The 72,089-nt window shown below is 37.7% G+C and overlaps 2 protein-coding genes across 2 annotated transcripts; both read right to left on the bottom strand.

Annotated features, from left to right (window-relative positions):
- Nucleotides 1–22,153: 22,153 nt before the first annotated feature.
- Nucleotides 22,154–23,215, bottom strand: LOC149245510 (disease resistance protein ADR1-like). The gene has a single exon (XM_089455605.1). The coding sequence runs from the start codon at nucleotides 23,208–23,210 to the stop codon at nucleotides 22,377–22,379; it is 834 nt and encodes a 277-aa protein (XP_089311731.1). The 5' UTR covers nucleotides 23,211–23,215; the 3' UTR covers nucleotides 22,154–22,376.
- A 231-nt stretch (nucleotides 23,216–23,446) lies between these two features.
- LOC149245509 (putative disease resistance protein At4g33300) lies at nucleotides 23,447–25,567 on the bottom strand. Its single transcript, XM_089438979.1, has 4 exons — nucleotides 25,081–25,567; nucleotides 24,539–24,948; nucleotides 23,784–24,139; nucleotides 23,447–23,681 (listed from the first exon to the last, which is right to left on the bottom strand). The coding sequence occupies exons 1-4, from the start codon at nucleotides 25,565–25,567 to the stop codon at nucleotides 23,447–23,449; spliced, it is 1,488 nt and encodes a 495-aa protein (XP_089295105.1).
- Between the last annotated feature and the right edge of the window lie 46,522 nt (nucleotides 25,568–72,089).

Genomic DNA, 72,089 nt, shown 5'->3' with positions numbered 1-72,089 from the left:
CTGCTTCGATATCTTGGATGAGAAGCAAGAAGAAATCGATTTCCTTGATCATCGTCGAGGCCGAATACATAGCTTCTAGTATGGCCTCCTGTGAAGTTGTTTGGTTGAGGAAGCTCTTCAATGAGCTATTTAGGCATGTGTTGGATACCATTGTGATCCTCTGCGACAACCAGATTGGGATCCAATTATCAAAGAATCCCATGTTTCATGATCACTCCGAGAACATAGATATCAGGTACCACTTTATCCAGGATACAGTACAACGAGGAGCTATAAGGCTCCACCACATTGGCATTGATGAGTAGGTCACTAATATTCTGACAAAGCCCCTAGGGAAGGTTAAGTTCTTGGCCTTCTGAGAAAAACTTGGAGTCATGGAGAGACCCTCTTATGAGGGTCCTATATCAGATGGACATTGAGCTCTGGGAGCTACATAGGGCTTGGTGTACTTATTGGAGCAATGAGAAACCATAGGGTGAGTGGTTCAACCTTCCCCTAGTGGTTTTCTATGTACAAGGTGAGTGGTTCACCCTTCCCCTAGTTGTTTGTTGTGTACAAGGTGAGTGGTTCATCCTTCTCCTGTGATACCCCTTGGAAACATGTAGGCAGGATGAGTGCTTCATCCTTCTCTTTCTAAGACACCCTACCCATGCAATCCAAGACTCATGGGAAGTACCTCTCATCTGGCCAATGAGTGGGGAAATGAGGATAGGGACCATAGTACTACCGATGGACGGATCGTGTACTACCATACTCCCTACGTTAGGATGACCGATATTGATATTTGATCAATTCAAAATGACTTCGGGTTAGTAAGAGTGGTATGAGAGAATCTCTTTTGATTGGAACTAACTTCAAGTCAGTAAGAGTGGTATGACACATTCTCGTTTGATTGGGACTGACTTTAGGTCAGTAGAGAATGGTATGATACATTCTCGATCATTTCTTTTTCTTCACAGTTCAACAGAGCAGTGCATTGATGGCAGAGAAAGTACAGATTGGAAAATGGATTAGCAGATGGAGTTATCCCTAGTTGAGAGGGAGTGTTAAAATTGGAAATTTGGGCCAAACTCCACATGTGTCATCTTATTTATGACAACTGATATTTTTCTTGGATTCCTCTCTCCAAGAGGTGTAGGATTGATCTAAATATCATCTGATTTTGACATGTACAAATGAAGTTATGAATTTATTTTGATTATGGTCAAATCATCAAGGTTGACCAACAATCTTATGTAGGCTCAGAAGCTCGACAATCACAAGCATTCATCCTCAATGCTGTATATAAATAGAAGGTGACTTAGCATCATTTGGGCAAACTCATCTTCACACTTCTCTCTCTCTCTCTCATTGATTGGGTACAGATTTGTAGGCCTCTCTCTATCCACACATTCGAACTTTCAAGAGCCTGAAATTTCAGGAGAGCGAAATTTGAGGAGGCTGAAATTTGAGGAGAGTGAAATTTCAGGAGGCCAAAATTTCAAGAGGCCTAATTTATGGACAGTTTGACCAAGCGTTGAGCAACATGTGTTGACCAGCGTTGACTACAGCTAGGGCTGACCGCAGGTAGGTTGTTTGACCAGGCTTTGATTGGGCTGAATTTGAATGTTTTGAGGGTTGCTTTATCTTATTGTTTGGAGGCTGAAGTTGACAAAAGTTGACCAATTTGTTGAGGGTCAAATATGCCTTGTTGACCAGCATTGACTTTTATGGTTAGGGTTCTTTTGCTGCTGTTATAAATGATCATATTTGTAAATTGTACTATCTCGCTCTGCTGAACTATTGAAGACTAAAAGAGGCTTTGATCAAGGGTTTCCACACATTTGGGTTTGTCCTTGGCTGGTGCCACATCTTGTGTCCTCTTGTCTTGACTTGTCTTCTACTGTATATGTTTATGTTTTATCTTCATTTTATTGTCATGCTGATGTGATTGCTAATCTGAATATTAATATTGGGCTAATAAATAAATTGAATTAAAATTTATCTAAAGCATAGAACATACCATTGTTGCCTAAAATTAACATGGTATCATAGGTGAGGTGAAGACAAAGCCCAAGAAAGAGTGAAATAGAAATCGAAAAAGATAGTTGGATAAGGACAAAAGGTTCAATGGGTTCCTCATCATACTTCTCAGCTGAAGAGAAGCTCCATGATAAATCTGACTATCATGGATGGAAGATGTCTCTTGATTTGACCTTGGAAGAAAAATAAGTGATGGAATATGTGCAGGGTAAAATTCCCGAACCTCCTTAAAATGCATCGGCTACTCTGAAGACCAAGTAAAATAGGGCTAAATTCAAAGCAAAGAATATTATCAGGGATTCCATTGACAAGAATCCGGTGGCCAACATCTCTGAATTGAAGACCTCCAAGGAGATCTACGATAGGCTGGACAACATGTTCAAGGTTAGTAATGCTAATCAAATTCCATTTCTCAAGAATAAGTTGAGGGATATTAAGAAGGGCAAGGACGAGGATATTCAATCATAATTCTTGAGGATTACTAAGATCAAGAATGATCTACTATCAATTGGGGAAGTCATTCCTGACAGGGAACTTACTCTCACCACCCTTGGAGGACTCCCACCTTAATGGTATGTATTTAGAACCATCGTCCTCAACAATGATCGAATTACAGGGTTTGAAGAATTGATGTCGATATGCATTCAAGAAGAAACAAGAATGGTGGAGAAATAAATTCATTATAATGGAAGTAACCCCACTGCAATCTTCGTTCATGCCAAAAGGAGAAATAATCCAGGGTCTAAAGGTCATTTCCATGGAAATCCTAGTTCTAAGGGGGGAAGGAAGGACAAGTGCATTGTTTGAAATAAGTTTGACTAGTATGCAAGGGAGTGTCCAAATAGAAGGGACACATAGCATGATGATGATCACAATAATTCTAGGGGCAACTTCAAAAATAACAATAAAAGGAATGACAGGTCTAATGGCAAAGGAAAAAGGAATGCAGGACATCAAGGAATTGGTCAACCCTCCAAGAAATCAAGGAACTCCAGGTGTGAAGAATCAAATGTTTTTAACAATAAGAAAAAAGAGTACTATGTTATGTCGGCCCTCTCCATTGCCTCTCCTCCGGACACTTTGGGAAATTGGCTAATTGATAGTGGTACCTCAAGGCACTTCAACAGATACAAGGAAGTAATCTCTAATCTGATAGAAAAGGAGACAAACTTGGAGATCATGCTTGAATTAAGGTAACACTATTCAATTGAATCAAGGTAACACTATTCATTTGCAAGAAGTATTATATGTACCTAATCTCAAGAAGAACCTGGTGTCCATTTCAGCCATGGAGGAAAAAGGATTCAAGGTGGCATTGATCGATGGAAAGGTACATGTTTGGAAAATAAATTTTAAAGATGATTTTACTCTTAGGTTCAGGGTTTACACTTTGTATCAATTCGGAGGAAGTCCAATGGGAGTCATGTCTTGCGACACATCTCTACAATATGAACTATGGCACCAGAGGTTTTCCCATCTTCATTATAAGACCCTACCCGATGTGAGACAGATGGTGACAAGTATGCTTGAGTTCAATGTAGAACATGAAGGTGTATGTTTGGTATGTGCCAAAGGAAAACTTACAAGGGGATCATTCCCCTCAATTAATAGCAAAACCATAGATATATTGCAATTGATCCAATCCTACATATCTGGTATGATGCCCATAAACTCTTTGGGAGGATACTTATATTATCTCACCTTTACTAATAATTATTCTCGCAAGACCTAGATCTACTTCTTGGGGAAGAAGGATGAAGTGTTCACCTGGTTCTAACACTTCAAAGCCTTGATCAAAAACCAATGCAAGAATAAAATCAAAATATTGATGAAAGATAATGGGACCGAGTATGGATCTAATGAATTCCAATATTATTGCAGAGAAGTTGGCATTAAGAGGTAGACTACAATTCCATACACTCCTAGGCAGAATGGTGTGGCTGAAAGGAATAATCGCTCTACTATAGAAGCAGTTCGTGATATGCTTCATGATTAAGGCCTTTCGAAGTTCCTATGTATTGAAACTGCAAATACCACCATGTATGTTCAAAACCGATGCACTCATCAAGCATTGGATTCCAAGACTCTCAAACAAAATTTCACTCGTAAGAAACCCGATGTCTCTCACTTTATAATTTTTGGAAGTTTCTTATATTTTCATTTTCCAAAAGAGAAAAGAAGCAAACTGGCTGCATATGGGAAGAAAGGAATCTTTGTTTGATCCAAAAATGGATCCTGGATAAACCTCTAAGTCTAAAAGACTTCATATAAGAGGTAAAAGGTGCCAAATGGCACACATCCTTTGTAAATCAGAGGAAAATTAAAGTCGCATGCTGCTCTCAGAAATAGTCTCATTGCAGAGACCCCTTCATTCTGAATCAAACGCAACTTGAATGGGCGAAAACGGACTTCAGATGAAGAAGTTATCACAGGAAGAAGTTTCCCTTTATCCTTTGAAAAAGGGGCAAATTCCATTAAAAATGGCCTAAAAGGCTATTTGAGGAAATTGCATCAGAGAGGGCAAAGGTGGAGGATCATGGAGATAAATGCTTTTACAAGCAAACCTTAATAAGGCAGCAGACCAATTGATGGTGCAGAACAGGGGCTTGTTATATATATATATATATATATATATATATATATATATATATATATATATATATATATATATATATAGATAGATATATATATATATATATATACATATATATATACATATATATATATATATATATAGATATATATAGATATATCTATATGTATATATATATATATATATATATGTATATATATATATATATATATATATATATATATATATATATATATATATATATATATATACATATAGATATATATATATATATATATATATATCGCATCACAATAATATAAAGGGTGGATAGCAAGCTTGAAGCACAAGTGACATGCGATTACAATCTCCGCTTTATCGCATCAGAGAAAATCCAGCGGAGTGGATTGGACCGTTAGGCCTCAAGCAATTGCAATATGCGATCACTGCGATATCACATCGCAACATTCCATTGAACGTTGAATGGACCCCAATAATATAAAGGGCAGATAGCAAGCTTGAAGCACAAGTGACATGCGATTACGATCTCCGCTTTATCGCATCAGAGAAAATCCAGCAGAGTGGACTGGACCGTTAGGCCTCAAGAAATTGCAATATGTGATCACCGCGATATCACATCGTAACATTCCATTGAACGTTGAATGGACCCCGAGCCGTTTACATATGCGACATGCGATGTGGGTGATATGTGATATGTGATTGCGATCGACGATATGTTATCGCATCGCAGTGTGCAATGGGAGATGGCCATGACTCGTATCCAATGCGCAAAGCAATTGTGATATGCGATGGGGATGCGCAGACCCGAAAGGATTTATGAATGTAGTTAAATGCCACTTGAGATTTCGCCTTCAGCGTTTTGGGTGGATTTCTTCATATTTCCCATATATTCCATTATTTGGGGTTTTGTTCGGGTTTGGCCGTGGGCCAAAGTGACTTGCGATAGCAATTATGGACAAACCCAATAAGATTATGGATGTGATTTCATAACATTTGAATTCCAGCTAAATGGCCAAAGATGTGTTTTTCATGAGTTTCTTTGTGTATTGCATTATGTGTCCATTTCTGTAGAGGAAGGCAAAACGGCCAGTTTTCCTGTACGCCAGTCCCTTTTCATTGGAAACCACCATCACACCTATGTGTTATGAAGCTCAGAAAGCCACAGAGGCAAAAGAGAATGATTATGCATAGAGAAAACAGTTGTGGTAGCCACAGAGCCAGAAGACTGCCTCAAAGAAGCCAGAGAGCTCAATTGATGGGCAAGGAGACAACAGGTTGAGGGAACAACGAGCAAGAGATGAGCACACAGAGAACCTTTGGAGTCACTCGGAGGTTGAGTAAAACGCTAGAGAGCTCAATTGACAGCAACGTATTGTTGCTGAAGGTTGCTAAAGTTGCTTGGAGGTAAATCACTCACGGAGGTATGTAGAGGCCGATAGAAAGGGCTCAAAGAAGCCAGAGCAGAGAGCCATGAGCCATAACTAGAGCCAAAGAGCCAGAGCCAGAGCCAGAGTGAGAGTCAAGAGCCAGAACTGGAGCCAGAGCAAAAGAGCCAAAGCCAGAGTTAGAGCCGAGAGCCAGAGCCAGAGCCAAGAGCCAAAGCCAGAGCCAGAGCCAGAAAGCCAAGAGATTCAGAGCCAGGGATGATATGGAAAAGTAAGCTCATTGTGTCCTGTGTAAACCGATGGAGTTGAGTCAAAGACTTGTAAAAGAACTGTTGCCGTAATCCCAAAGAGCCTAGTTGAGTTGACTAGAGCTCACAGAGATGTAGCCCAAGAGTTGTGGGTGAACTCCTAATTAATTTGTTGTCTTATGTGTTTGTTTTTACTTGCTGCATTATTTACTGTTCTTTGTATTTAAAATATCAGCATAAGCAATAGTAATTACAGCACTTAACAGTAAAAAATAAACAAGCATACACCTATTTCGAGCACATTTTAAATCTGCATTGGTTAATCAATAAGACTTGGGAAAATTTGAAGCTTTGAAAGTGGGAGAGGTTCTTGTAAGTTAGTCAAGAAGCCTAAGTGCCCCATTTTCAGATCAGGTGGTATTAGAGCCTAAGTTTGATTAACCCCACCTTCAAGGAAGGTTATATCAGAATGCTTGATTAACAAAGCAAAGACTGCTTGTCTGAAAGGTGTTTGAATAGCAAGAGGCTGATTGTGTGCTTGTTTTGCAGACTGACTATTTTATGAGTTTGCAGAGGTGAAGGGAAAGTTGTTGCTAGCTCAGTCCAGGAAGGACAAATAGGAAGAAGGGCTAAAGGCATTCTTCTATCCCAAGGACCTCAAGGCAGTCCTTAAAGCACAAGAGGTTTGTTGCAAGAGGTTGCTTAAATAAGCTCTTTACTTATCTTGTTGAAGTTTTTTTTGTTCATTGGCATAATGAAAACTTCTTCAAGTGTATCCTCAAATTCTTCCTTCTACATCACAAGACTCTTTGATGGAGACTTGAAGCAGGAATTGTCCACCATGATGGATATGGTGAGAGAAATGTATGAGGATGGAAGGAAGAGAAACATGCTTAGAAAGCAGTTGAATTCCATGAAGGAAGAGAAGTATTTTCTTGCTGACAGACTGCAGGAAATGGAGAGGAAACTTAATACCGCAAATATGAACCTGAAAAGGATGCATGAGTTGGATACATGGCTCTTTTTTGCCCAAGAAGCCTTAATCAAGTATCATCCTGAAGAAGAGGTAAACCATTCCAGTTTGTCTTCAAATTCCACTAAGGATTCTTATATTAGTTCTTTTGAAAAACATACTAAAGCCATAGGTTCCAAGCTAATGTCCAAGATGGTCTATGAAGGAAAGGGATTGAGTAGGCATGCACAAGGTATTGTTGAACCAATAATGGTTGAGGAAACGCATAAGTATTTGGGTCTTCGCTATGGATAGTCTTATGGAGAGAATTTCAAAGCTGCCATGAAGGCCATTCAAACAATCCCAAGAAGGAGTATCAGTTCATGTCCTCTACCTCAGAAGTGTGAAGGTTGTATTCAAGAGGAATGCAATGGCTTGAAACATCATTTCCAAGATGCAGGTGTTTAGAAGGACACACTTGAACAAGAGAGTTGGGGAGACTCTGATAGCCTTGAAGAGATTGATGGTGTTCCAAAGGGAGCTACCTCTTCACTCAATTCACCTCCTCATGGAGGCAATAAAGGTTAAAGAGGCAGGTATAAATCTGGTTCTAAAAATTTTCCTTTTGATGGTGCAAAGCATGATAAATTTCCACATATGTATGGGAAAAGAATTGCATGTTCCTTTTGTGGTTTGGATAATCGTGATGTTTCTATATGTTGGAAGAAAATGGCCACATATAGGAAGCAGAAGAAGGAAAAGAAGCAAGAAGCCCAAGGTCCATTGGATAAGGCAAATCATGTTGTCAAGAGGATGCACATGCAGTGCACTTACTGCCATAAGCAAGGGCATCTTGCTGAAAAATGTTGGAGTTTGAATCTAGCAATGCTTCCACAAAAGCTTATGAAAGTGGAAAGAGAAGATGGTAGGCATGGAAAGGAAGATTCCATGAGTGATGTGTCTCAAAATGATTCACATGTTGATGCTAATGTGCAGAAAAAGGTAGTACCTTTGAAAGGGATTGGTAAGAAATGGTTAGAGTTCTTATCTGATTGAGATTGCATGCCTATTGATGCATCTACATTATATTTCATTTCAGCTTTGAAAGTACAGTGTGCTTAAGTGAAAGTTGAAGGATTAAATGCATGCATGAGAATGAGATGCATAAAAAAAAGGATTTAAATTATTTCCTTATTTTTGAACATGTATGTGCAATTAACTTGCAGGGTTGATTGCTTTGACATGCATGTGATGCCATGTTGACTCGGAAGAAGCTAACTTGGTCTCCAAATGGAGATAATGATGAAGTGTTTCATCTTTTGAAAAAGAGTCCTAATGGTCCTTTTCTACATGCTTAACTTGAAGGGTCATTTGTTTAAAGGCAGGTTTTGTGGGCTTGTTGTCTAGTCCATCATTTGTATTCAGATAGAAGACATGGGGGTGTTCACAAGATGTGAAATCTATTTCTTGTGTTGAAGCAGGATTTGGTCCATCCAATTGTTGTTTGTATGCCTATTGTTGTTAATAGTTGTTATTGGCAACCTTTCAAATAGGTACAAATGAAAATCTTGTGGAGTAGATGTACTTCACATTTGTCTGAGCCACCTTGGATCAATGATCAAGGCAAAGAAGTTCATACCACCTTCTATGACCATTTCAGCAAAAGTTCTGCAGACAAGAAAGGAGGAAGGTAGTTCTTCCCAGGAAGACCTGCCCATCCAAGCAGGGAGGTGGTCAGAAACTATTGGTTCAGAGGCACTATGCAAAGGCGAGTGTAGGAAGGCTGAAAGAAGAGGGTGAGTCACTCTCGTTTACTGTTCAGATCAGTATATCAGTCTTTTGGAGACCAAAATTTCTCTTAGTGGGAAGGCGTGATCCAAAAATGGATCCTGGATAAACCTCTAAGTCTAAAAGACTTCATATAAGAGGTAAAAGGTGTCAATGGCACACATCCTTTGTAAATCAGAGGAAAATGAAAGTCGCAGGCTACTCTCAGAAATAGTCTCATTGCAGAGACCCTTTCATTCTAAGTCCAACGTAACCTGAATGGGAAAAAACGGACTTCAGACGAAGAAGTTATCGCAGGAATAAGTTTCCCTTTACCCTTTGAAAAAGGGGCAAATTCCATTAAAAATGGCCTAAAAGGCTATTTGAGGAAATCGCATCGTATAGGGAAAAGGTGGAGGATCATGGAGATAAATGCTTTTACAAGCAAACCTTAAATAAGACAGTGGACCAATAGACGGTACAGAACAGGGGCTTGTTATATCTATATATATATATATATATATATATATATATATATATATATATATATATATATATATATATATATATATATATATATATATATATATATATATATATATATATATATATATATAGATATATATCGCATCGCATCTCAATAATATAAAAGGCAGATAACAAGCCTAAAGCACAAGTGACATGCGATTGCAATCTCCGCTTTATCGCATCGGTGAAAAGCTAGTGGACTGGACTGGACCATTAGGCTTCAAGCGATTGCAATATGTGATTGCCACGATATCACATCGCAACGCTCCATTAAACGTTGAATGGACCCCGGGTCATTTACATATGCGACATGCGACGTGGGCGATATGTGATATGTGATTGCGATCGATGATATGTTATCGCATCACAGTGTGCATGGGAGATGACCATGACTCATATCCAATGCGCAAACCGATTGCGATATGCTATGGGGATGCATGGAACTGAAAGGATTTATGAATGTAGTTAAATGCCATTTGAGATCTAGACTTGAGCGTTTCGGGAGGATTTCTTTGTATTTCCCATATATTCCATTATTTGGGGTTTTGTTCGGGTCTGGCCGTGGGCCAAAGTGACTTGCGATAGCAATTATGGGAAAACCCAATAAGATTATGGACACGATTTCATAACATTTGAAGTCTGGCTAAACAGCCAAAGATGTGTTTTTCGCAAGTTTCTCTGTGTATTTCATTATGTGTCCATTTCTGCAGAGGAAGGCAAAATGACCAGTTTTCCTGTACGCTGGTCCCTTTTCATTGGAAACTTCCATCACACCTATGCGTTATAAAGCTCAGAAAGCCACAGAGGCGAAAGAGAATGATTATGCACAGAGAAAACAGCTGTGGTAGCCGCAGAGCCGGAAGACTGCCTCAAAGAAGCCAGAGAGCTCAATTGATGGGCAGGGAGAGAGAAAGCAGAGCAAACAACAAGCAAGAGCTAAGCACATAGAGAGTCTTTGGAGTCACTCGGAGGTTGGGTGAAAAGCCAAAGAGCTCAATTGACAATAGCGTATTGTTGTTGAAGGTTGCTGGAGTTTCTTGGAGGTTGAGCGACTCACAGAGGCATGTAGAGGCCGAGAGAAAGAGCTCAATGAAGCCAGAGCAGAGAGCCATGAGCCATAACCAGAGCTAAAGAGCCAGACCGAGAGCCGAGAGCCAGAATCGGAAGAAGAGCCAAAGAGCCAGAGCCAAAGTCAGAGCGTAGAGCCAGAGCCAGAGCCAAGAGCCAAGAGCCAGAGCCAGAGCCAGAGCCAGAAGGCCGAGAGCTTTAGAACCAAGGATAAGATGGAAAAGTAAGCCAATCATGTCCTGTGTAAACCGATGAAGTTGAGTCAAAGACTTGTAAAAGAACTGCTACCATAATCCCAGAGAGCCTAGTTGAGTTTACTAGAGCTCACGGAGATGTAGCCCAAGAGTTGTGGGTGAACTCCTAATTAATTTGTTGTCTTATGTGTTTGTTTTTACTTGCTGCGTTATTTATTGTTCTTTGTATTTAAAATATCAACATAAGCAACAATAATTACAACACTTAACAATAAAAAATAAACAAGCATACACCTATTTCAAGCACATTTTAATTCCACATTGGTTAATCAATAAGACTTGGGAAAATTTAAAGCTTTGAAAGTGGGAGAGGTTCTTGTAAGTTAGACAAGAAGCCTAAGTTCCCCATTTTCAGATCATTGTGGGCTATAGTGAAAATTCTAAGGGATATAGAATTTATGTGGTTGGTCAAAAGGAAGTTGAGATAAGTCATCGTGTCACCTTCAACGAACATACGTCCCTCATTAAGATCAACAACCTTCTTATCCTAAGGAAGGACAACGAAGCTGACAGTGGAAATTAGACAGAAAAGAAGATGAAACGATGCATGATGTTGAAAAACCTGGGGAGCCTATTGATCCTCCTCCTCATGACCCCTCCTCCTCCAAAAGGAGACCCTCATGGCTTAGGGAGACTCTCGAAGATGCTGAGAGACACATTGCACCAAAGGGGACTTTCTGTGAAAGTAAGAAGCCGAATAGGTATCAAAGATATTTGACCACCATGAGTACTATCATTCAAAATGATCCTTCATCATTCGAAGAAGTCGTGAAGCATCAAGTATGGAAGGATGCTATGAATGAAGAATACAAGTCAATTATGAAGAATGATATATGTCGTGTGGTCCCTAGACAATAGGACAAATCGGTTGTCACCTCTAAGTGGCTCTACAAAATCAAGCATGGAGCTGATGGAAGTGCATAAAAGTTCAAGGCTCACTTTGTTGCTTGAGGCTTCTCTGAAAAGGAAGGTGTAGATTATGATGAGATATTTTCACCTATTTCCCGATACACCACCATCCGCTCGATCATAGCCCTTTCTGCCTCGCAAGGATAGAACCTACATTAGATGGATGTCAAGACCGCTTTCTTTCATGGTTCAATCAAAGTGGAAATTTATGTGGAACAACCCGAGGGGTTTAAGGTTCATGATTAGGAATATCATGTATGCAGGTTTAAGAAATCTCTTTATGGATTGAAGCAAGCACCTCGAACTTGGTATGAGAGGATCAATAACTATCTGATGAAGTTGAGATTCACTAGAAGTGAAGTCGATCCAAACCTTTAATTTAAGGTTGGAAATGATAAACCTCTCATTTTGGTTCTTTGTGTGGACAACCTCTTTCTGACAGATGCAGAACCTCTCATTCACAAATGTAAGAGGGATTTGGCTTCTGAATTTGAGATGAAGGACCTAGGACTGATGCACTATTTTCTAGGGTTGGAGGTCTCACAAAAGCCAGGTGAAATTTTCATCTCTCAAAGGAAATAATGTTGTGAGGAAATTGGAAATATTTGGGATGGTGGACTGCAAGCCTCTAACTACTTCAATGGAACTTAACTTTAAGAAGTTTTGTGGTAGTGTTGTTGGACCTGAATTGGGAAATGCTTGAGTATCATCAACTCATAGGAGCACTGATGTTCTTGCTGAACTCCCGTCGAGACATATGTTTTGCAACTGACACATTGAGCCAATATATGGTAAAGCTTCATCATATACATTGGATTGGTGCCAAGAATCTTCTGAGATATATTCGGGGCACAATCACTCATGGAATGAGATACATTATCGGAGATGTGAGGTTGCATGGTTATTCTAATGTTGATTGGGTTAGAAGTGTGGTGGATCGCAAGAGAACGTTCAAATGTTGTTTTTTCTTTGGGTTTTGCGTCGATATCCTGGATGAGCGTGTTATATACCTAGGGGGGATAATATGGGGTACAAAGGGAGGTACCCAAGGGAATAATGTAATAATGGGATGGGTCATAGTAATAAAAAAGGTGGTTAACAGAGCAGGAAGCAGAAATTGTTTGCCTTGAGCATCGTTGAGGCTGAATACATAGCTGCTAGTATGGCCTCCTATAAAGTTTTCTAGTTGAGGAAGCTCTTTCGTGAGATGTTTGGACATGTCCTAGATACTATTGCGATCGTCTGCGACAACCAGTGTTGGATCTGATTATTAGAGAATCCCATGTTTCATGATCGCTCCAAGCATATTGATATCAGGTACCACTTTATCTGAGATATGGTACAATGAGGAGCAATAAGGGTCCATCACAATTGGACTGATGAGCAGGTCGTCGATATTCTGACAAAGCCTCTAGGGAAGGTCAAGTTATTTTCCTTTTGAGAACGACTTGGAGTCGTTGAGGGACCCTCTTATGAGGGTCCTATATGAGATGGAAATTGAGGTCTGGGAGCTCCGAAGGACTTGGGGTACTTCTTGAAGAAATGAGTAACCATAGGGTGAGTGGTTCATCCTTCCCCTAGTGGTTTGTTGTTTACAGGGTGAGCGGTTCAGCCTTCCCCTACGGTACCCCTTGGCAATGTGTAGGCAGGATGAGTGGTTCATCCTTTTCCTGCTGAGACGTCCTACCCATGCAGTCTGTGACTCATGGGAAATACCTCTCATCTATCCACTGAGTAGGGAAATAAGGATAGGGACCATAGTACTATCGATGGACGCATCATGTACTACCATGCTCCCTATGCTAGGATGACCGATATTGATCTAGGATCAATTGGAACTGACTTTGGGCAGTAATAGTGGTATGAGACACTCTCTTTTGATTGGAACTAACTTCGGGCTAGTAAGAGTGGTATGACACACTCTCCTTTGATTGGGATTGACTTTGGGTCAGTAGAGAATGGTATGATATATTCTCGATCATTTCTTCTTCTTCATAGTTCAGCAGAGTAGTGCATTTATGGAAGAGATAGTACAAATTGGCAGATGGATTAACAGATGGAGCTCTCCCTAGTTGAGAGGGAGTGTTAAAATTGGCATCTAGGGCCAAATCCATACGGGTCATCTTATTTATGACAGCTAGTATTTTTCTTGGATTCCTCTCTCCGAGAGGTGTAGGATTTATCTAAAGATCATCTGATTCTGATATGTACAAATGAAGTTATGAATTTATTTTGATTATGGTCAAATTATCAAGGTTGGCCAAAAATATTATGTAAGCTCATAAGCCCAACAGTCACATCTATTCATCCTCAACGTTCCATATAAATAGAAGGTAACTTAGCCTCATTTGGACACACTCTTCTTCACACTTCTCTATCTTTCTCCTCATTGATTGGGTACGAATTTTTGGGCCACTCTCTATCTACACGTCCGAAATTTCAGGAGGGTGAAATTTCGGGAGAGTGAAATTTCAGGAGGCCAAAATTTCAAGAGACTAAATTTCTGGACAATTTTACCAAGTGTTGACCAGCATGTGTTGACTAGCATTGACTACAGCTATGGATGACCACAGGTGGTTTGTTTGACCAGACATTGACTGGGATGAATTTGAATGTTTTGATGGCTATTTTATCTTAATGCTTGGAGGCTGAAGTTGATTGATTTGCTGAGGGTCAAATCTTCCATGTTGACCAATGTTGACTTTTCTAGTTAGGGCTCTTTTTCTACTGTTATGAATTATCAGATTTGTAAATTGTACTATCTCTCTCTGTTGAACTATTGATGACTAAAAGAAGATTTGATCAAGGGTTTCCCCACATTGGGTTTGTCCCTGGATGGTGCCACATCCTGTATCCTGTGTCTTGGCGTGTCTTCTACTGTTTATGTTTATGTTCTATCTGCATTTTACTATCATGTTCATCTGATTGCTAATCTGAATAATGATACTAAGATAATAAAGAAATTGAAGTAAAATTGCTCTAAATCATAGAACATACCATTGTTGCTTAAAATTAACAAGAGGGAAACTATTTGGTTTCATCTCCCAATGTCTCTTCATCTTCCAATTCCATTTATTTTACTATTTACCTTATTTTCATGGATTTACCTAATCCCAAATATTAGGTGTCAAGAAAAAGATTTCAACTAATTAGCATATATGTTAGGAAATCAACAAGATATAAGAAACTTACATGTAAAACAAAAAATTATCTTACATGTGATTTCAAAACCATTGTGCTTCCCAACAATGTTGGGGACTTCTCTCCACTTAGTTGTAGATTTAGCTACACTATGTCTTTCTAAAATTGATCACCCTTGAGCCCTCAATCAACTACATCTACAAATGAATCTCTCATATCCTAAAATTCTTCTAAGAAAAAAATGTCCCACATCCTCCTTCTCATCCATTAAACAAAACAACTTATTCCAAAAATAGAAAAAAATTCTTCATACACATAATCTATATCTTATTATACAATTTCTATTTTTTTGTCTTAATTTTTTCTATAATTTATTTTTACTTATTTTATTCATTTACTTTTACTAATTTTGAATTTATTTTATATGAATTTACTTTTGTTTTTTAATTTTTTTTAATGAAATATTTTATTTATTATTATTAATTATTATTTTATTCATTATCATTATTTGATAATACAAAGTATTATAATGTAGATCACTTAGACCAATTTTGAGAATGAGAAGAAACACTTCGACCAATTTTGAGGAGAAACATAGGCCTTCAAAAGTGTATGTTTGGAATTCTTTCTGCCCTATGTTGTTATTCTTATCACTATAAGTTTGTATTGTTTTATTGGTATATTTTCTTAAATGAATAGTATAATATTTTTTTTTAAATTGCTTTGTGGTAAAAGTAAGATTGTGAATAACAATCTAGATATATATTTATTTATCTTTATTTTCCGTTCATGTTTATGGATTTTTTTAATAATTTATATTTTAGAAATAATAAAGCAGTGTAACTAATTTCATGTTTACTAATTAAAATTTACTTCTAATAAAAATAGATTAAATAACATTGTATTATGCATGTAAATTAAAACATTAACATTACACAACTCACAACATTTTTTTCAATAATTTTATATTTTAGAAATAATAGCGCAGTGTAACTAATTTCATATTTACTAATTAAAATTTAATCCTAATAAAAATGGGTTAAATAGGATTGCATTATACGTGTAAATTAAAAACATTTAGCATTATACATCTCACAACATTTTTTCAATGATTTTATATTTTAGAAATAACAGAGTAGTGTAACTAATTTCATGTTTACTCATTAAAATTTACTCCTAATAAAAATGAGGTAACTATGGGTTAAATAGCATTTCATTATGCATGTAAATTAAAAACATTTAGCATTATAAATCTCACAACATTTTTAACACTTCATAGTATTAATTGCTCAACCAAAATTTGGATAGTTGTTGCTTCAAATATAATTCAGACTTGACATTAAGAAGAACCCCTTAATTCAGACTTGACATTAAGAAGAACCCCTTATGAGCAGGGCACTTCTTCAACCTCTCTTTGTAAAAGTGAAAACAAGAGTGAAGGAGAGAACAGAACAAGGAGCAGAAAGCCAAAGAATAAAAGAGCAAAGAAAAAAAAGAAACGCATCAAAGAACGAACTTTGCACCAGTAAGACATAGGAAATTCAAGACTTATTGTTTTGTTTTCTTCTTGACTCATTATAAGCCTCATTGACACTAAGACTGGAAGACAATATTTTTTAGTATAGGAAGAAATTCATAGTTATTGTTAGTGGTGGTTTAAGCCGATTGAGGCATATCCTTGTGATTTTATATACCTAAAGTTTTAACTGAAATGTTATAAGTGTTGGTTCTGTAAATCGGAAATTCAGTTAGAAATAATTAATTCCTACTTGTCTATGGTTGTAATTCTCCATTTGAGGAGTTTGTTCCTACATAATAGGAATTAGCTAGAATATAGTTTCTCCTAGTTTAGTGTGTGGTTGAGAGAATCTCTCAACCACATTACTGTACGTCTAAGATAGAATTCCTATCTTGAGACTATTGCTTGTATAAATATGTGTGTAAATTTCCTCATTAATAATAGAATATATTGTTGTGTGCTATTTTATCTTGGTATCAGAGCTTCAGAGCCCGTAAGGGCCTCTGGCCCTTCCTGGGCATAGGAAAATAAATCATTTATATTAGTGTTTCTTAAGTTTGTCCATCGAACAAGATTCTCAGAGTCAAGGTAGCCTGCTGTGAAAGACTGCATGCTGCATGCTGGTGATATGGAGTATTGCACGTTGGTTGAATGAGGTCGCTTGAAGTCTGTCTGAGCATTGAAGGGCTTAGTGTTGTTCATGTGTTGTGTAGCTGCTTATGTTGTGAAGAGATCGTGGCAGCCCTTCAGGGAGATTGACAATAGTTATTTTGTAGATCGACATTTTCTTTTGAAGATAGACCTCTTTTGAAGGGAGACCTCGATGCACTGGACGTTGACAGTCAAGACTGTTTCAATGTGGCAGATTTAAATAAATCTATTTGGCATCTTTTGCATTGGTGGCATGGAGTTTCCTTCAACCAAGCCGTGAAAGAGGCAGGATTAGATCCGAAGCGGTGGATCTGTGGAGTAGATCGTGGCATTTGGTGTTTAGATTAGAGCAAATCGGAGCAGATCGTGGCAATTGCTGCAAGTTTGTTGCATGCATTCGATCGGAGAGATCTGAGATCAGTTGGAGTCGGTGATCAGCTGTTGTGAGGAGCCCGTGTGAGATTTGCTCGAGCATGGTCAAGAACGATGCCAGTTTGAGGGATCAACGCCAGATTGAGGGATAGGCGAGGGTTAGGAGGTGAGGAACGCACCGATCGGTCTTGAATTAATGCATTCTGATCAGCGCTCTCATGGCGTGGAGGACAGATCAGAGAGTTAGGAGTTGGAGTGATGTGGAGTCATCTCCTCTTGGAATCAGCCTGATATTAGAGCTATCGAGCGCGTGCATCAAAGCTTGTGTATTGATAGATTGATTGTCCAGCCTGCATGTGGGAAATTGATCTGATTGTTAATTGAAGCCTTGTAGTGCTACAAAGGTCTACGTCATCTGTGAATTGGAATTTATGGAAGTTGTGTTTGACCTGTGCGTGGGACAGAGCGTTGTTCGATGATCACTATGTGGGATGCAGTGATCGTGGAGCTCCTTAGCTGAAGTTGAAGTGCCAGGAACTATTTGCAGGTGTGCTCGTTTTATTGCATCGAAGGTCAAGTGATGTATCCCATAATTTTTTAATAGAAGTTATCATCATTGTGGAATTTAAAGTGCTGTAGAGTTTGAGTTCTGAGTGCGTGAGAGAGATGTAGGCAGTTCGAATGACTGCGTCCTTTCTGGTGGGAAGTTAGCAACTGGGTAAGCCACTTGTGAGCTACGTCTCTTCTCAAAGTGCGGCATAGAAAATTGACACTGAGATGCAGAGGAAATTTCTTTCTAGTCGTCCTCTGATTTGAAAACGAAAATGGAGCAGATTCAGAGTCAACAACTTCACTCAGGCCTACACCAGGTGTACAGTTGACTACAGTGCAAATTGAAGAAGCTAATGAGATGCAGTTGCATTTCGTGCTGGCGATGTCGATCTTCTTTACAAGTCATATGAAGAGAAATGTGAGAACGATGGCTATGTTGGAGAGATATGATCAAATTAGAAAGTGATGGTAAATGGTGTTTTTTATAAGGGAAAATGGCTCAATATGGATGGTTTCTGGATGGAGGAATTACCTCTCTGGAACGTGATGATTCATTCAGAAAAACCTGATAAGACCAATCGTGGTTGTCCATGAATTCAACACCACTTTCCCTCGGCTTCCTGGAGGAGGCATTCTTTGTTTCTTCGAAGCGAATCTTGCTGATGGCAGAATTGAGAATGGCTATGATATTGTTGGGATTTGCAGACTTGAGAAGATCTCTTCTCTGATCTGTTTTTGGTGTGCTAGAGTTGGATGGCCGATTGATCTCTATCGACGAGCTTGGTTTCAGGGGTTGTTTCCGCACTTGGTTATGCTGCCAAGGCAGATGTGCCTTTCCAAAAGGGCCTAATTAGGAGTCACTATGTGGGGAGAACGTTTATAGAGCCTTCCCAGAAGATTAGGGACTTTGGAGTAAAACTTGTGTTCTTTGATAGGAAGAAGCAGTTTGAGTTGGAGGATCTGCTGAGGGTGTCTATTGAAATGTTGGCTCATTGATGAGAAGTGAGATGCTTTGTTCTGTGACAAATGTCATCTATTAAGTGGTGCCATGGAATGAAAGCGGAGCTAAGAAGCTGTGGAACGCTACCGTCGAATGAAAGCAAAGTTGTGGAAAGCTGATGTCTTGCTCACCAGTGGTGCTCTGCTCTACTGTCCACTCCTTCCATCCAAGGTTCTTCTCTATTTTTTTTTTCTTCTTCTTGTCGTATGCTCGTGGTGAGTTAGCATCGAGAGTAGGGTTGGTGTCCGGTGGCTTGGGTGATAGATGCATCAATTGGAAGAATCACGTAGTGGCGGAACACTTGCTATGTGTTAGCAGCCGAGTTCAATTGGAAGTAGCCTAGGACGGTGGTGTCGTGAACTGGCGTTGCATGTGACGGTGGTCTGGCGCGTAGGTCTAGACTACGCAATGGTAGCAGAGGTCGAGCTGTCAGATTGACTGCGCAATTCGTTGTGTGTTTTAGCGATTTCTATTATGATATCGCAAATATTATTGGCATAATATTTGTCTTGATGAGCCAAGTGGGAGTTGAGCGAATGTGTTACTGTTTTGGAGATTGGATGGCCGGCAGTCCACTCCTAAGTAGATGGTGAAGGAAGATACTTGGCTATGTCAAAGGCATGGCAGCGATGGCAGTTACCTTGATGGCGATGGAAGCTAGGCACAAATCTGGCATTTCGTAGAACTCTAAATAGTTGCTGTTATGTTTGGGAAATAATCATCTTTGGGCAGAAAAAGAAATTAAATTTGAAGAGTTTATGTTGTATTTTCTTGGAATCATGTTTAAATATTATTGAGCCTTATTGAGCCTAGCTAACTCAATGTAGGAAAAGTTATTTTGTTAGAATTTGCAACTCTAATGAATGACAGGTTAAGCATGGAGTTCCAAGAAGTTATTTGAACAGACAAGGATGCCCAAGATGTGAACAATGAACAGATGAGGTAAAGCAGCAACGACAATGTTTATGGTGGACAACAAAGTAGATGTTTGTTTGAATTAGTGTGGTTTGTGGAATAGACTCCCTAGCATGTTATAAGCAAGTCCAGTTGTTGTAATGGTCATTGTATGTACCCAGAAACTCCAAAATGTGGAATGAAATGTAAGTTTTAAAGGCATCTGAAAGTTCGTGGTGATCTTAAAACCACTTTGTAATGGTTTATGGTCAGCCTGAAACCATCTTTTGTCACTATAAAGTGAGGGTTGGTGGTGAGCCAGAAACCATCTATAGAGTCTTTGTGGCTGAAGTGCTTTTGTGACCAGCTTGCCTTTGTGGCAGAATCACCTCTGTGGCTTGAGGTATCTTTGTGGTCGCGTGTACACGAGAGCTTTGTGCTCAATTCAGCAGGTGGATTGCAGAACACCTAGCTTGGACTCAGATGATTTTTTAATTTTTTGAGTAGAAGGGGATTGGCGCACTTTTCGCGCTGACAGTCGCACCAGGAAGCGCAACTGGCGCGTCTATTAGGCCATTAATTGCACTGGTGCGAAATTTTGCGGAATTTTACGGAAAATTTGTGCCAAGAGTTTCTTATTTCATATGGGCACTGATTTTTCGCTCGGGATCACACCAATTCACCTTCAAGGGGATCCGCGGGAATCCTCATCTTCGTTTGACGATTTGCGAGAGGAGGCAGATCAGAGAAGTTGTGGCAGATTGTGTTTTGGAGGTTCTGTACATGCAATTCGCCTCATGGTGGTGGATTTGACTATCATGACAAGTAGTCATTAAGGGGGGGAGTTAGAAATAATTAATTCCTACTTGTCTATGGTTGTAATTCTCCATTTCAGGAGTTTGTTCCTACATAATAGGAATTAGCTAGAATTTAGTTTCTCCTAGTTTAGTGTGTGGTTGAGAGAATCTCTCAACCACACTACTGTACGTCTAAGATAGAATTCCTATCTTGAGACTATTGCTTGTATAAATATGTGTATAAATTTCCTCATTAATAATAGAATATATTGCTGTGTGCTATTTTATCTTTACCGTAATCTTAAATCGCATGTGAGTGATTCCAATTCTTACCTGTGTGCTCTGTTTGAATCCGGTTTTGACAGCCCTGCTGGCTGTTGTTTTTGGTGCATAGCATAACAGGAATGCATTAGTTTTGGTATTTTTAACCTCAACCAGGAAATGATTTTTGCAACTGGATAGTAGTGCAACCAGCGTTTTCATAATTTTATTTCAAATGAAGCTAATCTTCCCTTTCATCCCTTTGCACCAACGTTTTCATTTTATATTTCAGATGAAGCGAATCTAAGACTTTACCATTTGGTGTCTTTGGTTTCATCCCTTCTATAATTGTATTTGACCAACATAAACCCAATTTCCCAGTGTAACTTGGAAGGTCTTCCAACAGCCCGTTTCCTAAAGCAAAAATCTCAACACCTAACCCTGATTTCACAAATAAGATGTGCATCTAGTCTCACTGAGTTTTCATTTTCATCTCAACTTGAAATCGAACAGTAAAAGCTACAACTAAGTTTTCTCAATGGGTGGAGATAATCGCTGTGTATCTGTCAAAAGATTACATTTCTCTTAAAAGTTTAAATATGTTCAGTTTTGTATAAAATTTTAAAGATTAAATTTTAAGTTTCTCTTAAAAGATATATATGATCTCTTAAAATTTTGCAAGAGGCAAACGTTTCTGTTTTATTAAGACAGATAAAACTTGCAGATTAAATGCCCACTCTAAACCGCAGATAACAGGAATACACAAGAACATATATACATATATTTGTAGTGGGGAAGACACCTAACAAGGAAAAAAAATTGACTGTCAAGTTCATAAAGCTTGTAATAACAGTCCAGTAGCATCCCAATCGAATGTATATGCGATTACACAAGTAAATCTCGTGATAACAATCGAGTGGTATCTCAATAGTATGCATAAATATGGGATTTGTGTATAAGATGAAGAGATAAGCAAATTTAGTTCAGACTGTGAACTCTAAATGTAATGCCAATTAGGAACTTATCAAACCTGCAATTCATCTAACCAACACTGTTGCATATCCCAGTGATAGACTCCAAGGAATTTACAGATACCCTTAGAATATGTGGATAACTAGATTTTAGAGATGGTAATAATGGAAATGGGACATGAATAACATGTCTTTTATTATCATAAAATAAAGCAAAACATTACAAAGATCCTTGTTTGGAACAAGGACAACAGAAGTGGCCATTTACATCTACATTCATGGACTTCACTTCAAGATTATTGGTAGATAAACGCATATTTAAAAACAAAAACACAAAAAAAATTCCTTCTAAGAGAAGTCAAATCGTCATTTTTATCAGCTGAACTGGAATTTGGAGACTTTTCAATACCCATAACCTTTCACATATTCATAAAAGCATGTCTTGGCTTCTTACCAGTTTATGATTTAACTCCTTGTTGTGTAGGTAAGATATCAAGCATCCAGCCAATCCAGACTGAAGTGTGCATCTACCACTTCAACTCTAAGCTCTGGAATAGCAGAGCTCTTGAAACGCATCCATTGCTGTCCAATCTTCTCATCACAGATAACATGCTTTAGATATCTCAGCCTTCCAACTGATTTAGGCAGCTTCCTCAATCGGGAGCACTCTCTCATGTCAAGCTCCTCGAGTTTCTTTAGTTGTCCTATCTCTTCGGGAAGTTCTTTTAGGCATTCACATAGCGAAATGTCCAGATATTCCAGTTTCCCAAGTTTTCCAATAGATGCGGGAAGTTCTTTCAGACCTAGACATGCAGATACGCTTAGCATTCTTAAAGAGACGAGCTTCCCCAAGTCATCAGGCAACTTTTGTAGAAGGTGACAACTAGTGATAGACCACTTCTCAACTGAAGACGTGTCACAGATACCAGGGGGTAACTCCTCTAAATCACAGCAGTGGTCCAAGTTAAAATCTTGCATTATGGGAAGCTTTAGGCTTGACTGGGAGCTGTTGAACCTGGACATATTTCCAAGCCCTTCACATAATCTCAGAGATAGCTTCTCCAAGTTCTGCAAGACTTTACTGTGCTCTTGAAGTGGGGGTACATTCAACTTCTCCAAGTGAATAGTCTTAAGTTGAGTAAGTGAAGATAAGGCTGGTAGACTGTTCACTGTGGCTTTCTTGTACCCATAATTAAACACTATGAGGACTTTCAGTTTCCTCATGGAACTCAAAAATGATGGAAGAAAGTATTTGCTTGCAGAAAAGAGTAAAACCAAAGCCTCTGCCTCACCAAAATTCATCTCACACCACTGGTCGTCTTCCATTGCACCTACAGAGGTGAACCACAGATGCAAAGTTAGATTAGAACATTATATGTTATTGCACACCCTATGAAATCATTGCATATCTTTTCTAAGAACTTTTGAACCAATGGTCAACACCTAGATATCATTACATATCTTTTCTTGCAGATCACAGAGTGACAGCCTATTTGGTGTAGGATAAGGTTGGCATGTGACAATTCTTTTGACTCCCATGTTTAGAAAAAATTATGTATGCTTCAAGCAAAGCTGTTAAAATCACCCACCGGTGTGAATGGAAACAACTTGAGCATCAAACGTTTGATCCTTAAGCAGTTCCATTTTGCCGGCAAACTGTCTTCCTTTTTGGGCATAAGCAACCTCTTCCTACGAGCTATGCTGCCTCGGGACGCCAAATATAGGGCCAAATCCCGCATTACATCATGTTGAGAAAAGTACAGTTCAGAGGCACTGCCATAATTGATTGCTTGGCTCCTACTACATCCAATTACCAAGACAACGGCACAATGTATAAGACAGAGGAATTCAAGATTAAATGACCTTGAGCACACAACAATTAGAAATGAAGGCGCTTACCTGAGATTGCTTGTTAAATTCAACAGATTTCTGCTTGCAAGCTCTAACAAGATGACAAAAGCATCTTGCCACTCCATCTTTCGCACATAAACCCAAATATCCAATAATGCATCCACTGAGATTTTTCTATCCTCTGGAAATGACCCCAAGTCTAAGAAGCACTCCCGTGCTTCCTCATCCAGGGCATCAATACTGGTCTCCAAGCATCTAAGAAGTCCTTCTTTGTGATAATCTGATATTGATTCCCCATTTAAGAGCTTGTTCTTGGCACCCTCCCAGGCCGGATGAGGCTGACCATACAAAGAGCTTCCGATCACCTTCAGGGCAAGTGGCAGGCCTTTACAGACCGCTTGCACCTGTGATTCATACATCAGCAACACTAATTGAAAATTCTATAGGTGGAAACCAATCAAATACCAAAAACAAAAGTTGTTATAAGCATGAATATTTTGCCTCATAAGCTTAAAGTTTATTCACATGTTTTTGTTTGATTGTTTATGAAGATGAATATAGAATTGAGTCTATGGCTAGAATCTTGTTCACTGGATTACCGAAACCATTGTTAATGGCAGAGTAAGTATTAATATGGAATTATGTGAAACGATAATGATATCTTGATATGATATGCCACTGTAGTAATTGCTTGTAATTAGGGACATTTAGGAGAACACTGTGTCACAATCATTAAATTGAACCAAACTTAGTAAAATAATATATTGCATATAAATAGCATTCCAGTACTGCAAGAGACATACCTGCTTGACTAGCTTCTCGTCTGCATTACTTGGAATTGATTTCTGTCCAAAAGCCCAAAAGCAGAAAAGAGGCAGAGCATCGGCATCATCCAGCAATGGCAATTCATAAAGCCTGGTAGAGGTTGTTGTGCGGATGATAGAACGATCTCGGGTTGTGACAAGGGTCTTATAACCTTCACCTTCAAATAACAATTTCTCTAAAATTGCCTTAGACCAGACATCATCTAACACCACAAGAGTTCGCTTGCCTCGCCTGAGCAGCTGCTGCTGCATCTGTCTATGTGCATCCTCGATATTCTGAAAATCAGGTTTCTTCCTCCGAACAATCTTCTCCCACATGGTCTCTAGAATTTCCTTCAGGTTCGGTGATTGTGAGACCGTGATGAAGATGATATTGTTTTGAAAAGAACCTGCCATACATAAAAGATCAGTTTGTTAGGATGGAAAGTCCATAAATTGAACAGAAATATAAATTTATTAAGTGGAAAAAGATAGCCTTTTAGGAAATGAAAATGGTTTGAATAATTAAAATCCCCAATTACCTTTAATTTCTTGATCATTGCAGAGGGACAATGCCATAGTTGTTTTGCCAACGCCCCCCATACCTTGCACCGCTACTACGGACACCTCTCTCTGGAGTAGAATCCCCTTAACATTAAAAATATTTTTCTCCAGTCCCACTACAAAATCAGATTTCACTGAGCCACTACAATTGGAAGTAGAAGCTTCGTCAAAAGCTCCAACAAGCATACCATGTGGACCCATTTGTTGTAACATCATGGCATTCTCATCGGGATCATTGGTGAGCCTGGGAGCAATTGTTTCATTCACATTTCTCTCATCCACTGCCTCCAACTCGTACAGATGGCGAAGACTCTTGAACTCCATTATGGTATTGGCCAACTCAACAGATAATTGGTCAGGTATCTGGTATTGAACGAAGTCACGGATTTCCTTTTCCAGCTGGTGGATTTCAGAAGCATATCTGAGGCTCTGGAAAGTATTAAGAGGGCTGGTTTTCTCGCACATTTTCACCAATTGAACGCCTCTATTGAGGATGCTCAGGGACTTCTCTGTTGGGTATTTTTGCTGGGGAAATACCAAAACCAATTTTCAAACACACAGAGGCAATGCTCTGTTTTTACTTTACTCCAGGATCTTTTGTGCACACAGAAGACTTTTAAAAATTTCACTCAGAGACAGAGTATTTCAACATCATAAAAGATTTCTGAGAAATTACTGGTTAACTGCTGTAAATCCCTTTTTTCATTCACTACAGTGAAAACAAATTACTTACTGGTGTAAAACCTTCATTCACATTTACTGGCGTGAAACCATTTTTTTTACATACTGCTGTAAAAACAAAATTTACACAAACTTACAAATGCGCTCCACCATTTTCTTTATCCACTACTTGTCCAAAACCACACATGGTTTTTTGGTTTTTACTGCATCTTCGTTTTACAATGCTCCACACAAAAAAATTACAACATATTTGCGCACTGCTGTGCATACACCCTCTGGTTCTTCACATTTTACACACTGCTGTGTGTTTTTCCTTTTACTGCACCCTCGTATTTTTTTTGTGAGCACACCCTTAAAAAAAACTTCCCGTGTGCCATACATTACATATTTAACACATGCCGTATATAAGAAATATAAAACATATAAAAAAATTAAAACTATGCGCCCATGCTCATATTAATGGGACTCCACCAAAAATTACGTATGTGCCCATAATCATTTAAGACGGGCCTCCACCAACCTTCGTAAATGCATTAAAGGCCTCAGCGTTTCCTCCACGGCGGATAATGAAAAGACAAACATTATACAATTTGGTTTTGGGAAGCCATCGGGTCCGCACTTCATCGCATCGCAACTTTACTCATGTTAAAGACCCCGACCCTATGACATTGCCGATAGCGATGTGCTGATGCGATATCGGCGATCACTCATCGGCGATGTTTCATATTGCTGCCACTGACTGCCTCCGATGCTCCAACCCGCCGATATGCCGACTTGCCGATATGCCGACACGATCTGGACCGCTGATCGGCCAGATTTAACGGTTGAGATTTAAAGTGGATCCTTTATTCTGCAATTTTAAATTTTGAGTGTTTCTGCCTCCCGATCCTTGGTGAAGTGCGCGGCTATAGTCTTCATGCTGCTGCATGGCTCAACTGTTGCATAGTTGAAATTATATTTTCAACACTCCCCTTTAATTTCAACTGTTGGGCATTCAATGATACCCAAACACTTCCTCAAAAATTCAAAGCTTTTCTGATCCAATGGCTTTGTCAAGATGTCTGCAACCTGTTCCTGAGTGTTGCAATATTGCAAACTGATTTCTCCATTGCTTACCAATTCTCTGATATAATGAAACCTTGTATCAATGTGTTTCGTTCGTTTGTGAAACACTGAATTCTTTGACAATGCAATAGCAGAGCTATTGTCACAATAAATTACTGTTTCTTTTGCCTGCTCTTGGCCTAGACTTCTCAACATCCTTCTCATCCACACTGCTTGACATGCTGCTGCTGTAGCTGCCACATATTCAGCCTCTGCTGTAGACAATGCTACAATGGACTGCTTCTTAGAAGCCCATGAGATGGCTCCTGAACCCATGTTAAAAACATAACCGGAAGTGCTCTTCCGATCATCTACACTTCCAGCCCAATCACTGTCAGTGTATCCAACCAAATCTGAATGTTCTGAGGCATGATATAGAATTCCAAACATTTTAGTGCCTTTGACATACCTCAAAATTCTCTTTGCTGCCTGCCAATGTGCCTCCTTTGGCCTCTCCATAAATCTGGAAATCAAACTAACAGCATACATTAAATCAGGCCTAGTTGCTGTTAAATACATAAGGCTGCCCACAATACTTTTATATAAGCTAGGATCAAAATCCTTGCTGCTGTCCTCTCTGCTGAGCTTTAATCCCATTACTGTGGGAGTGATTGCTGCCTTGCATTCTTCCATCTTAAATCTGCCCAAAACTTGATTTACATATCTTGCTTGAGATATAAAAATCCCTTTTTCATTTTGATCTACTTCTATGCCTAAGAAGTATCTCAACAAACCCATGTCAGTCATTTCAAATTCATCCTTCATGACTGATTTAAAATTCTCAATAAGACAAATATCATTTCCAGTGAAAATAACATCATCTACATACAAGACAACAATTAAAATTTTACCATCCTTTTCCTTGATGTAGACTGTGGGCTCTCCTTCACATTTGTCAAATTCATTATCCAATACATATGAGTCTATCCTGCTGTACCATGCTCTTGGCGCTTGCTTCAGCCCATAAAGAGCTTTCTTCAATTTGCACACTTTGTGCTCTTCACCTTTCTTCTCATAACCGAGAGGTTGTTCAATGTACACCTCTTCTTTTAACACTCCATTTAGGAATGCTGACTTCACATCCATTTGGTAGACTTTCCATTTGTTTTGAGCTGCTATGGACAACACTGCTCTCACGGTTTCCATTCTTGCAACCGGGGCGAAAGTCTCCTCATAATCTCTCCCATACTGCTGCTTGTACCCTTTGACAACCAGCCTTGCCTTGTGCCTTTCTATCTTGCCTTCAGCATTGCTCTTGGTCTTGTAGACCCATTTCACACCAATGACTTCTTTGCCTTTTGGTAGCTCAACCAAATCCCATGTTTTGTTTCTCTCTATGGCATTGATCTCCTCATCCATAGCTTCTATCCATTTCTTATCTTTAATTGCATCCTCGAAATGAATAGGATCATCAACATGACAATACAAGGCAAATAAGGAATTCATTCCTTCATCATAAATATCACTTAGATTTCTAAATTTCTTACCTCTTTCACTTGGTGTGCAAGTGCTTGAAGATGCACTTGAATTTCCTCCTTGTGGTGTGCTTGGAGAAGCACTCTCATTGATCCTCAATGGTGTCCCTTGCTGTCCTTGTGTTGGCGCTGCTGTTTGGGGATGCATTTCAGCCACTTCCTCTTCATCTTCATCATGAGACAAAACAGTTCTTGACATTAACTCTCCTCTATGCTTCCATCCCAAGCTTCCTCTTCAATGAATTGAACATCTCTGCTGACAAAAAACTTCTTGGTAGATGGGATATACAGCCTGTAGGCTTTGGATTCCTCACTGTATCCAATGAATAGACATTTCTCCCCTTTGCTGTCCAACTTCCTCCTTAGCTGATCTGGAATGTGTGCATAGGCCACACATCCAAAAACTCTCAAGTGGGTGACTCCTTGCTTTCTCCCACTCCATGCTTCTTCTGGCACCTTGTTCATCACTGCTTTTGTAGGACACCTGTTCAAAATATACACTGCACAATTTACAGCTTCAGCCCAATAGTCATTTGGCAAATGCTTTGCTTTCAGCATGCTCCTCGCCATGTCCATGATGGTCCTGTTTTTCCTTTCAGCAACTCCATTTTGCTGCGGAGTGTACCTTGCTGTAAACTGTTTGTGAATTCCATTTTCTCTGCAAAATCTTAGGAATTCCTTGGAGATATACTCACCTCCTCTATCAGTTCTCAAAACTTTTATATGCAGCCCGCTTTGGTTCTCCACAAGTGCTTTGAAATTTTGGAATTTCTCAAAGACTTCACTTTTGTTCTTGAGGAAATATATCCAAGTCTTTCTTGTAAAATCATCAATGAATGTTAAGAAATATAGGCTGCCAGCTAATGATGGAGCTTGCATTGGTCCACACAAATCTGAGTGGATAATCTCTAAGGGTGTCTTTGCCCTTATACTTTTCCCTGATGGAAAACTTTCTCTATGTTGTTTTCCCAATATGCAGCCTTCACAAAGGCTGTCCGGCTTCTCTATCAATGGCAATCCTTTCACCATTCCTTTCCTACTCAACAAATTCAGGCCTCCAAAATTGAGATGTCCAAATCTCAAGTGCCACAACCAATTCTCATCCTTTGGCACGCTTTGGAAAGCCTCTTGGGTAACTGCTGCAATTTCTCCTTTGTTTTTCAAATCTGCCCGGATCCTGAGAGGGAACATCCTGTTCCTTGTCATCTTCACTTCAGCAATGCATCTTTTGCTGGGTGGTATGTCCATGATGGTGCACACATCATTTACAAAATAAACATTGTAACCCTTTTGGATAAGCTGTCCAACACTCAATAGGTTACATCTCATTCCGGGGACATAGTAGACATCTGCTATGGTTTTCCTTTCTCCTTGTTTTGTAAATATTTTTACCTCCCCTTTTCCCATAACAGACACTTTGCTATCAGTTCCTAGTGTGACCTCTGATTTCATATTCTGATCTAAAGCAGAAAAGAAGGCTATGTTTCCTGTCATATGGTTGCTGCAACCTGAGTCTAAAAACCAAATTTCCTCACTGTTTGTTTCAGCCATGTTACAGGCTAACAACACATTACTTTGACTGTTGTTTTCTCTAGTAACATTTGCATTTTGTCTAGTGTTCATATCATGCTGTTTCTTTCTACAATCACTTGCATAATGTCCATACTTTTTGCAATAATAGCATTGAACATTAGATTTATCATACCTTTGTCCTTGAGCATGATATTGTCCTCCTTGTTGGCTGCTGCCTTGGCCTTGGTTCTGATTTGGATTGCTGCCTCTTCCTTGTGCATTTGATGAGCTGTTCTTTCCTCCTCTGTTCTGGCTTCTGCCTCTTCCTCTCTTGTTTCCTCTACCTTGACCTCTTCCTCTTCCAAAAGACATCTGGGTCTTGAAGGATTGCTCTAGAGATGATTTTTCATTCCTACTCAACCTCTGCTCATGTGTTATCAGTGATGCATGTAGCTCATCAACTGAAAATCTTGAGAGATCCTTTGTCTCTTCAATGGTGGTGACAATGGCATCAAACTTTGAGGGTAAGACCCTCAATATTTTCTCCACAATCCTTCTGTCTTCAATGGTTTCTCCATGAGTTCTCATTTGTGTGATTACACCAATCACATGAGTGAAGAATGAGTCAATGTTATCTGACTCTTTCATGTTCAGATTCTCAAAATCCTTCCTCAGCAATTGAAGTTTTGCTGTCTTCACTCTCTCCATGCCTTGATAGGCTGTCTTGAGGGTTTGCCATGCTTCATTGGTTGTCTTAGCTGCTGCTAACCTTGGAAACATACTCTGATCTACTGCTAGATACAACAACACTCGGGCTTTTGAATCCTTCTTCCTATTGTTCTTAAGCAGATCCTTCTCTCCCTGAGTTAATGCATTGAACTCAGTTTCATCTGCTGGTTCTTCAAAGCCATCTTCAACTATTTCCCATAAGTCTTGGGAGGCAAGCAGGGCTGTCATAGTTATTGACCAATAATCATAGTTCTTCCCATTAAACTGTGGGAGCTGGGTGTTAAACAAACCCATACCAGTGCTTGTGCTGGCCATTCCTTGTATTCTGATCTATGCCACTAAATCCTTGACTGTGTGTTTAAACAGCTGACTGTTTCTTCAGCAACACAAAAAAAACTTTGTGAAATACCTGAGTATTCTCTTGACTGAGCCTTCACTTTGCTTGAGAAGTTTTACTGCTGCAACAGGTCCTTCTTTCAGCTTCTTTGTCACCTTCAAAGAGCATAAGCCTGCTCTGATACCACTGTTGGGTATTTTTGCTGGGGAAATACCAAAACCAATTTTCAAACACACAGAGGCAATGCTCTGTTTTTACTTTACTCCAGGATCTTTTGTGCACACAGAAGACTTTTAAAAATTTCACTCAGAGACAGAGTATTTCAACATCATAAAAGATTTCTGAGAAATTACTGGTTAACTGCTGTAAATCCCTTTTTTCATTCACTACAGTGAAAACAAATTACTTACTGGTGTAAAACCTTCATTCACATTTACTGGTGTGAAACCATTTTTTTACATACTGCTGTAAAAACAAAATTTACACAAACTTACAAATGCGCTCCACCATTTTCTTTATCCACTACTTGTCCAAAACCACACATGGTTTTTCGGTTTTTACTGCATCTTCGTTTTACAATGCTCCACACAAAAACATTACAACATATTTGTGCACTGCTGTGCATACACCCTCTGGTTCTTCACATTTTACACACTGCTGTGTGTTTTTCCTTTTACTGCACCCTCGTATTTTTTTTGTGAGCACACCCTTAAAAAAAACTTCCCGTGTGCCATACATTATATATTTAACACATGCCGTATATAAGAAATATAAAACATATAAAAAAATTAAAACTATGCGCCCATGCTCATATTAATGGGACTCCACCAAAAATTAAGTATGTGCCCATAATCATTTAAGACGGGCCTCCACCAACCTTCGTAAATGCATTAAAGGCCTCAGCGTTTCCTCCACGGCGGTCAACGAAAAGACAAACATTATACAATTTGGTTTTGGGAAGCCATCGGGTCCGCACTTCATCGCATCGCAACTTTACTCATGTTAAAGACCCCGACCCTATGACATTGTCGATAGCGATGTGCTGATGCGATATCGGCGATCGCTCATCGGCGATGTTTCATATTGCTGCCACTGACTGCCTCCGATGCTCCAACCCGCCGATATGCCGACACGATCTGGACCGCTGATCGGCCAGATTTAACGGTTGAGATTTAAAGTGGATCCTTTATTCTGCAATTTTAAATTTTGAGTGTTTCTGCCTCCCGATACTTGGTGAAGTGCGCGGCTATAGTCTTCATGCTGCTGCATGGCTCAACTGTTGCATAGTTGAAATTATATTTTCAACATTCTCGTAGATGGGATTAGGTTCATTTTTTTGTATGTTCAGCTAACGGAGGTGCCCAACCGTTTGAATAAGCCCACCAAGCAGCGATTCTAATGTACGGCATAGCCCCTTGTAATTTAATATCACCATACTGTAAGGGGTGTCGTCTCGTCCAATGGAGATTGGGAAGGTAAACGTTCTTAAGAAAAGAGAACTAAAAAACAAAAGAATGTCTCCTCTGTCTGTGTGCCTTTTGCGATGTCTTGCTGTCTGCAGGGAGGCACATTTTATAAGGGAAACATACACACATTCTTCCCGATCCTGGCCACGTCAACGGTGACTTTGTTCGTTGAGCCGATCAATAACGACCACGCGGTAGAGAATTGAATGTCCCATGGGTATGTTTTAAATTCAGATCGAAACGAAGACACGATTCACACTGCTCACGAGATGATTCCACACGGCTAACCAGGCCATTTTCAGAATAGATTATTATTTTTTTATTCGGTTTAAATTTAATATAAAAAAAATAGTTTATCATGTTTCATACTTCTATTATTTCAAAATTTTAAATTTAAATTTTATTTTTATTTTAAATTTAATTTAAATAATAAAAAATCCCATTGTTACTCAGCGTGTTGAAAATATTAATCTCAATTATTGCTTTGAATATGCGGACAAACGTCATGGTTACCCCATCAACGATTGTACGGTTGCGATGATTGTATGGTTGTGATTTTGTGTGTACACGAAAACACTGACAGTGCTGACCATTTCGCAATACAATGGTGTAATTTTTTTTGGGGCGGAAGGACTGAAGTTAGAGCAGAAGTACAGTGCTGATTACAGTAGAGAGTTTAAGGGATTTAGTAAATTTTGGTAAATAGATATAGTTATTCGTCTATATTTTATTTTTATTTTTTAAATGGGTGGGGCTAGTTCCCTACAGAAGCATCATGGGCTTTTTGTTTTTATACATATATTACAAATATGTGTCAGAACTACGCTGACAACCATCAAATCATCCAGCATCAGGGCAAATGGGCTGCGGTAGCAGCGCTGCAGGATTTGAAACGGTCGGGGGGTGTGCAAACCATCCGCCCCGACCGTCATAACATGCAACACTTGCAAGTTTAAAAAAATGATTTATTATGTAAAATTGCTCATGTTGTATATTAAATATTTTCTCTGTATGTATTAATGTCAAATTTGTATATTTAGATAAGTATGAATGTGAAAAGTTATTTGTGGTGGCAGTCTTTGAGGGGAGAATTGTGGAGCAATTTGTGATTGGTTTGAGAGTTTTACCAGTTACTCCACAAGCCATTGAAGTGTAAATAGCAGTAAGTTTTGGTATTTTTACTTTGGAGCTGTAGCTTCTATTTATCGAGAGAATGTATTCTCATATGTCTTATATTATAATAAAAATATGTTAGGTTATAATGTGGTCCTAAACTTCATGAGTAGATTTATGCAACCATTTGTTTTTACTCTGATTTGCACTAAGTGAATTCTGTGTTTTATTAAATCTCTGTGTAGAAATTTGCCTTTATGAACCAAACTCCTCTCCTCTGCCATTGCGAAATTTTTTCTAACACAGCATTAAAAAACCTACTAAGAAATTTAATTAGAAAATCAAAATAATGTTGCGCACTGTACCGCGAAATGATCGGCATTGTGTGTTCTTCTAGAACATGAATCGGTCACAGATGGGTTGGCGGTTGAACAATGAATTTGTCTATTTGCTTCGTGCAACTTTCTTAATCGTTTCCAGTCACCCGGATTTGTTGAATAATGAATTTCCTACAACTTTCTTAATCGTTTCCGTCAACCGGATTTGTTGAACCATGAATTTCCAACAACTCTCTTAATCGTTTCGTGGATCGTTGATGGCGTGCCCGCGGTCACCGAGACTGGTCAGCCGTTGAACGGTGGCGGCTAACCAGAGAATTTTCTCCTTTCCTAGTTGTTTCTGCATTGGTTCTTTGCGGGTTTCTTACAGTTGCTGGTCGTGTGGGAGTTAACCGGCATGAATCGTCCATTGTAGAGTTATTTGAGAGACACACGCTCTGTAACATATATATATATATATTATCATCGTTCTTTTCCTCCACTGCATATACCAACAATGTAAATCGGCGTCGTCTACTTGTTAGATATGGTCATGGCGTTTCTAGCAGCTCCTCTCCTCGTAGTTCGAGGGATTTCCGCTCGGCTGCTTCGGCCTTGCTAACCACCGCCTCCAACGGACCGTCAAAGTGCGCACCAGACCATCAAAGTGCGACGGTATACCGCAGGGATTGGAATTTGCCTCGCATTTTGCCCGTATTTTAAGTTTAAATTTTCTAAAAGATCGTTTCTTGAGATGGGTTTTGAAAGGTACAGAACGTAGTTTTGACCGTTCACTTTTTATCACAAACGTTATTATTGCTCTTTCTCAAAAAGCTGAAAGCCATTTTCCTGGCAGGCCTGGAATTTGAGGGCACTTATTTACTAGTGATGTATTATATTGTCACATTAACAATTAAGACATTTTGAGGGCAAGTGTGATGTAATATATTGATATGTTAATAATTAATAATTAAGACACTTGTATTTAGGTTGGAATTTACATTTTTTTTACCTGTCATTTTTGTTTTTCTTTTTTATGTTTAGGGTTTTTACATTTAGAGTGTTATGTTTAAAATGGTTATAGTGTAAGGATTATGTTGTTTTGCCTTGAAAGTTATGGAAATTTTAGTCATATTTTTTGTAAATCTAAGTAAAAACTATCAAACTTCGTAACTTTAGGTGCTCTAAAGGTTTTTGATGGCGCTAAATCTATTTCCACCATTAAAAACATGATTCAAACACTGCATTTACAAGATTTTTTGAAAAAAAATTGCGCCAATTCCGGCCACTTTTTGGCACTCCAGACAATTTCTTCCTTCGCCTCCGTAGACTCCTTTAAAAAATTTCTCTTCAATAGTGGTGTTCTCATAATAAATTAACCCTTAACTAATAAAAATTTGATTAAAAAATTACCTTTCAATAACATAATTATGTTAAAAAAACAAAATGACCATAACACACAAATTCTTTATTCTTTAATCTTGGTTTGAAATTGCATGGAACACTCACAATAAAATCTTTTGAACCTAAAATCAAATTTCTTTAACCCGATCATGCCATAAGATTTGTATATGTGAGATATGACTAAGGAGATTTTATGGTCATTCCATAAGATTTGTATATGTGAGATATGACTAAAGAGATTTTATGGGAAGTATAAGATGATCAACATAGTAAAACTATTGAATGTTACCATTAAAAACTCAAAAGTAGATTAATTAATATGATTTATGTTATGATTTTTCTAAATATAAAATACATTTTACCTTATATATTTTAATATTGTTTTGGATCATGGGATATATTGTAATATGAACAAGATTGAATGTATAGTATTTGAACATTTTAAAAATTAAAATGATAAAATATAATAAATGGATATTGTAGATATCTTAACATCATGTTTATATTATTATTTTATTATTTCCTCCTTCATTATTACATTTTTAGAGAGAAAACACTTATAAGTATTAAATGTGGTAAACACATGCTTTAATCAAGTATTTCCTTCTATTTATCACCAGATGTAGTAAAATCAATATGTGTGTGTGGGTGAGAGAACAACAAAACCAATCTGTATTAAAGTGACATTGAATAAAATCATAACAAATTCACTCTAAAAGGGCTCTATATAGTATCTAAATAGTTTATTTTTTACACAATAATTTCATTGAAAATTGAAAAATTATTTTCATCTAGATGTATTATTTAGAGACTATACCATTTAGTTTAACTTGTAGACATATCAACTAAAAATTAAATATATTTAAATTATAATACTTTGACAACAACAATTGGATAGGTTTCATGAAAAAATGTTGAACATTTGAAACATGTTTATTTTTCTCATTGAAACAAAATGAAGACTCCTAGGTAAAGTACTTGATAGCTATCAATTGCATATCTTTAAACTATTGTTTAAAAACAACAATTTATATTGTATCACCATAATAATTAGTTTCCCAAGAAGACCAAATTCTATGCAAATTAGGAGATAATTTCTAACATTATTTAATATAAGGTTTGATACAAAAAAGAAATATGTGACGCACTAAAACAACACAAGAACAAACCACCAACGAGAGAAATTCATTTGGCAACGAATTATTAATTGATACATATACATATTATTACAAATGATTGTTTACTCCAAAATCTAGTTACACCAATGTCCCAACTTACAAGTCTCTAAATTTCATTGCTCCAATGATAATAAAAATAACAAAATGTCTCAATTTTCTAGGGAATTATGCATTAAAGCCCAAGAAAAAGGATGATTTGATATCTGTGCAAAATAATCTCCTCTTAGATGCATATTGAGAAGGATAAAGGGAGAGATTATATGTCATAGTAGCACAATGCTCTAATCTAAATGTGTCATATCTTTTACTGCATTTTTCAAAAGTTTAGCAAGATATGGGCCACCTAACTACATGAGATGATACAAATAGACCAAAAAAATATTAATCAACAACTCATTCTTTATTATTTTAAGATTAATTTGAAATAAAAATGAAATACTTTGAGCTTAATAACACTAAATAAAAATATGTCAGGTTCAACTTCAAATTTGTTTTGCGATAAAAATGTTTATGCTTTGAATTCTTTATTTTTAATCCTTATCTATGTTTAATAGGTTTGGGATTAAAAGAAATATGTACTTTTTAAAATGACGGGAAATTAAGATTTGAAAGGATTTGTATATCCTTGTTTGCACTTAAAGAAAGCAAGGTAGAATCTATAATACACTCAAATATGGATTAAGCATAATTTGACTAGGTTATATTATATAACATTATTGAGCCTAGGGGTTCATTCTGCAATGCAATGTGATGGTGATGTGTAAGTATGTCCATGTTCAACTTGGAGTTGACACTTGTCCCTCTTAAAATAAAAATAAAATATTCTTTAAATAAAAGAGTAATGCCCGCAATAATAAAAAAGAAAAAATAATATGCTATGCATGTATAATTAATTGTACATATGACCTAATATAATTTCACGGAAAGTAATTAAATATATATAAAAAAATGTGAATAAGATGTTTAAAATTTATACTTTTCAAAAATATTTTAACACGTGAATATTTCAAAATGTTTCAACTTCATAAATATCTATATAATATCTAAAAGACATGTTAAAAAATATATTTTAATGTTTTATATAATAAAATATCCAATGTGGGTTATGAATAAAATATTTTAATACAAGTTAATATTGATGGATACTTAAAAATATATTAATAAGAAAAAAACATTTTAATATGTGTTGATAAAATGACTCAATGAAATGTTATATAATCTCTAAGGTATTCAAAAATACAATTTAAAAAATGAAATATTACACATTGTTTTTTGCACTCTAAAATAAGTATGCACGTGAATAAATTCTATCCCTCTAAGGTCAACTTAGATATGTCTTTAAGATAGGTCTATGTTGGTTAAACTTTAAAAAATTATAAATTAAGTTTATATTAAAACAAATATAACAAAATAATAAATAATTTTTTTTTTAATTGAATTATCTTTCTTTCAAAAAATTTGGGAAGAAAATTCTCAGATTTTTGAGATCCTTTGGATTTTTGGTAGATGAAAGTTAAGATGGGTCTAGGTCGGCTTAATCAGTAATTATCATTCTAATTATAAAGATAATTACTAACTTTGTCTTTTTATTTTTTATTTATTTTATTTTGATTAAGACAAATATTATACATGAAATTACAACATCTCTGCTATACTGAGCTTATTAATTTTGTGTTTTAATTTAATTTAATTTTATATGTTTAATCTAATTTAATTTTTATTTTATTTTGATCAAGTGAAAATGTTGAAGGGAGAAACATCTCTATCATATTGGAGATCACTTCTCAATGCAAAAATTGTTGTTCTTGAATAGTTTAGAAAAAAAAAGGGAATCGTCATTTTTAAAAATATATATATATGGCATAGTCTAATTGGCCATATCATTTCAAGAAAGAATGTGATTCTTTGTTGTTTAAAATACATTTTTAATGCATAAATAAATTCAACACTCCAATTCTACAAATGAAATGACTTAAATTCGATTTTTAAAAGGATCATTTCATCTATTAATTAAACTAAGCAAAAAAACAGTGCTCACATCAAAACAAATTTATTAAATGAAAAAATCTTACTCAAATATAATATTAAAAATTATCCCCATTTAATCAAGGTATGTTTTTTTATTTATTAGTTAATTTAGGGAAGTCTATCTAAATATGTGTTACCATAATTACTATTAGTAATTAAATTATTTGTTATAGGTAAAGTTTAATTAATATACAAGATATTTTTTTTCATGGTAACTTTATTTGTTAATTTTAATTTAATTTTCAGCATGTCAAATCCATTCTTACATTTAAAAATGTATTTTATATAAAGTAAAGTCACAACCTTACTTGAAATTGTGTGACCGGATGAAAAAACAGTTTCACATATAAATTAAAGTGCATTTTTCTTATCTTTACAGTTAAAAAAAAAAAAAAAATTCTATATAATAAATTCAATTAAAATCATAATTATTTTTAATAAAAATATAAATTTTTTAATGTATGATTTCACATGAAAACAAGTAAACCTTATCCTACTAACTAAAAAGCACTAATGCTTATCATTATTCATCTAAATATTTTAGTTTAAATGTATCGAAAATTAAAGTTATGATCCAAATTCTCGCCAAGGCACTACTAGCATGAAAATCTTGCTTTAGATAGGTATCAAGACAATCAATTAGTTCAATACTACTTCTGAATACCACCGTTCAAATGAATCGCATTCGTCTTAAACCCAAGATACCAAATTTAGAAAAAATATGACATCACGTGCATTTATATGGTCATTGATTTTTTTTTACAATGAGTCATTGATTTTCTTTTTTTTTACAATGAGTCATTGATTTTCTTTTACAATGATTACTATCAGTAATCAAATTTGAAGGGCTGGTCTTAATTTTATTTGGAAAGGCATATATTTATCTAACCCTTCAAAAATGAAAAGTTGTAAAAAAAATTGTACTTCTATTAACAAGTGTATATTAAATAAACTCTTTATAAAAAAATGCCAAAATGAAATGGTGTTCTTTTAAATCATTAAAATTTAAAACGTGGCTACATTAAAACACTATAAAATCTCAATAGAATTTAGTAAATAGGCAAACATTTTTCTCAAATTATATTAAAAAAATGTAAACATATGTTTCTTCTATTCATTAGATAATCTTTAGAAGTATTTGAATTGACATCATTAAAAATATAAATCTATTTGCACAATGGAAAAAGTTTCTTTAGTTTTCATTTGTTTCTAATTTATACTATATGTTTTGTTCAGCTTGAAACAATTTAAAGCAAACGAAAAAAATAAATATATACCTTCTCTTAACATTGCTCAATCAAAGAACACTATCAATAGACTTTCATCTCCATTAAAAACTTCAACCCTTATAGATTAAAGAAAATTTGTAATTAAAAGGAAATTTTTCCATATCTAATAGGAAAATATTGTAATATGTAATACAAATCTGTAGTGTTCCTGGATGCGGGTGTTTAATTGGCGTGAGGGTACGAAGGTGGCGTTTCACATGGGCAGGTGTCAGCCCATGCACGCCACGAGGTACCTTGCAGATCAAGTGAGCTGGTCTCATGCAGGGTTTTTAATGTGGTTCTTTTACTCCTACATCTACCTCCTCATAAATTGTGCAATGGCGCTTCAAAATGTTTGTGCTCCCGCGGTCTCCTCGCTTTCCTCTGCGGTTTCTTGGCATTCCTCGGTGGCCTCTTCGCATCCCTCTGCTGCCACTTCACACTCCTCTGCGGTGTTGTTGGTAGCTTAGGGGCATTCACTCTTTGTGCCCAAGTCCATCTCTGTCTCAGACTCGAGAGTGTTTCACAGGAATTTAGCTCCAGTTCAACGAGCTCACGTTCTGGTTAGTTGCTCCCCTCCGTGTATTTGTGCGCTGGTCAATCCACTGTATACTGCAATGCCGAGAGAGCATCCAAGAATGGGTAGCAGACGCGGAGGCTCCCGTGGACGCGCCACCTCACAGAGGTCTGCCCCCATCTCTCCCTCCTCCTCGGTTGAGGTGGCACCTGAGCAAAATCGCCCTCAAGTTTCCAGAGCTGGAAGAGGCAGAGGTCACGGGCGTGGAAGGCTGGTTGAATGTGAGCATGCAGCGCATCCAACAATCCGCTATTGTATCCCCTGCACTCTTGCCAATTCCACTTTCTTAGTCTCTGTTACTATTGAAAATTGTGCAAATCTCAGCGGCCAGGCAGCAGCTCATCAGGCAATTCCGCCAGAACAAGGGACAGCGCCTCCAATTGACACTCAATGCCCGGTCATGGGAAGTTCCTCCTTGGCGACTCAAGCTGCCCCTGATGGTCCAAGCGAGCCTGCTCCGGGAGTCCCAACCGGCTCGGTGGTCCTTCGCTCAGACTCGGAAGACTCTTTGCAATTTGGGTGCAGGGTAGTGGAGGAACCCTACACTACGGATGACGACTGATCTTGGATGGCACTCTGCTCTCGGCAGCCTAAGAAGTAGGCGCACTACTCTGTTTTTGGAACTCGCAATTCTGCCTGTGTCAGGTCATAGTATGTGTCTATATGTCTCTGTGTCGACTGTTTGGATCTATGTCTATTTGTCCTTGTTCAACGCTGCACAACAGTGCAATAGTTGTTTGTATCAGCTTGTCTGTTTCGCAATATTTAGAGTCTTAGGAGAAGATGTAACAGATGGAAGTCCACCATTTTTGGAAGGTGTTCAGTTGTGCTAATTGTCAATCTCATGGCAATATTTTCAAGGCTACAACCTTGCTGTAACATTTTGAATCATTTTGTATACTAATAGAAGTAGACAGATTGAAAAAAAAAAATACAAATCTGTAGTGTTGTTGTTGTATGGCTTGGTTGGCCATTTTTTTTTGTTTAAGAATGGTTTTCAAATTTGGTCTTTACAATGAATTCAAGTTTGGTTGATATCTTTTTCTAATAATGCAATTTCTTTTAGTTGATGTTTTTTTTTCTAATAATATGGTTTCGCTTCATTAGCAATGTCATTTACTTTTTCTTTGATTTCAACATCTCCTTAAAAACCCTTCACAACAATAGCTACATGGACACCCACAGTCACAACTTATTTCCTAGATGCCGAATGGAGAGAATGAAGCAGGAGACACAATACTAGTTGTATGTATAGTTATTAGCATTGTATATCTTTTGGGAAGACCAACCAGAAAAATAAAATTAAGTTGTATCCCTGTGGGTAGACCAATCTTCAATTGTGTGGTTACTAATAGAGCCCTGAGTTTTCATTTTAACACTTCTCCCTGGTTCAAAACTCTACATAATTTTATGGGAAGCACACTCATTATTTCTCAATTTGTTTTTTTATAGCATTAATTTCTATGCTTTCAAAAACTAGATAGTTAATAAAGAAAAAGGCTTTTTAAGGTAAGAGAAGAAGTATGGGGTTTTAAATAAAGTTTGATTTTACCTTAATAGTAATCTTGATTACAATAAGTTCAAATGGAAGCAATGCTAGGATTTTGTAAGCATTATGGTTGTCAATCACGGAATAATCTAAAAATAGAAAAGAGATGGTAGTAGTTATTTACAAGAATATAAAAAACATTAGAATCACTAAGTGTAGTTACCACCATCTAATGTGTAATTTCATAATTGAACAATCTTGTCTGTGTCAAAATTGAACAATCTTGTCTGAAAGGTTGGTTGACAAGAAAGAAAGAAAATTTTGCAAATTAGGAAAGAAAGTGAAGATACAACAGAAAATGTGGAAAAAGTAAAATCGTCAATATTATCACTTTAATCTATTTTTAAACATGGTAAAGTTACATCTTTAACTAAATTTATTTCATTTATTACTATAAAATGAAAAAAATTCATTTATTACTAGAAAATGAGAATGTATTAACTTATTAATATAAAATAAGAATTCAAATTAATAAAGAGATTACTCTCTCCATATACAAACGTTTTCTAAAAAGAAACCCTAAATAAAGAACTCTATCGGTCTTATTATGTTATCTCAAGATTTCCATGTCGAACATCAAAGTTTCAAAGTAATGATGTCTTCATGGAAAATGTAAGGAACCTTATCTGCCTTATTATATTATGTCAAGATATCTATATGGAACATCAAAGTAATGTCATGAATATGTCCTCATAAAGTAGGATGGAAGATGTTTTCATAGTGGGCATCCTCGAAGATGTAGTAGATGGTAGTAGTTATTTACAAGATGAGAAAAAAAGGTTTGTGAATCAGTAAACATAGTTATCACCATATAATGGGGTAATCTCATAATTGAACAATCTTGTGTTAATAGTGCGTTGACAAGAAAGAATAAAATTTTACAAATTAAGGAAAATGGAGATACCACGCAAAATGTAGTATGTGGTTGTGATGTAAAAATGTCAATATTGTCACTTTAATCTATTTTTAAGTGCTAGACAAATATGAAAAATATTGTTTCAAATGTTGAACCACATACATGTTTAAGCCCATTGATTGGGACCGTGAAATCACTTGCCTTTATCAATGCTTCAGAAGCTTCATAGCTCCCCTTCCAATCCCCTGGAAAAACAAATATATGAAAAAATATGAAGTGAAATACTTCAACAGAGTTGAGGAGAGCAAGACATAATTACAAGCAGAAGTAAATAGAAGGAGACAAAAATCAACATCTTCATAACTCCTCTTCCAATCCCTGGAAAAACAAATATATGAAAAAATATGAAGTGAAATACTTCAATGGATTGATTTTTCAGAGTTGAGGAGAGCAAGACATAATTACAAGCAGAAGTAAATATAAGGAGACAAAAATCAACATCAAACTTTCAGGTTGAATGGAAAGATTAAGAGATTCTTCTTGATACATAGTGTAACCTTAATGGTTCTCATTGCGCAAAATTTTCATTGTTTCCTCCTCAAGAAGGGAAAAAGTCCTTTGACTTTACTCAAAGACTTAGTCCAAAAAATCTTCATCGATGACATGACTGATGATATAAAAAAAATCCAAAGTCTACACATGACTATATAAATATCAATCAACCATTCCATATATAATAATTTTAATCAGTTTTGAATAAATCAATGAACTTAATGAAAGGCCAGGGAAATGAAAGTTGAAAATTAAAACTCAGAGTTAAAAATACCTTGCGAATTTGTGTTGCGCTGGCTGTAAGGTTGAAATTGGAAAAATCAATGCCGACAAGATTCACAGGGTCAGAGTAATCTACCAGTCATCGTTAATTCTGTCTTTTGTCATTTGTTTCTTCTAAATATCTAATACCTTGAAAATATGGCCTATTCATAGATACCAATACATAGCTACTTCTCCTCTGCTATCAATGAATGCGAAAAGAAACCTATGTTATCAACTAATGTGAACATAAACCTCATATCATGACTCCTAACTCTATCAGTGATGCCATTATGACTAATGACCTAGGAATGGATGAACAACCTCCATTACGTCCCATTGCACTTTCTAGAGTGTTGGAATAACCTCCTATAGACTTTAGAGTGTTACATCAATCAGAGAACTGTGATTTTTTTAAATGTCCTAGGCAACCCTTCATACGACATTTTATAATATATATATATATATATATATATATATATATATATTAAACTTGTAAAAATGAAAATTTAAATTTATTTTGACTAGTAAATTTCACTGAGCACTTCTCTGGCGTGCTAGTATATATATATATATATATATATATATATTAAACTTGTAAAAATGAAAATTTAAATTTATTTTGACTAGTAAATTTCACTGAGCACTTCTCTGGCGTGCTAGAGGGCTTTAGAAGGGCTGTGATGTGTTCAAATTTGAACACTGATTGCTATTGTAAAGTTGTATTTATCTGGTGAATGTTTGGGCATGTTGGAAATTTCTGTTGATTTCAAACACAAAAGAAATTGCACAGAGAACAATGCTCTGTTATTAATACAGGATCTTAATCATAACAAAAAAAACTGTTACAAAATAGTCTTCCTCTACTCAGAGGGATTACATCAGGAACGCTTCAGTTCCAGAAACCAATTTCACTATCTCAGCACTGCTGTGCATTTTAGAAATCACAAAACTCTCTCACATTCTTCTAACATTAGAAAAAAAAAAAAGGAATTGTTGTTCATTACATTTATATGTTTAAAAACATATTTGATTTTAAAACGATAAGCTAATAAAAATATCTTACCTATATTTACCAACCGCAGTAAATATCATTAATTACACGGCTGAAAATATCTTATCTGAATTTAATGCGTGGCCCATCATAGCATGGCACCATCGCATCGACGGAAGAGAAAAGATGTGTTGCTACTTCCATAACTGTTGAATCATGCGATTTGCGATATGCGATCAGATCGCATCACGAAATCGCAATCGCAGACAATCGAAGGGACGCAGTGAAGGTTGACAAGGAAATGTGCGATATGCGATCTGCGACTTGATCTCATCGCAGGGAACTCAAATGGAGGTTTTCTGGAAACAGAACGCTGCGGTCGTTGTCACTCCACGACAGTTTAAATTATCATTCCAACACTCCCCTTTAATTTCAACTGTTGGGTTTTTCTGCATACCCAGGCATTTCCTGAAATGATCAAAACTTTTCTTTCCCAATGGTTTTGTCAAGATGTCAGCTAACTGATCCTCTGTTCTGCAATGCTGCAAAAAAATCTCACCATTGTTAACAAATTCACGTATGAAGTGAAATTTGGTGTCTATGTGCTTTGTCCTTTTATGAAAAACAAAGTTTTTAGACAATGTTATTGCCGAGCTATTGTCACAGTAAATGGTTGTGCCCTTTTCTTGTTCATGACACAAATCTCTGAGAACCCTTCTCAGCCACACTGCTTGGCATGCTGCTGCTGTTGCTGCCACATACTCTGCCTCTTCTGTTGACAAAGACACAATTGGTTGCTTCTTGGAAGCCATGAGATGGCTCCAGATCCCATATGAAACACATATCCCGATGTGTTTTTCCTATCATCAACACTTCCAGCCCAATCACTGTCAGTGTAACCTGTCAACATGAAACTTTCAGAAGAGGAGTATAAAATACCAAACCTCTTCGTTCCATTCACATACCTTAGAATCCTCTTGGTTGCCTGCCAATGAGTCTCTTTCGGTATTTCCATAAATCTGGAGATTAAACTCACAGCGTGCATAATGTCCGGCCTAGTTGCAGTCAAGTACATAAGGCTGCCAACTATGCTCTTGTACAATTTTGGATCAAAATCCTTGCTGCTGTCTTCTTTGGTCAATTTCAACCCCATTACAGTTGGAGTCACAGCTGCCTTGCTGTTCTGCATGTTAAATCTCTTCAACACTGCTTTTATATATTTAACTTGAGAAATGAAAACACCATTTTCACTTTGGTCTACTTCAATTCCAAGAAAATATCTTAAGAAGCCCAAGTCGGTCATTTCAAATTCACTTTTCATGACTGCTTTAAAATCAGCAATGAGAGAAGCATCATTACTAGTAAAAATCAAATCATCTACATATAAAACAACAATAAGGATCTTACCGTCATTCTCCTTTATGTAGAGTGTGGGTTCACCATCACACTTATCAAACCCATTCTCAATCAGATAAGCATCTATTCTGTTGTACCATGCTCTTGGAGCTTGCTTCAGCCCATAAAGAGACTTCTTCAGTTTGCAGACTTTATGCTCTTGGCCTTCAACTTCATAGCCTGGAGGTTGTTCAACATAAACCTCTTCTTTTAACACTCCATTCAGGATGCAGATTTAACATCCATCTGATAAATCTTCCATTTGTGTTGTGCCGTAATAGACAACACTGTTCTGACTGTTTCCATCCTTGCTACTGGTGCAAAGGTTTCATCATAGTCTTTGCCTTCTTGCTACTTGTAGCTTTTCACAACAAGTCTTGCTCTGTGCCTGTCAATCTTGCCTTCAGCATTGCTTTTGGTCTTATAGACCCACTTAACTCTAATGGCATCTTTTCCTTCAAGGAGGTCCACTAACTCCCATGTTTTACTCTTTTCAATTGCACTAATTTCTTCATTCATTGTGTCAATCCATTTATCTTCATTTAAAGCATCTTCAAAATGAACTGGGTCATCAACATGACAATACAAAGCGAATAATGAATTCAGACTGGTATTGTTACTTACCTCTCCTTGTTCACAAATCTCATTCAGATTTTTGAATCTTGGTCTTCTTGGTGTGCTTGGAGTTCCATCCAAACTTGAGGGTATTTCTGATCCCTGTGGTGTGCTTGGAAAAGCACTTCCTTGACTTCTCAAGGCTGTTCGAATTCCAGCTTGTGGTGTGGTTTGTTGTACATTTTGTGGTGGAGGAGGAGCCACCAAGGAAGGATTATTTGCTGCTGTCCCTTCCTCTTCTTCTTTGTGAGACACAATTGTCTTCACATTCACTGTCTTCTCTAAGCTTCCATCCCAAGCTTCATCGTCAATGAACTGCACATCTCTGCTTACTATCAATTTCTTGGTGGATGGATTATAGAGTTTGTATGCTTTTGACTCATCACTATAGCCAACAAAGACACACTTCTCCCCCTTACCATCAAGCTTCTTTCTTAGCTGATCTGGTACATGTGCATATGCTACACAACCGAATACTCTCATGTGAGTGACAGTTTGCCTTTGACCACTCCATGCTTCTTCTGGTATTTTGTTCATGACAGCTTTAGTTGGGCATCTATTCAAGATGTAAACTGCACAAGTGACAGCTTCTGCGCAATACTCATGTGGCAAGTGTTTTGCCTTCAGCATACTTCTGACCATGTCAAGAATGGTCCTATTCTTCCTCTCGGCAACACCGTTTTGCTGAGGTGTATACCTCGCGGTGAACTGCTTTTGTATGCCATTTTCTCTGCAAAAACACAGAAAATCTTTGGAGATGTACTCTCCTCCTCTATCTATTCTAAACACTTTGATATAATGCCCACACTACTTCTCAACAAGAGTTTTGAAGTGGCGGAATTTCTCAAACACTTCACTCTTCTGTTTCAGCATATACACCCATGTCTTTCTGGTGTAATCATCAATGAAAGTTAAAACATTTATTTCCGGCAAATGATGGTATTTGCAGCGGTCCACACACATCAGAGTGAACAATTTCCAAGGGTGCTTTTGCCCTTATACTCTTTCCTGCTGGAAAGCTTTCTTTGTGTTGCTTGCCCAAGATGTAGCCTTCACAAAGGTTGTCCGGTTTCTCAATCAATGGCAATCTCTTTACCATTCCCTTTCTGTGTAACAGATTCAAGCCTCCGAAATTGAGATGTCCAAATCTCAAGTACCACAACCAATTCTCATGTGTCGCTTGTTCCTGAAAGACTTCTTGTGTTACAGTTGCAATAGTTCTCCCTTCCTTCAAATCTGCCTTGAGTTTGAGAGGAAACATTCTATTGCTGGTCATCTGCACCTGTGCAATGATCTTCTTGCTTGGAGGTATGTCTCTGATTATACACTTATCATCTTCGATGAACACATTGTAACCTTTGTTAATGAGTTGTCCAATGCTCAAAAGATTACATTTTAGACCAGGTACATAGTATACCTCTGGCACAATCATCTGTTCTCCATTTCTTGCTTGGATACTGACTCTGCCTTTACCCTTAACAGATATCTTACTATCAGTTCCTGTTGTTACTTCAGATTTCACATTTTCATCCAGATTGGCAAACATTTCAATATTTCCAGTCATGTGATTATTACAACTCGAGTCTAAGAACCAAAAGTCTTCTTATTTGTCTTGTGCAATGTTACATGTTAACAACACAATATTTGGATTCTTATCTTCTTCATTTGCAAAATTAGCATTCTGCCTACTATTCATGTCATTTTGTTTTTTTCTACATTCATTGGCATAGTGCCCATATTTCTTACAATAATGGCATTGGACTTGGGATTTGTCATACCTTTGTCCATGAGCTTGTTGTTTGCTTGAACCTTCATCTTGGTTCTGATTGCAGCTCCTTCCGCTTGTGCTTGCAGGATTATTTCTGCCTTTGTTTTGGCTTCTTCCACGACCTCTGTTATTTGCTCTGCCTCGACCTTTTCCTTGGCCAAAAGACATCTGAGTCTTGAATGCTTGCTCAAAAGAGGAATCTGTTCCTCTACTCAGTCTGTGTTCATGAGACATAAGAGAAGCACTCAGTTCATCTACTGTGAACTGTGAGAGATCCTTTGTTTCTTCTATTGCTACCACAATAGCTTCAAACCTTGAGGGTAAACTTCTCAAGATCTTCTCTACAATCCTTCTTTCTTCAAGAATCTCACCATGAGATCTTATCTGGGTTATCAACCCAATAACCTGAGTGAAGAATGAATCTATTGTATCAGATTCCTTCATGCTGAGTGTTTCAAAGTCTCTCCTCAACATCTGCAACTTTGCAGTCTTCACCTTCTCCATGCCTTGATAGGCAGTTTTGAGAATATCCCATGCCTCCTTGGATTTTGTTGCTGCTGCAATCCGTGGAAAAACACTTTCATGTACTGATTGGAAGAGAAAAAAGAGGGCTTTGGCATCCTTCTTCCTGTCGCTCTTCAACTGGTCTCTTTCTGCTACTGTCAAAGCAGCCAATGCTGTTGCATCTGCAGGTTCAGCATAGCCCGTTTCAACCAGCGCCCATATTCCTTGAGAAGCAAACAATTCTTTCATTGTTATGGACCAATAACTGTGATTTTTCCCATTAAACTGTGGCAGTTGGGAATTTGTCAAACCATTCCAGCATCTGCCATCTATATAAATAAAGAAGAGATACTGATTGTATAAATAAAAACAAGCAAAAACTTTCTCTGCTGGAGAAAATATGCTCAGTAAGCTTCTTACAGCTCCTACAGTGAAAAAACAAACTCTGTTTTTGACTCACTGACTGCCTAGACCAGCTCTGATACCATGTTGGAAATTTCTGTTGATTTCAAACACAAAAGAAATTGCACAGAGAACAACACTCTGTTATTAATACAGGACCTTAATCATAACAAAAAAAACTGTTACAAAATAGTCTTCCTCTACTCAGAGGGATTACATTAGGAACACTTCAGTTCCAGAAACCAATTTCACTATCTCAGCACTGTTGTGCGTTTTAGAAATCACAAAACTCTCTCACATTCTTCTAACATTAGAAAAAAAGGAACTGCCATTCATTACATTTATATGTTTAAAAACATATTTGATTTTAAAACGATAAGATAATAAAAATATCTTACCTATATTTACCAACCGCAGTAAATATCATTAATTACACGGCTGAAAATATCTTATCTAAATTTAATGCGTGGCCCATTACAACATCGCGCCATCGCATCAGCAGAAGAGAAAAGATGTGCCGCCGCTTCCATAACTGTTGAATCATGCGATTTGCGATATGCGATCAGATCGCATCGCAAAACCGCAATCGCAGACAATCGAAGGGACGCAGTGAAGGTTGACAAGGAAATGTGCGATATGCGATCTGCGACTTGATCGCATCACAGGGAACTCAAATGGAGGTTTTCTGGAAACAGAACGTTGTGGTCGCTTTCGCTCCACGACAGTGTAAATTATCATTCCAACAAGGCATGGCAATTTTTCTTTTAAGCCACTAAAACGCATATTGTAATTAAATGGGCCTTCCTCACTTCAATGCATTTTGCATTGACCTTTTGCAAATTAACCCCGCATCCCTTGAAGCAGCAGTGCTCCTCAGAAGCCTCCATTCATTGCAGTAGAGGAAGGATATCTTCAAGCCTGTCATTGGTGTTATGAGTGGCACAGCATTGTATGTTGGGATTCACTTCCTATAAAGCTGAACATGATTCCAGAGGATGGTTACTTGTGGTGAGCTTCACAAAACAGACCCATATAATCCCTTTAAAGTTGCAAATGATCCATTAAATGAACCGTCCAGTCTTTAGCAGAAAAATATTTATTTGATTCAAATATGAGTTTATACCCTCATAAATGGCAGAAAATTTGCAACCATCCATCCACCAAAATCATGTTCTGCAATTTGGCTGACAAAATAATATGCGTAAAGAAAGACAAATGCAAGGGAGAATTTCCTTTGGGTTTTAATGGACGCCTTTCCCAGGATTTCAAAGTTTCATTGGCGGGTGCTTAATTTGAAACATGGAATGGATGTAAAATTATCCACATATATGTATTATCACTTACAACAGGACCATCACAAAAATAGACACCAAATAGAAGTCCTTCAAAAGAGAGAGACGAATGCTTATAGATACGGGATGGCCTGTGCGGGAGGCCCCTCCCAGACAAATGCCCATTTCCATGATAACAATCTACCGACAACTCAATCTATTCTCTATTTTATATTTATTTATTTATTGCTTCCCTGAAAAGGTATTAATGATGTTTCCAGAAAAACCTATACCATCAAAAATAAGTTTTGAAACATTTCAAACATGTCAGGCAAAAAGAGCATTTAAAAATTTTGAACTTTATGATTAAAATTGGGGCATTTTTTTTAACTTCAAATGCTAGTAAAATGCCGTATGACTGTTATTTTGCCTTTCAAATTCCATCACCATTTGCACCGGACCAGTAAGCCTGGAATTTGATGGCATGTATTTACTGGTGATGATTATATTGACACGTTAATAATTAATATTTGTTTTTACTTAAATAACTTAAGTTCATGGTACTTAAATTTATAGGTGTATTATTTAATGACAAAAATAATATGATTTTTTTTTAATAATAAGTTAGAGGTGTATTATTTTATGGCGAAAATTATATGTATTTTATTTTTACAAAAGTTTTATTCTAGCATGGTTTTATGTCATGGTTTTGTTTTTTATAATAAAATTGTTTCTCTTTTCTCCCATGGGTTAATAAGCGATGTCATGGTTTTGTTTTTTTAATAAAATTGTTTTTCTTTTCTTCCCTGTGTTAATAAGTTAGAAAAATAAACACAAATGAAAACAATCTCTAAGTATATAGAGATTTCAAAACAAAAACAAATTTCTTCCGTGTTAATAAGTTAGAGAAATAAAAACAAATGAAAACAATCTCTAAGTATATAGAGATTTCAAAAACAAATAAAAACAACTAGAGTGAGTGAGTATATAGAGGTTTCCTAATAAACTCAAAGTGATTTTAATTCCCATCTAAAACATGGTGAAACAAATCAAATTGGATGTCGTTCCCATTAAGTGGTATCACCTTTTCAGACTCAAGCATGAAACTAACAAGTATGTACCTTCCCCATATGAAAATAATGTAGATAATTGGATTAATAGAACTGTAATGTTATTGTATATATATCCATAATGGCAAAATCAACGAACATAAAACCTTGAGATTAGAATTGAAAATGGGAGGTGGCTAGAAGATATCGAGCCAGTGACATACAATGTATGTAGCTGCAAAGTAAATGCATGACCCATTGATGAAATTGTTATAAAGGGAGGGTGTAGGCAATATAGACGAGAATTTTGAGATAGAATCAATTGCATTTTCATCCAAGCCACATGCCCATACTATGTTTAAAGTATACATAGAAGCAAATATGCATGTGGTGGAATTTTACTAGAAAATTGACATTGTGGAGCCATTATTAGGAAAAGTGGGGATCATGAATTTTTAGGAATTTTTCATTATGGACAAAATACTATGCTTCAACAGTTACTTAGCTACCAAATTCTGGTTCTAAGTCAAACTTCCAAGTTCTCCCTATCCTTCTTTGGTAGTTTTAGTTTCATCCCTAATAAGATGGTTATATAGAAGCTGCCAAGAGCCCGAGGAACATTTTTTTCTCTAAAAGGTCGTGCAAGATTTTGAATTCTTTAAATTTAGAAACCCACATAGCACTCTAGAATCATTAAGAAGCTTTGGAAGTCCATGGAAAATAACCTCTCGAAGGCACTGATGACTGGGTTGAGGAAGATGTTAGCACAAATTTACTTGCAAGTGACATTGGACTACGTTTGTGGCTTTGGAGGTGTAGATTGCACTACAACACAAAAGGGTGAAGTATGCTTTGACCTTAATAATGTGTAGGCCCATGCTTCCTACACCTTCAACAACTATTAAGTTAAGAATGAGATGCTACCTAGCACTTGTGACTTATGTGGGAGTGCAATTCTTACTACCCTTAATCCATGTGAGTTTTAAATATATTTAAGTATCTTACCATTAATAATATGTTTGTTACTATGAAAATGTGTTTTTATTAGTAATTTAGTATTGCAAAGACATCTCTTTAAGTTGCAAGCTCTAGAAAACCATTTTTCTCTTACCCAAAGAGCTGCAACTTATTTTTATAAGTTATTTTTGTTTCTTTGTTTTTCTCAAGAAGCCTCTCCTACAAATTTCTTATCATTGTTTCTCATCACTGTTAACCAGCTTAACTTGCTTCAGGATCAACTAAGTACAATTTTTTTATTAACATTTATAATTTGAGTAGTAGTAAAAACAATCATCTAGTTAAAATTCACACGATCTCACTACTAATAAGTTAAGTTTAGAGAGTTATTAAGCCTGAAGCTTTGTGAGGTAATTCTAAAATCAATGCAAAGGAGCTACAATGTTGCCATTAGTTTAACATTCTAAATTGAAGAGTAAGAAATTTGAACGGGAGATATTATCAACCTTTAGATTTTCATTTATTTTTTTAAATCCTACAAATTTAACACTATATAGACATTTTTCACAAAATATGGACTACTACATGTGGCTTTTGCAAGTCTACACCAAGAACCTCTATTCAATTATCTTAACCCATTGATACACGAGTACACATCACAAATCGTTCACTTGACAACAAAGCCAAAATTCCTATAATTGAAAATGCCTCCAAAATTCCTCTAGACTCATCACCATCACTAAACAAAACATTTAGAAGATCTAACATTTGTCAGATATATATTTTTAAAATTTTTAGGATGTTTGTGCACTGATAGCAGAAAGAACACACTTAAAAATGATATTTGTTTAATTATGACTAACCACCTACTATAATCCAGAATCTAAAATTTTCTTGTGAATGATTTATGCTAGATGAAAAGGAAAATAAATAGGGTGGATTATAGTTGAGTTGTTTAGACATGTGAGATGTAGTAATTGCTTTTATAATACTCATTCTTTGTCTCACTAACGAGAAGGAAAATAAATAAGGCAGATTATAGTTGAGTTGGTTATGCATGTCAGATGTACTAATTATTTTTATAGGACTGATTCTTTCCATAGCTTAAATATTTCCTTTGTTGATAATAGGTTACTGACCAACACTCCCATGTGAAAACTTTATGAAATATTAAAACGCTTTTAATACATTGTGTTGGTTTTACTACAAACTTTGACCCGACATTTATTCCATGTGATTATGATGGTGGAGAGAACCTAGGGGATAGTCTATGGTTAACCCCAAAGTTCTTGAGATGGAAATTTCTTCTTCGAAAACTTTTGTGTTAATATTGGTGGGAAAAATCCATTTATTTTTAGTGAAATTGCAACATTTAAATGGTATAATATAAATCCAAATTGAGAATAGGGAATAATAGCAGATTGGGTGTGAGTAAAATAGATTTCTAGATTTATGCATATTTTTTGTATCCTATGTTTTGGAGAAAATGGAGAACTTATAAGAAGAATCTTGATGGTTTGGGAGATGTAGATCCCATCGATGAGTAAAAGAAAATTATGATTCAATAAGTCATTTGTCTGTTATGGTCATGTTGTTTTTTTCTTATGATAAATATGTGAAAATTTTAACATAATTGTGTTATTAAAGAGTAATTTTTTAATTAAACCATTATTGGTGAATATACAATGTATGTTATTCTCATTTAAATTTGGAAGCCTGTCGAAACAAGAGCTTGAATCCCCACTATTCATATTCTAAGCTAATTTGAAATTTGAAAATGAATTAGTAGCATTCATATTGTCAACTAGTTTGAAATTTCAAATTGTCGCTTCCTTGACTAGACTACTCCACTTCAAATTCTTTCTATGTTACTTCATTTCAAATTATTTCTTATCAATAGAGATCTTTATTATTGGTTAGTTGAGATTCAGGTCAAGGAAGTCTCTTATCTGGATTGATATTTATCTTAGAGTTACAATGGTGGAGGATTGAAAGTTTGCACTTGGTAATTGTTTACAAAATCGCTTGGATTCACACTGTGCTGATAAAAAAGGAAGGTTTGCAATGAAATTTCTGCCTTTGAAAACTAAATGTATGATCTAGATACGACACTCTTGGATTAAAGTCAACTTCCAAATTTCTGGAAGGAGATCAGTTTGGCCTTGTGGAAAGCCCATGGGTCATGGTGCAATTCTCATCGACTCTATCGCCACAGCTAGTTGTGGCCATTCCTTAAGGGTAATATTTTATGCATTATCTTATGATAATCATCCCCGAATTGAATACATGGCCCAATGTGGAGAGCGAAATGATAGAATCCTTCATGTATTCATGTGGAGAGAATATTCCATATTGTTATTTCACTACCTTTGTAATGACATCTATCGATGGGTAGAGGCAATTAGTTCAACCAAACACAAAATTTTCAATATTTTTTTCTAGGCTCCTATGTCAAACTTTAGCTTTCGCATTTTCGAGGCAGATGATTCACCACTGCTAGGTAAGGTGCGAAGACACCTATCTTGTGGTAATGACTGTCGTAACTTTATGCAACAATCAGTCTTTAAAATGTTTCCACGTCAAATAGTTGGTGCGCATGTACACATGACATATATATGATGGAAAACACTTGGAGATAGGACGGGTATACTTATCTACAGTCTAACTATCCAGAGGAATTGCCTGGAAAGTTACGAAAATTCCGACCATATTTAGAGAAAATCCAGCAAAGATTTTTGTAAATCCAAGTTATAGTTGTTAAACTTCAAAATTTTAGGTGTCCTAAAAGTTTATGATGGTGCTGAATCCATTTCCATCATCAAAAACATGATTCAAACACTGCCTCTAAAAGATTTTTTGAAATTTTTTTGCCTGAATTCCGGCCACTTTTGGTTGTCTGGGCAATTCCTCCGCCTTGATAGATGACTTTGTATACTTATTTAGATAACGGCACCTGAGAATGTGAAATTGACCGAAAATGAATTTGGTGGGTGAACACCACTATTTATTGGTGAAAATAGTAGCACTCATTTATTTAGCTGAGCACTAACTTCGACGTGTTTTTAATGGCGAGTTTTGTAGAGGATCATTGCGAAAGCTTCAACGTTAATGAGTTTTCTTATTGAGACTTTTTGGAAATGGTTTTTTCATCTAATTTCTTTAAAATTTGGAAGAAAATTATTGAAATTATAATTTTAATGGATAATCACTAAATAATCAAAGTGTCTTAAAATTTTCAGTGTGTTCAATCAATATATACAGTAAAACAGAGTTTAAATAACACAAATCAAAATTTCACGTCAAAATTTGATTGGAATAATGTAGAAATGATATGTCCAGATAGAATTGATCAGTTGTATTCTCGTAGTTAGTGTTGAACCTATATGTCATGAGTTGTGTCTTAGTAGTTTGTGTCGTGAGTTGGTGATCCAAATTATTTGAATGTAGATTGTCCTAGATGTTGTCTATGTGTGTCTATATAATGTACTGGTTGTCTAAGGAGTTTGATCAATGAGATTTGAATTCATTTTTGTGCATCCCTCTGATTTTGTAATATGGTGTTAGAGCCAGAGAGGGAGATATAGTGAGGCTTCATATCTGAGAACAAGAAAACCCAGATCTATGAGGGCAGTGAGATCCACAGCTGTGAGAGCTTGTTGTTACATAGCCGCTCTTCAATTTTTTTTAGTTGGTTGAGACTGTGGACAGATCTGACTGATGTTGTCCATTGATGTTGTAACAGCCCTAACTAATCAAACCATCATCCCACAGGGTCATGGTTCATCGCTGCAAGTTCATCTCTACAAGTTACATTAAATGTCGTTGATCAGTGATTTGGAGAAATTTTAAAAGATCAAGGCCATAGGACGGAGAGATGTGATTTGCGGCATAAAATTGTGGATAGTTTGATCCATTTAGCTGAACCAGAGGTGGCATGAAATCTATTTGTAAACCTCATCCACGAACATTGCAGAAGGTGTGAGAAGTAGTTTTGAAGTTTGTATTCTCTCCACGGTGGTGAGTGTAATGCCCAATTTCATGTTTCCAAAACGATTTTAGGTTTACAAAACCAAACCAATCATAAAGTGATTTTTTTATGAAGAGTATGGTGCGATACATTAAAGGAATTGTATGGGATTAGTTATTATTTAATGGTGAAAAGAATTTACCAAATATAAGGGATTAAATATTTTCTTTTGGGTGCAAGTTAAAAATTGGGTGTATTTGATTTAAAAAATTGGGTGTATTTGATTAAAAAGGGGAAATTTAATTTTGGAAATAAGTTTGGTAAAGAAAAAGAAAGAGAAATAAGAAGTAATTTTGGGTTTATTTTTTAGTTGAAGTAAGATTAAGTCTTATTTTCTTAGATAATGTGCATTTGGTTTTGGATCTGGTGAATTTGAATGTAGATCTAGTGAATTTGGGTGTAGATCTGATTGATTTAGGTGATTTGGGTGCATTATTGTAATTATATCAATTTTTTTGGATGAAACTTATTTGAATGAGTGCACAAGGCTTGATCCAGGAAATTATGCAAATTGGAAATTCAAGGTATTAATAGTTTTAGAGGGAAATAATTTGTGGCCAATAGTGAGCAGGGCGAAGCCCAAATCCACTATTGCAGCAACTATTCTAGATTGGGAAAAAAGGGAAACAAAAGAAAAGGTGTTGCTAGAAATTTCAATTAAGGACAACATCATTCCTCATATTAGGGATTGTAAAACATCCAAAGAAACATGGGATGTTCTCAAAAGCTTGTATGAAACATCTAATACTAACCAGATTTTGTTCTTGAAGATTTTGTCAATGAAAATGGAGGCCAATGAAAGTATAAGCAATTTCATTTCCTGTGTCAAAGAGCTAAGTGATAAGTTATGACACATTGGTGAAAATGTGTCCAATACTGACTTGGTCACCATCACATTAAATGGCTTAGTGCAAGATTATCAAATTTTTGTTTGAAGTCTTTCAACTAGAGAGAAGCCTCCTACTTTTGATGAACTGACAGGTATTCTTCTATAAGAGGAAGAGAGGATAAAGAACTTCAATTTGGGCTCAAACAATTCAAGTTTGGCATTGTTAGCCAAGGGTAAGCAGCCATACAAAGGCAAGCCATGGGACAAAAGCAAAGGAGGAAAGTTTCAAGCAAATCAAAAAGGTATGGAACAATCTAAATTTCCAGTTCATGATAAAAGAAATGATGATTGTTATTATTGTGGAAAACCTGGACATCATGCTAAAGATTGCTATAAAAGGAAATATAATGAGTCTAAACAGAAAAACATAAGGCATAATGGGAATTATGTGGACAAAGACACCTCAATCAATGATGGATTTAAAAATCTAAAATTGTTTGTTTCTGATGCTGCATTGTCTGTTGAGACTGATGATGTGAGTGCTAGATTCATTGATTCTAGTGCATCACTCCATATGTCTTGTAATAAGGATTAGTTTGATGAATATCATGAGAAAATTGATGGAACATGTGTTATCTAGGAGATAATAGATCCCTTCCAGTTCAAGGATATGGAGTAATAGGTGTAGTGTTACCTAATGGAAAAGAGAGATAGATCCATGATGTGATGTATGTTATTGGTATAAAATAGAATGTAATTTATGTTTCTACTATTTTTAATCAAGATCTAAAGGTGGAATTTGTCAAATCATAGTGTGTTGTTAAAGATATCCAAGATCGCTATAAGGTTATTTCCACAGGTGCCAAAGTTGGAGGCTCGTATAAGATGAATGTGACCAAGACAGGGCATCAAGCATTGGAATCTACAGCAATGTTAACAGAATAGTTATGGCATCAAAAATATGGTCATTTAAATCACAATGATTTAATGTTACTTCAAAAAATACAATGGTTGAAGGTCTTCTTATTATGAAGAATAATCATGTTGAATGTGAAGCATGTGCACTTGGAAAGCAACGTAGAGTGGAATTTCCTATACATGAAGAAAAAAGGCAAAGATAAATACTTGAATTAATTCATACTAATGTATGTGGACCTATGCAAACTGGATCTCTTGGAGGAGATTTGTACTTTCTTATTTTTGTTAATGATAGATCTAGATACACTTGGGTATATTTCATAAGAAAGAAAAGTGACGTTTTTGAGTACTTTAAGGAATTCAAAAACATGGTGGAAAAACAAACTGGGAAATATATCAAAATTCTCAGATCTGATTAGGGGGGAGAATAAAAATCAAGAGCTTTTAATCAATATTGCAAAAGTCATGGGATTCTAGAACAATTTACAGTGCCTCATACACCTCAGCAAAATGGAGTTGTTGAGAGGAAAAATAGAACACTAGTGGAATGTGCACAGAGTATGCTTCAAGGTAAAAATATCTCTAATGGTTTTTGGGCTGAAGCCACTAATACTATTCTTTATTTGAAAATAGGAGTCCAACCAAAAAATTAAATTTGAAAATACTTTTTGAAGCATTTTATGGATATAAACCAAAAGTGAATCATTTAAGAGTTTTTGGATGCAAGGCATTTGCACACATTCCAAAAGATGAAAGAAGAAAACTTGATGCAAAATCAATTAAGTGCATATTCATTGGTTATTGTGATGATTAAAAGGCATACAAGTTGTTTGATCCTACTTCATATATATTTTTTGCAAGTAGGGATCTGGTGTTTCATGAAAATGTAGCTGAAGGTGATAAAATAAATAACATAGGTGTATGGCATGATATTGACGATTATATCAAAATAGAAGCAAGTTTTCAACATGAATAGGAACAGGTACAACAACAGGTAAAGGAACAGGTATAGGTTCAAGAGCAGGAATCATCCAACAATCATGACACTCCAAGAAGAGAACAAGAGACTCCACAAACCAGGAAGAAGGATGAAAGCAGTAAAACTATAAAGAGGTCATCACATCAAATTCAACCACCTATAAGGTATAAAGATTATGCACTAATGTCTCATTAATGAATGTTGTAGAACCCTCAAGTTATGAAGAAGATAAAGAATATAAAGAATGGAGAGATGGAATGAATGAGGAATACAACTCTATAATGAGGAATGACACTTGGGAATTAACAGAATTGCCTAAAGTAAAGTCCCCATAGGATGCAAATGGTTGTTCAAACCAAAGTTTAATGTTGATGGTAGTATTGATAAGTATAAAGCTAGATTGGTTGCAAAAGGCTATTCACAAAATGAAGGAATTGATTATGAAGATACTTTTGCACCTATAGCTAAACTGAATACAATTAGAATCATGATTACATTAGCTACAAAACAAAATTAGAAAATTCATCAGTTAGATGTCAAATATGCTTTCTTGAATGGTGATTTAAAAGAAGAATTTTATTTGGTTCACCTTGAACGGTTTGTAAAGCAGGGATAGGAGCATCTTGTTTGCAGGTTAAAGAAAGCTTTTATGGTTTGAAACAAGCACCAAGATCTTGGTATGTGAAAATTGATTCATTATTTTACGACAAAGATTTTGTGAGAATAAAAAGTGATACTAACTTGTACATCAAGAGAGATGAAGATGGGAATATTTCCTTGATAGCTTTGTATGTTGATGATCTTATCATAACAGGCATTGCACTCAAGTTGATTGAAGAAAATAAAATTCAGTTGTCACAGGTATTTGAAATGAAGGATCTTGGTGAATTGCATTGTTATTTGGGTCTTGAAATTTGGAGGGAATCTGGTAAGACAATCATCACACAAAGAAAATATGCACAGACAATCATTGAAATATTTCATGTGTTTGAATGCAAACCAATGTCTACTCATTTGGAACAGAATGCCAAGTTGTACAATGATGGTGGATCTAAAGAAGTGAATGGAACTTTGTATCGCCAATTGGTGGGAAGTTTGAACTACCTCACCACTACCAGGCCAGATATAGCATATTCCGTTGTTGGCTTGATGGGGCCTGGCCCAGGTTCGTAGTTAATTAGCGAAACAAATCCCTACACTACTGGCCCTTTAGGCCCATGGAGCGCGGACTGAGGTCTCACCCGAAGCAGTATGGGGGGATGCTGGAACCAAGTTTCTGCACCCTTGATATGTCTGAGGGGTTGATTTAGTCCAACTGTGAATACCTTCGCGCAGGTTACTTCACGCACTACCCTGACCTGCGAGGCTTTCGCGATCTGCTATAATTACCTTCGCGCAACCTTAACCAAGGGTTGAGGAGCTTTCACGCTGCTAAGGCAACGATCTGGGATATTTCCCCAAGTTACACCATGGATCTTACTTATCTTCTTATAATTGTTAGTTAGCTTTGCATAAACAGATACTTTATATTATATTCACTTAATCAACACAACCATATATGTTCGTGCATCATATAAACAACATAAATGTAATTTATACCCAATACATTCAATGCAGAAAATAGTAAATAAATACATAGGAATGGTATAATACTTCTCTTTATTAATGTTTCAATCAGTTACAGACTCAACCTGCCCTGCACACTCAGTAGCAAGGGTCCGCGCACTCAGCTTTAGAGTACTAGGCCTCTGCGCACTCAGCTGCAGAGCATTCTCCTACGCTACGACCCAACGACTCGACACTACACTTAGATAAGACTCAATTCTTCATCTTCATTCCTCAATTGATTCCCTCATTTACAACTTAGAGCCTCGCTCTATTTATAACATCCCATGGTCCACGGACCATGGTTAGATCTCTAAAGCCAACATTACATTACAAAAATGAGGGCGGACAACCCTATGACTCATTTACAAGCTGTTGAAAATGCAACAAGATGATGGAGCTTAGTGAAAAGAAGTCGTCTTCACTAAATGGACCTGCATGCTATTTTTGGCGCAAAGTCTATTTTTAGACATATGGATCATGGTATGTGAGTTGCAAGATGCTATTTATGGATGATTGGTCATGTTGGTAAAAATAGATGGACCTCTATTTTTAGACATATGGGCGGAGTCTATTTTTAGACTGCCAGTCAAAAAATAGAACTGTCGAATATTATTAGCTCTTAATAATATTTGGACTATAAACATTATCTTATCCTCTTGCTGCACTTCAGTTCGAGCTACGGATGTGGCACATGCAACTGCGAGAAGGAAATATGCTTTTCCTATGGGTTAGTTGAGCTATTGCATGATGGAATTCAGTTAGAACTCAAGTGATTGAGTTTGGTGTAGGTGATTGAGGAGTTGATGGAGTTGTGTTCAGTTTGACTTAGTTAAACTAGTTGTATTTAGTCTAATTGCCAAATACACTAGTGATGAGTGATATGAATTAATTATTAATTAATTCACTAATTATTAACTCATAAATCAACTAAAGAATACATCAGTTAACTCAGTGCATGGACAGTTCAGTGGAGACAAGTGTTAGAGGTGGGTGAAAGGGTGAGACTACTATCAGTTGTGACTATAGTTGTGCATGAGATTTGCACAATCATTGATTGAGATTGCCAATGAGGATTGCGCAGTACAAGCCAAGGAAATTCAAACTTGGATCTGATCTATTCCCAACTTGGATTGCACGGTAGAGGCATGCAAACAGTGGAAGAGATTTGAACTCGTGACATGTTCAAATCTGAGCTAGTTTGTGTGTAGCATGTGGAGATAGTACTGAGTACTTGTGAGGAGTATTGTACTATGTATTGCTACATGTTATCTATCATTATAATATACAGATAGTTGGGGGTTTTCAGCTGTATTCTTTCCCCATTACATACTGTGTTGATATGTGTGATTGATGTTTCAATGTGCGCATGCGATTGTTTTATTAATTCCGCAAATTGATGATCAATGGTAGAGAAGGTTATGTATTATGCATGCATTCCGCAAATAGTGTATAATTAGGATAATCTCTGTGAATAAGTGTTATATTATTCAAATTTCTACATGGTATCAGAGCGAAGTTGATCATCAGATCTATTATTCAGAAAGTGATTACATTTTATTTCTTCAGGCAGAGTCTGTAATCGGGCCAGGTAGCCTCTGGATTCATCATTATTTTGGAAGGTGAGATATCTGGTAAATGCCCATACAGTCAATCTCTATACGAGAAATACTTTGTTCTCACGAATTTTAGATCGAAAGCGGTTGAGTTTTTGAGCTGGTGGAATTCGAATTTGCAGCAGTGTTTTCTTGGGGTCGAAGTTGAAATGTCTTTCAACGGATTGCGATTGGAGTATGCCCTTGAAGGCAGCTCGAATTATATTGCATGGAAAGACAAGATGGAGGCGGTGTTAGATGATAATGGATTGAAGGAGTTCATATATGCTGAGGTCCCAAAGCCTACTGATGCTGCTCAAGTTGAGGCTTGGCAAAAGAAGACAGCAAAAGTGTTGAAGGATTCTGTTGGAGGGCATGAAGGATCACATTGTATCCAGCCTGCATGGAAAGGCTTCTCCATACTTGATGTCAAAAGCATTGACATATTTATTCCAAAGCAAGAGCGACCAGAGGAAGTTGGTGCTCAGGATAAACTCAGAAACATTAAGTGTGAGAAAGGAGACAGTAGGCCCAAGTATCTCACGAAATTCACCCAATGCTAGGATGAGCTGGGAAGTGTGGGGGTGACTCTCGATGATGACGAATTAGTGAGCTTGGCTCTCCTTGGTCTTCCAAAGAGTTTGCATTCCTATCAGGACTCTGTTAATGGTTGGGAGAAATTGCCAAGATGGGAGAGACTTTGGTCTGATCTTGTGCAAGAGGAGATCAGGAGGAATACCAGGGACGTATCTTCATCAAAGGCATCTGATGAATAAAATTGTGATTTGACTGCCAAAGCAAAGAAGGGGAAGAATAAGAAATCTTCTCATTCCAGTGCGAAAGGCAAGAAGCAGGACATGTCCAAGGTGAAGTGCTTTCACTGTCACCAGCACGGACATTATGCCACAAATTATCCGTAGAAGAAGAAAAATAAGCACGCTGCTGGATCTGCAGTGGGAGAGGCCTTAGCCTTGCAGTTTGAGCTAGATTTTTTGTTGATCGCATGCTTTGTATCAAGTGTGATGGGATCGGTATGGTTCTTGGACAGTGGTGCATATTTTCACATGACAGGAGATCGAGATTTGTTTTCTGATCTGGATGAGAAAGATCTTGGAGTGCACATCGAGATGGGTGATGATGGTAGATACAGTATGATCGGTATCGGTACCATTTCCTTTGAGAGGGAGTCTGGTAAACCCTTCGTATTGAAGGAATTGATGCATGTTCCAGGATTGAAGAAGAATCTTATCTCTGTGGCGATGTTAGAAGACAAGGGATATGATGTTGTCTTCAGCGAGGGAAAGGATTTCCTCCATAGTAAGACAACTGGAGAAACCCGGAAGATAGGGGTTCGAGTCAAGAACCTTTATCAATTGCATGTAGATGACTGCACAGCAATGGCATGCAAGGTAGAAGGATTGGTGAGCCGGGATGATGGCGAGTTGTGGCATCAGAGATTGGGCCACCTTCACCATGGAGCCTTGAAGATACTACAACAGATTTCTACTGTGCTTCCTAAAGGCACTCTTGCACAGTCAGATAGTGCAAGGGGTGTACTTTGGGAAAATTTGTGAAAGCCACCTTTCACGAGAAGGATAGTCGCGCCACGACGATCCTTGAGAGAATTCACACAGACGTGTGTGGACCTTTCTCAATAGCTTCGATAGTTAAGCACAAGTACTATGTGATCTTTGTTGATGATTTCTCTCGAAAGTGCTGGATCTTCTTCATGCAGAAGAAGAGCGAGAAATATTCAAAGTTTTGTGAGTTCAAAGCACTAGTCAAGAAGGAATCGGGGAAGAAGGTGAAGGCTCTTAAGAGCGACAATGGTGGTGAATTCATCTCTGGCGATTTCAAGGACTTCTGTAGCCCAGAAGGGATTCGAAGAGAGCTCATAGCTCCCCATAACCCACAACAGAATGGGGTTGCTGAGCGGAAGAACAGAACAATTGTGGGTGTTGCACGAGCAATGTTGCATGATCAAGGCCTATCCCTTCACTTGTGGGTGGAGGAATGCAATACTGCAGTATATGTGCAAAATCGTTGTCCTCAAAAGATACTTGGCATGAGTACACCCGAGGAGGCTTATTCTGGTAAGAGGTTTGATATTTCCCATTTGAGGATTTTTGGTTTTCTTGTTTACATGCATGTGACGAAGGATGCCAGGAAGAAGCTGGACCCGATCGCAGAGGTTGGGATATTTGTGGGGTACAATGATATGCCCCACAACATCTTCTGTATTTGCCAGACAGTTGCAAGACTGTTGTGCGACAAGATATCAAATTTCAGGAGGAGAAAGCCATGAAGTGTTCACTTGAGAGGGAGCCACACTTGCATGCAGATGAGGAGCTATTAGTTCCTAAGGATGAGCTTCAGGATGTGGATCAGCCACAAGATGAAGTTCATGGAGTGGAGGAGACCACTCATGCAACGCCAACCATCAGAGGGCAAAAGTGCACTATAGAAGCTCAACGACTGTCTCAAGATGCAGAGAAGGTTGTAGGACCACCTACAGCACAGCACAGATAGAGACTGTCACCTAATCGATACACTGGATACATGGCTCTTGTGAGCAAATGTGTCGTGACTGAGCCATCCTCTTGCAAGGAAGCTGTGGGGGATCCCGCATGGGTAGATGCCATGGTGGAAGAGTATGATTCGATTTTTAGAAATAGTGCATGGGAGATTGTCCCAAGACCGGAGGGGAAATCACTGGTGGGTTCGAGATGGATCTACAAAGTGAAGCAGGCAGTTGACGGGAGTGTGGAGAAGTACAAGGAAAGATTTGTTGCACGAGGCTTCTCACAGATAGAGGGGATCGATTATGAGGAGACCTTTGCACCTGTCGCAAGGTATTCTTCCATACAGACGATTCTTTCTCTCTCAGCGCAGATGGGGTGGCACATCCATCAGATGGATGTGAATACTGTGTTCCTCAACGGAGTCATTGAGGAGGAGGTGTACATAGAGCAGCCTGAAGGTTTCGTGATCTTCAGCAGCGAGTCGCATGTGTGTAGGCTCAAGAGAGTGTTGTATGGGTTGAAAAAAGCACCTCGTGCTTGGTACACACAGATAGATAGTTATTTCATCAGACTTGGATTCTCCAAGAGTGAGGCGGATCCTAACCTATACCAGATTGTGGTGGAGGGTAAGTTGCTGATCATTGTACTTTATGTAGATGATTTGATTTTGACGGGAGATGAGCTGTTGATACTTTCATGCAAGGAGGATCTTGCTAGAGAGTTTGAGATGAAGGACTTGGGCCTCCTTCATTATTTCCTGGGATTGGAAATTTGGCAGCGCAGTGATGGACTATTTGTTTCTCAGGGTAAGTATGCTTGGGAGATATTGGAGAAGTTCAACATGCATGGTTGCAAACCTGTTGATACTCCTCTTCCTGGAGGTTAAAGGAAGGAGGATGCTACTTCAGCGGAGGTAGTGGATGCCATTGTTTATCGACAGTTGGTGGGGTCGCTTATGTATCTGGTCAATACACGACCCGCTATATGATATGCTGTTAACCAGCTTTCACAAGCTATTGTTAAGCCAACCAAGCTCTTCTGGAAGGCAGGCAAGCATGTATTGCGTTATCTCAGAGTCACATCAGAATATGGATTGTGGTACAAACAAGAGGATGAGGTGAAGCTATGTGGCTTCACGGATGCAGATTGGGCAGGGAGCCCAACAGACAGAAAGAGCACATCTAGAGGGATCTTCAGTATCGGGTCGACAGTAGTTTCTCGGTATAGCAGGAAGCAGAGATCCATGGCACTTAGTTCAAGAGAGGCCGAGTATATGGCAACAAGTTTGGCTGCATGCGAGGCTATATGGATGAGGAAGATCTTGGTTGGGTTGTTCGGGTCACACTTGGAGCTTACTGTGATTTATTGTGATAACCAGAGTTGCATTAAACTCTCGGCTAATCAAGTATTTCATGATAGATCCAAGCACATCGACATCAGGTACCATCATATCAGAGATTTTGTGTAGCGGAGAATCATGTTACTTTCATACATTTCCACGGAGGATCAGGATGCTGATATCTTGACAAAGGCACTCACCAGGAGCAAATTCGAATACCAAAGAGGTAGGATAGGGGTTGCAGATAATCCATATCTTGTTGAGAGGGAGTGTTGAAAATGCAACAAGATGATGGATCTTAGTGAAAAGAAGTCGTCTTCACTAAGTGGACCTGCAAGCTATTTTTGGCGCAAAGTCTATTTTTAGACTATGTCTATTTTTAGACATATGGATCATGGTCTATGAGTTGCAGGATGCTATTTATGGATAATTGGTCATGTTGGTAAAAATAGATGGACCTCTATTTTTAGACATATGGGCGGAGTCTATTTTTAGACTGCCAGTCAAAAAATAGAACAGTTGAATATTATTAGCTCTTAATAATATTTGGACTATAAACATTATCTTATCCTCTTGTAGCACTTCAGTTCGAGCTACGGATGTGGCACATGTAACTGCCAAAAGGAAATACGCTTTTCCTATGGGTTAGTTGAGCTATTGCATGATGGACTTCAGTTAGAACTCAAGTGATTGAGTTTGGTGCAGTTGATTGAGGAGTTGATGGAGTTGTGTTCAGTTTGACTTAGTTAAACTAGTTGTATTTAGTCTAACTGCCAAATACAATAGTGATGAGTGATGTGAATTAATTATTAATTAATTCATTAATTATTAACTCATAAATCAACTAAAAAATACATCAGTTAACTCAGTGCATGGACAGTTCAGTGGAGACAAGTGTTAGAGGTGGGTGAAACGGTGAGACTACTATCAGTTGTGACTATAGTTGTGCTTGAGATTTGCACAATCATTGTTTGAGATTGCCAATGAGGATTGTGCAGTACAAGCCAAGGGAATTCAAACTTGGATCTGATCTATTCTCAACTTGGATTGCACAGTAGAGGCAGGCAAACAGTGGAGGAGATTTGAACCCGTGACTTGTTCAGATTTGAGCTAGTTTGTGTGTAGCATGTGGAGATAGTACTGAGTACTTGTGAGGAGTATTGTACTATGTATTGTTACATTTTCTCTATCATTATAATATACAGATATTTGTGGGTTTTCAGTTGTATGCTTTCCCCATTACATACTGTGTTGATATATGTGATTGATGTTTCAATGTGCGCATGCGATTGTTTTTTTAATTCCACAAATTGATTATCAATGGTAGAGGAGGTTATGTATTATGCATGAATTCCGCAAATAGTGTATAATCAGGATAATCTCTGTGAATAAGTGTTATATTATTCAAATTTCTACACAAGCTCACGCTTTGCGCCCACAAAACATGGGATGTTCACATCGAATTTAGTCAAAATATGGGCTTTATGCCCCAAAACTTCCCTTGGGGGATCCGGCGCCCAACAGGCCCCCAATGCAAACATTGCGACTCACCCTTGAGTCACTCTGTCGATGCAGAGATCTTCGCACGGAGACCTCCCAACTCTGCCTGAATTGCTGCAAGATCGGCAATGCAATGAGAAACTACCTGTTGTACCTCCTACACGCGTTGTTCAGAGACAGCTGTAGCTGAACTGCTTCCCTGCATCTGCTTATAGTTCCGCGCCTCCTTTCATCTGCCTGGAATGCTAAGACTGTTCTTCGGTCACCTAGTCAAATAGTTGGGCCACTCGTCCTAAGTGCACTCCTTCAAAAATGATATCATAGAGGAGCAGTGGAGTCTGCAGAGAGAGTTTTCTCTCATATAGGTCCTTGGGCACCCTTGCTTTTCCTTTCCGTGGAGGAACATACACGGGCAACCTGGTCAGACGGTCCACACCCTGTGTTTCTTCGTCCATTTCTTCATCCTCCTCTTCAACCAAGATTTCCTTAAGGTCTTCCTCCTACTCATCAGTTTCCAAATTAACCGCTTTCCCCTTTTCTTCCATGGTCAGTTTAGTTCTCAGCGGGTTTCGAGGGGACATGCACACCAGTACCATAGGCAGCTTGTCCTTCTTGGGCCTAGGCATGCGCAGCGACTTAGGGATTTCTACAACTATCCAGGCACTTTCTAGGGCGTCCCCTATCTTCATGACCTGTGCGGCCTCTTCAACGGTCATCTCTCCAATATCCATGGCTTCCTCTGCCGTGGTCACACTGTTGTTCTACAAATCTCTCAACAGTTCAGTAGGTGCTCAACTAACACCTTCGACTTCAAAAGATCAAATAGATCCGAGTTCATAAATCTCTAGGCGTGCAATAGCTTGATTCTTAAATGGCCAAGTGTTGTTTGTTGGGCAGCCCTTTGCAATTTATAGTGCCTTTTAAATTCGAATTCGACCGCTTCCCCCAAATCTGGTCCATTAATGCTCCCTTGGAGGTAGATTTTCCCAAATCTAGCCCATAAAATTTTCCTTAAATGCCTGACGCCCGCTCCATTTGGTCTCAAACCAAGCATCACATTGCGAATAGTGACAACAACGGTCACTTTCCAGCCAACCTGCGTGGCAGCACAACCACCCTTGCGTTGTCGTGGACCCTATGACACTTCACTCCTGCGCACAATCCTGACATTGTGTAGCTCCTGGGCATAGTAGTTTATAGTCCCGCGCCTCCTTTCAACTGCTTGGAGTGCTAAGACTGTGCTTCCGATAGCTAGTCAGGTGGGCGAACCCCCTGTATATGGCTTTAGCCAACTACCATTTACTTTTCCTGGAAAGAGTTCGTCATTTAACTTCATCAACTACAGTGCACCACCATCTTTGATTTATTTAATAACATACGGTCACATCCAATGCATTAAACTGATAAACTCTTGGCGGTAGTCCCTAAGTTTTTCAACATAATCGCGCTCATCCTATTCTATCACCACGGGTTTTTATCAAGAAATTCCTTCTTTATTTCTTTCTCAAGCTTGTGGACTTTTGCTTCTGCCAAGGCACTTTTCTCCCTCAATCGAGCTCTTTCATTAATGAGTGCTTGGAGCCTAAGATCACCCTGTTGAATCTCTTCATCAGGTTCCAAGAGTTCTTCTTCGAGTTCTTCCAACTGCGTGATCCCATCTTCCAAGGCTCTGTGATCCGTCATATCCATGGGCGCTACTACGCGCGGACTAGGCATGATATACTCCATCGGTATTATAGTGTTCGCTCCATAGGCCAACCTAGAAGGCACCTATCCCGTCAGTTTCTTGCACGTTGTCCTATAAGCACATAAAACTGCTAGTATGCGCAAGTCCCAATCACTTTGTTGTGCACTACATACCTTGTTCAGTGCTTCACACACCTCGTTAAATGCTTCCGCGTGGATAACCTTCTGCGCGATCGTTGTCTACACACTCTATCGTTACAACTCGAGGAGATGTTTACGCATTCCCCCCCCACCCGCCCCCCTCCCCCCCAACACATGCTTATTAACCCTCTTTCCCAACGTGAAGTTCATGTGCATCCGTGTAGGTTGTTTGCTGCTTGCCTATACCCACCTAGACATATGTGCATGCGAACCATCCCGTCCATTGTATTTATTAGCCAATTGCACCCTAGGCTTTCCAAACCATGTGTGTGTCATTATCCTGCATTTGTGCCAGTCCTCAATGCTCGCTTTGTGCATACCACACCACCTCACAGGCGTAGTAGGTAGAACCCAATTCAAGGCTTGGAGACGTTGCTTTTCTGGCACCTCCATTTCAAACTTATCTGGGAAAGTATCTGCCTCACTTAACCCAGAACAACTAAGAAGATCCCTCACTTCTATCGATACGTAGCGTAGCAATATTGTAATCATATTACAATTTAGCGTGGTTACCTCGTTTAACCCTCATTTAACTGGTCCTTCCATCGCTCTATCTCCTCATCTGTATTTGAAGTACAAGAGCTTTTGCACTCCAATGAGATCCGTCCGTTCACTGTGGGATTTATCCAGTCTTGCTCTCACAAAGTTATCTTGTAGATGCAGTCCAAATAATCGTGTCTTTCATAGTCATGCACCAGCTATGTGTAGCGCGATCCCTTAGTAGGGCCTAAGGGTATATCTACGTGTAGAGACTTCTTATCAAAAATCATGTTGCACTTCTTTAGATTAATCACCCCATTCATGTCAGTGGCCCAATCAATTCCTAAGAGCACGGGGTAGGGATTGTTGTCATCAACAATCTCTATCACTTCAAAGTCTGCTAGTGCGCTCGCTCCCTCAATATCCATGGTGATTCCCTGTAATCGCCCTAGGGGTATTATTTTCTGTTGGTTCGCCATTCGCATCTAATTAGGAGACCACTGTAGCGTGGGCCTTCCCGTGCGCTCCCATGTCTGCTTTGGCATAACATTCACATCCAATCCTAAGTCCAAAATTAGTTGGTCCATCTCATATTCTCCAATCTGCGCGGTTAGCCTTGTTTCTCTCCCTATCCTGGTCTTGTGTTTTCCAGTCTTTCAGACTATGCGTGGTTCTCCTGGCGCGGTCCCAGCCTATCTGTTAATGAGTTCCTACAATCCTTTTATAGCCTTACTGTCATGGAGTAGCTTCATGCATGTTTCTAGGAACGTCATAAGCATAGATGGGTCCATCTTCGTCTCCGGTCTATCTTTGATTCCTGAAGTGGAGGCATCAGTGAAGCTCTTCTTAGCTTCCATGAAGGTTTCCTTAGCACGCTCCAAATCAAACTCTACTTCTTTCATCGGAGCCTTGTGAACCCAAGTATTATCTTCAGGTTGTTTTCCTTTATCATCTCCCGTCGTGATTCCACTTCAGAGCACAATGTTCACATTTGGATCTTCCTTGCATGGCTCCAAACTCATCATCTGCAGGTTCTGACTCAGGGGAGGCGATACCGCTCCCTTGTCGCATATCCTAGCTTTCAACGTAGGACAATCTTCTATTCCATGATCAAACAAGGTATAATACAGACATGATGGACGCATTGGGTTTGTACAATCATGGGCATAATGTCCTGGCCCTCCGCAATTGTAGCATATCAGTTGGTCGCGACCTCGTCCAGGTCCTCCTCCACCTCGACCTCATCCACACCCATAAAATCCAGCTCGCGCCACTCTTGCATTCGGGTCTAGGGACTGCGATTTAGCCTAAACTCTGTAGGTGGGAGTTTTATCCATCATTAACTCATAGCTTCTACAAGTGCGCTCATCGTGTCCTACTGATCTACAAAAGTTATAGAACAATTGTTACGAATTTTGAGTATACTTCTGTAACAAATGGCAGTTGACTGTAGCATGTTTCCCTCCTATTTGACAAATTGTGCACCACAAAGTAGGCGCCGTGCTAGGTCTTGTTTGTGTTTCTGGCTTTAATGGCATTGGTCCTTCTCCCGCAAGGTAATTTGTGAACACCAGGAAATGGTCCTTATCATGACCCTGACCCTTGCATTTTATGCACCACACTTCTCCACGCACTTCTGAGTGAGTTCTCCTGTCTTGTTTCAGATTCTGCATCTCAAGGCATAAGTTTTTCAACTGCACATGGATTTGATGAACTCCTAAGTTAGGATCCTACATTGGGGTTTCATGCAACCTCATCATGATCTCTAAGTCCTCCCATTGAGTTTTTAACTTCTACTGCGACAACGCGCTCCTCAGATGTGTCGTTAGCGATGCTACAAACCATTCACAGTGTTGTCTATCCATCAAATTCATATTAGCTTCGCGAATCATACACTTAAACCTCTGATCCAAATCCCAAGGAGTTTCACCTGGTAGCATTGTG

Source organism: Pinus tabuliformis, chromosome 7 (genome assembly GCF_031772625.1).
Source record: "Pinus tabuliformis cultivar Carrire ecotype Pingquan chromosome 7, CPIR1, whole genome shotgun sequence".
Lineage (NCBI taxonomy): Eukaryota > Viridiplantae > Streptophyta > Pinopsida > Pinales > Pinaceae > Pinus > Pinus tabuliformis.
This window is presented reverse-complemented; position numbering and strand designations above follow the sequence as displayed.

What these genes read in the sequence shown, in the direction of transcription:
- LOC149245510 (XM_089455605.1), bottom strand. Translation starts at nt 23,210, where the DNA reads ATGGAAGACGACCAGTGGTGTGAGATGAATTTTGGTGAGGCAGAGGCT.
- LOC149245509 (XM_089438979.1), bottom strand. Translation starts at nt 25,567, where the DNA reads ATGTGCGAGAAAACCAGCCCTCTTAATACTTTCCAGAGCCTCAGATAT. An exon ending in ACGAGAAGCTAGTCAAGCAG is followed by an intron (nt 24,140 to 24,538) that starts GTATGTCTCTTG and finishes TATGAATCACAG; the next exon opens with GTGCAAGCGGTCTGTAAAGG. An exon ending in AATTTAACAAGCAATCTCAG is followed by an intron (nt 23,682 to 23,783) that starts GTAAGCGCCTTC and finishes TGGATGTAGTAG; the next exon opens with GAGCCAAGCAATCAATTATG.